This window comes from Nicotiana sylvestris, chromosome 6 (assembly GCF_000393655.2).
Source record: "Nicotiana sylvestris chromosome 6, ASM39365v2, whole genome shotgun sequence".
NCBI classification, from domain to species: domain Eukaryota; kingdom Viridiplantae; phylum Streptophyta; class Magnoliopsida; order Solanales; family Solanaceae; genus Nicotiana; species Nicotiana sylvestris.
This window is the reverse complement of record NC_091062.1, coordinates 66775993-66848081: the sequence shown is the minus strand read 5'-3', so window position 1 is coordinate 66848081 and position 72089 is coordinate 66775993. Positions and strand designations below refer to the sequence as shown.

Here is a 72089-nt window from a genome sequence, read left to right as displayed (position 1 = left end):
GTTGGGGTGTTGGTGGGATGGGCATGGAAGCTCAAGTGGGCTAATCTTGGCCCTGATTCTTTTGATTCAGCAAATGTTTTTGCCTCTTCTTCTTTCGGTGTGCTCCTCCGGAACTTGTCATCTGGGTTTGATTCCCTCAATCCTCTTAAATTGCAACTTCCCACCTGCATTTCTTAAATCAAGGGAACTCAGTCCCTGCTAATGGCTGATTTTCAGAGAGAGAAAGGCATGAAAGTGTTTGTGAGAGAAAACTTTAGGGTTCAACTTTTTCTTTTCCAAAAATAGTTTTTGTGAATAAAAATATTGACGTGGAATATTTTTATCTGACGTGGATAATAAAGTGAGACGATTGAGGAACATCACAGTCAGAAGAGTTTAGAATATTACGTTTGAACGAGTAGAGGTGTCTAGATAAAACTTCATTAAGTTTGGGGACCGGGATGACAAAGCGGCATAAGTATAAGTGTCATTTAGGCTATTCTGTCTAATTAAAATTTAGCCACTTTTCATTTAAAGATAAATCTGAACGAAAACATTGTTCAAAATCCGAAAAAATACTCCAGTATAATAAACTAGAATTCCAGTCTAATATATTTGATATACTGGAGTTCCAGCATAAGTATACTGGAACTCCAGTATATTATATTGGAACTTTCAGCGTGTTGGAGTTCCAGCATAATATGCTGGAAGTTCATACACGGGTGCACCGATCTCCAGTAAATTATGCTGGAACTTTCCGTGTTGCAGCAAAATAGTGACTATTTTTCAATGACTTTGCAAACGCTGGCTATTTTTGAATGACCAGTCCGAAAACTGGCTAGCCCGTACTATTTTTACATGATCAGAGCAGGATTTGCAAGATGATGCATGTTTGGCCAAGCTGTCAAAATATGCTTATTTTGAATAGTACTTTTTTTCCGAAGTGCTTTTTCCAAATGTACTTTTGAAAAAAAATAGTTTGTGTTTGGCCATTCATTTAAAAATACTTTTTACAACATTTGGTAAACAAATTGTGTTTGGCCAATCTTTCTAAAAAGTGTTTTTGAGTGTCAAATTACCAAAAAAAATAGTACCAATGTCTTATTTTACTTGTGCAAATTCATTTCTCGACAAGGTCTTATTTTACTTGTGCAAATTCATTTTTAGCATACAAAAAATATGTAGTTCCCCAGTAAAAACATTGATTTTACTTATATTATTAAGAGAAGTTTTATTTTGTGTCTCATACAACTGACACTGGTTGCATGAGGCTCATTTTTGTCTCACAAATTTGTGGACCCCAATCTTACACTTCTGGGTCTACAAAAATCTAGGCCCATAAAATTGTGAGACAAAAAAGTTGTCTCATACAACTAGTTTAATTGTATGAGACACAAAATAAAATTTTCCTTTATATAACAACATACTCGGTGAATCCCACAAGTAGGGCCTAGGAAAGAGATGTAATTTTCATATTTGCAAATAAAAAACGCCGATTAAATTGCCCGAATAAAATAAAAAAAAATGATTCGAACAAACGTTCTGAACAAACTCTATATTAGTTATTACAAGGTGTACATTAAAAACATCGTGACACCCACTACCTTCAAATCCTAGATCCGCATCTACGGCTACTAAGGGTATTTTCTTCCTGGTACCCATCCATTACCCTCACCCCTACCCCCAATCCGGACTGGTATGGTGCGGTACCGGTATGGACCGGTATCGGTACGGGTAATACCCTCCCCTTAGAGGGCCCTACTAAGGGCTATGCGAAATGCACCTGGTCTGCGAATCATCAACCAACAAAAGCATCAATAAAAATTACTCCAAATAGCATTAAAAGTTCCATAAGGCCAACGTTGAAGAATGCCAGTGATCAATGGGTTGTTAGTTGGATAAAAGTTCCTTTTCTTTTTTTTTTTCTTTGAAAAGGAAAAAGAGACAAAAAGGGTAGAGTTAACGTACAATAGCTGTAGCTTGATTGAACTTTGGATAGTTGGTTTTGTTACATCACTCATGATCCCTATAAACGGTCCTTGGGAAACCTAAAAAAGCTAAGCATTAAGCATTATGCCATCACGGCTGGGGCATCTATGTTTAACTCTTACATTAGCCATCTTTAAGCCGAACTTTCCATTGTCTTAAAGAATTAAAATTACAATTAAAACAACAAACATAAAACAAAGAAAAGAACATACTAAAGGAGTTTAAAATAGTTTGTAATCACATTGATCATTGTTTCTTCAGGTGTAACACAATTAGGAGGTTGTAATACACACAACAGCAAGAACTTGGCAAGCATAAGCACAATTTATATCCAAGCAACTGATCCACTATGTTATCATCATTTGGAATCTATTACAGCCAAAATGAGCAAACTCTGTTCTCAATTGTAGGGGGGTATCTTCATTCTTTTCTTTTTAACTTCCTAGTTTTTTTCCGTAGCTCCAGTACAAGGGTATGGGAATGAGGGGGTGAGGGAGTTTAGTTTCTCGAGAAGATATAGACCAACGACCCTTCTCATATTGAGTTAACAAACGTCTGGTACAAGAGGTCACACATCCAAAATAAGGAAAGCGAACCAGGCAGATATACACCACTCTCCCTCTGTCTATTGTTAGGACTGAGTAAAGCACTAGGATACCTTCTCATTGCTGAATCTTCAATCTAGAAGAGCAGATCCCTCGAGGCATTTCTGAATCAGAATGGATCAATGCCAAAGGCAAGCGTAAGCTCCTCATCAGCAAAGTAAAGGCACCTTTTGATATGCTGAATATTACATTTGCCGTACTATCAATTTCATCCTCGTACTGCTCGTAAATGAGGAATGAAGTGAATGCCAGAGCTAGTGCTGCGTTGGTTCGAATCATGTCAAATAAACTAATGGACTTTAATGCACCATTAAGCGTGAAAATGTTGAATAACACATACCTATACCAAGTGCAAAAGTCAAGCAATCTGCAATTATCAACTTCAAACAATACAGGGGTATGGCGGCCTGCAAAATAAGAAAAAATTTGGTGTAACAACAGCCTAAACCATAGAGTCAAGGACTGACTAAAAATTCTATTTGCTGTCTGACCCATTTGACAACCATTGTAACTAAATGTTAATTCTGATTAATCATCAAATAGATGAGGTCCATATCTATTTCAAAATCAGATTCATTTATCACCACATTATCTGTCCGTGCATCTCCTTTCTAAAGGCAACTGTTTCGCCCTTCTTGCTATTTCATCTGCTAAACCTATTGCCTACTATTCGTTTCTTTGGCACACATTCAATAGCTTAAATTCATTTGCTTTTTCCCCTCGTTTGACCAGTTTTTACCAAAAGAGGCTTTTTTCTGAAGATTTCCAAATCGTTCAAAAACTAGCTTTTGAAGTTTCAGAAAGATTTGAAAAATAGAGTTTGGAAATCATCCAAAAAAGGTTGACCTTTTTATTTTCAAAAACAGCTCAAACACTTTCTGGGAAACTCAAAAACCGAGTTGGAAAACTTCAGACAAACGCCACCTATCATCTCTAACTCAATTCAGAATGAGAAAAAAGAAGGGAAGGAAGAACACGAACTCAAAGCACACACCTTCAAAAATATAGACCAGTCTTCTCCTTGGGCTAGTAAACTTGCTAAATGACTCATTCTGTTCCACGTATATGCTAAGTTGTAAAAGCAATTTCTCATATCCACTTCAGAGATCTCAAAGAAAGACCACGATATCCTGGGAACTGCAATGCCATATCTGGAGCAAAGACATCATTATTGGGGAATACAAGCAATTCCATGCATAAAAAAATACTGAAATCCTAATAGAATAGCGGCAAGCAGAAAAGTTCATTAAGAAATAATGTTATCAATCATCAAAAGCTCCCAATCAGAAATAGATTATTTAAACAATGAGATCTTACAAATAGAGGAAAACATAGATCATCACGCAACAAAAGCTACAAAGAGAGAGGGCCAATACAGGCAAATAAATTCCCATTGAACTTTCACATATTATTCCTTGTAGCTGATTGAGTTGACGGAAATAACAAAGCTGGAGAAGCCTTAAAAGGAAAGAAGTTGGACCAGTAGATAAAAGAAATGCTAAAGGGTTTGTGTTCCGGTTCACTCTTACAACAGGATGAAACATAATCAATCAGTTCTTTTCACCTTTTCTTTTACTTCACGTCGGCGGCGTTCAGGGAAGCAGACTTTAGTTGCATATATATCTAAAACGTCACTTTATGATCCTATTATTTTTAAAACTTCCATGCATTAAGGTTCGCATTAGGGCTCACATGGCACGTTTTAAGAATATGCATTAATATCCAGTTGCCCCTGAAAACAAAACAGTATAACCAAATTTCATCTCCTTGAGAAAGATATCGCTGGACTTGTCTTGCCAAAAATTTCTTTTAGGGCAGTCGTCTCTTTAAACCATTTAAACATAGTACATTCAGTGGCATGCTTACATTGTTGGTGGCAGAATGCTGTATCCCCAGAGAGCAGAAGCGATCATCAGTAGAAGCTGGGCAAGAGATGAAAGAAAACTCCTCCCAGACAGGAAGAACCAGTAATGGATGAAAACCAGCAAAAGGAAACAAGTAAATGTTCTCTGCTCATCTCTCCACAATAAAATTTCGGCAGCTGCACTAACATGATAATATTAAAGGTAAGCAAGATGATGCAATGAAGAATTGTGATTTCATATCATCAATTTGGCAGATATAGAATAAAAGGTAGAAGTAGAATCAGACTGGCATCAAAGGAGCTTTACCAACTAGGCAACACCCCCCCACCCCCACCCCCACCAAAAAAGAAGCATCAGTAACAACAATGATAATTGACCTATTAGAATCTTGAGGATATTCAAAATTTTCTAATAGATACTGAATCGATCTTGAGATTCATTTGGGTCGCCAAGGAAGTTTCTGTAATGTGCTAAAAACTGTACCCAGAAACAAATTCTACATATGCAAGCTCAAATTCAGTCTCAGAAGACCACCAGAATTGGGTCAAAACACCACGTTCAGGCATGTCTCTTGTGGTCAAACACAATAATTTTTTGCTGAGAAAAAGCGCTGGAAACTGGGCCTTCAAGAAAACCACGACAAGTCAGTTCTCTCTACCAGTTCAAGACAAAATAATAGAGGTGTTAGGGTGAGGACAAATGCCTAAAGGGTCAGATTTGGTATTTCCTCTTAAAGCACAGAATCCACTATCACAAGTTTTATTTGCAATATCAATAGCTCATAAAAGCAAGTGCATAACTTGTGAAACTAGAAAACAGCAATTCTGCAAGGCAAGAAATGTCACAAGGAAACATACCAACCTTTTCCACCTCCTAGCAGTTTATGCACGTTTGATTCCTCATCAGTGTCACTATCGCTTGACAAAGATGATTCCCTGGCTGAATGAAAGGACTTAGTGGTTAAAGCAACTCCTTCCTGTATCAGAGTTTCACGTCCATAATAAGCGATTGAGTCATGTCTATAAAAAATAGTATAAGATCTATAGCAAACTTCGCTTAAAACGAAGCTTCCCAAAATCTTAACCATATATTCAGCACAGACCAACAACATTAGGCAACTTACGCACAACAAAATCAGCTTACCTATCAGCAAACTAGGGCAACTTAAAGAATAGTGAAACTTCTTAGAAGGGTACAGGAAACATCCAACATGGATCAAGTGTGATTAAAGCACAGGTATTTAATCAGAGAGATTCACAATGCATAAAGCGTGTCTTTATCAGAACATCAGGGATAACCTGATTTACCATAACACGGAACTTTTCTGCATATCACTAGGAAACTGGGGCAACTAGGATGCTTGTGTTCTGGAAAAAGATACTTCATCTTCTCCTTTAAGCTTAAATAAAATGCCAGCAAGTAAGCTAAAGTTCAATAGATCCATATACACGTGGCTATTTACTGCATTTACCATTCCGTCGATATAAAACATTTGCCAGTGAAATAATACTTCGTCATCCCACAAAAATGCAAAGTTCGGAGAACAACAGTCAACTAATCTAATTCTCGGTGTGGATTCAGATATACATTTCTTTCTATTTTTTTGAAAATAACATCTACAAATTTGGATAAGTACTACAAGATCAAAAATATTCAGAGTTAAGCATAAATTTATTTTATTTGAAAATCCCATAATCGAAGAAACACAATTTGAGTGCCTGCTAAACAATTAGACACAGAGAGAGTAGTTGTTTAGGCATAATTCACAGCTAATGAGAAAAATAATTGGAGGAGCAGACGTACTTCAAGGGAAACAACAGGAGAATATCCAATATATTTCTGAGCTGCAAAGCAATTAAATCTCCTATGGCACAATGCTAATTCAATAATATCAAAAGCTGGCACATTATCAGGATTCCAATTGCTCATCCTTGAAATTGTCCATTTCATGATCAAAGTACAATATTGGACAACCCTAGCAGGAATCTTGATCATGGACCTGGAATCAGAAAGCACCAATTCTCTTTCAGGAAGCCATATTGAAAAATCCATAATGGAAGGGAAGGAGCAAAGCTACAAAATCAACCAAAGCAAAAATGTAAGCCAAGAATGAAAACAATAGACTATGACTAGCAAGAAAGTCACCAAATAGACAGCTTAACAAAAACATTTATCCAAGTACTCGCAGTATATGCAATAGGTAGTGATGAAGAAGGCAATACATGGGAAAAGGGTAAGTGTTTCAAGAAAATGGGAGAAGAATAACGTGTAAAAAAAATGGACAAAAAAGAGAACTAAATGGAAATAGACTTCATTAGGACAAAACAGCTCGGTGATTTCTCCCCATTTGCTTAACTTTGCCCAGCGTTGGTGGGCAGACCCTGTATTGGTGGGAAAACGTAGGTACCCGATGTAATAGTCAAGGCGCGCTCAAATTGACCCTACATCGCCATGATCACAAAGAAAGAGAGAGAGAGAGAGAGAGAGAGAGAGAGAAGATTGACTAAAGTTACCCTTTTCATCAAAGGAAAATGAGGCAATAAAATAAGATACCATCATCAGAAAATTCTCTAGCCAAATAACTTGTACAAGGACTCTTCTTCATGCCAATCTTTACTCACGTAGCAACACAATTGCATTCTTCATATCGACCGAAGATGAAGATAATGACTGGATTAAAGTTTGATAGCCTCCACAAAACGTAAAAATATTAAAAGATAACAAGAAAGAAAATTCACTAGCACTTGATGAACTTGTTTAAGCTAGGATGTCAATCATGATGGGAGGTAGAGTTTTGCAATGAGTGGCAACCACAATACTCAGGACAGGAGAATTCACCTAATCTACACATATTTGGAAAAATCATTCAACAAATTTCATGTGTTTGCGATAGTCATCAACAAAGATAGACGTACAAGAATAATTTGTCAGCTATCTTACCTTTGATATCCCAATCTCTCCATCACAAGAGATACAAAATTCTTGAATTTCATTGGCTTGAGATTAGTGATGAAAAAGGCCTACAATACATGGCATCGCACTGTCTGTAAATAAATGAACCACCATCAAAAGGAATCGCTGAATAAAGAGAACTCCAAATCTGTACCTTGCCACATATGTTACTTCCCCTAGAACGTAGAGCTTTTTCAGCACATATATGTGCATGGGCAACATTCTCCACATAGGTGAAATCAGACATATTGTCACCAAGCCCTATAATAAACTGAAATGAGAATGTCTATTACTTATTCAAAAAGGATGTATACAAAGACTAAACACGGTTAAAAAAATTTAAATTAGAAAACTATGCCCACATGACAACTAATTTTGTGAAGATAGAAAAGTCTATGATCTTTTTCCTCTTTTATTTGACATACATCCCAAGGTGTCACCAGCAACAAAGAGTAGAGAAAGAAAAGTTTCTTATAGATTCGAAGCATGGAACAAGTTTAGCAAGAATTTTGGTGGATGCTGATGCAACAACAGAGAGCTTAGGTCTAGTACATCACATTTACACAGGCTTAGCAAAAAAGAACGAACATAATTGATTGATACTTTTAACACAACAGGAAGTGCAAAGTAACAAAAGGCTTCCAACCTTGGCCCAGCCAGATTTTGCAACATTGACCAGCAAAGAGGAGAGATAATTGTCTTCAGGTCCAAAAACATAGCTAGGACGAATTGCACAAGTAAGAAGGCCGTCAGCATCATTTGCAACTAAAACTAGAGCCTCTGCTTGAGCCTTGAGATCAGTTACCATGTTCACAAACTGCATCGAGCAAGCATCAAAATGAAGAGAAGAAATGAGGAACATTAGAGCGTGATGGCTCAAAAAACGTGGAAGAGGGTTGGCAAGAATGAGGCCTAATAAATTTCCAAATTCTAGTTAAACAAGCTGCTGATAAGAGACTTACTTTACTGGAATATGGTAAGGACTCATCCCCGCCATGTATATCCTGCCAGCTGTTCAAAACTACCTCAGCAGAACTGTTGTATACTAGCCTTTTGACTTTACACTCTTGACAAGCAGTAATGATATTCTTGGCACCTGAATGACATAACATTTCATTCACAATTAGGATGCAAAAGATTAATATAGCAAAAGTGTGTAATGCACTTAAATGGCCTCTTGATGAAAAATTACCTTGAACAACAATTGTGTAGCAAATATAGAAATCATGAGCATATGAATCCCTAGAATCCATGTAAAATACAACTGATGCGCCATCAATAGCTGCATAGGAGAATATGATGAGGTAAAATTAAGCCCAACTTTATTATAGTGGAAAAACACAATTTTCCAGGAAGATACAGATAAAGGAAGAGACTCTAGAACCTGTTTAAACTACAATAAGCAAAGTCAGAAATATAGATAAAGACATGTCAAAGACTCAATCAAACGCCATAAGCAGATTGACTAAAGCAGAGTACCGCTGCATGTCTTAAGGGTGAAAGCACTGAAAGGTCAAGGAATAGCATGAGGCCGACTAGAAGGGGCCGGTTGCTTTTTTCCCTTGTTTAGTTGTTTGGTTGAGAAAAGAAAGTTAACAGCTTGTTTGGATGGTTGTTACCAATTGTATCGCATCGTATTGTTACTTTAAATACAATGTTTGTTTTGATTGTTACTTAAATTTTATTGTATCGTATCGTTAAATCTGTCGTTACGTAACGATGAAATGTGCCACTTTATGTAACGACCGATTTGGTGTGGTCGCATCGTTTCCTTGTGTTTTTCTCTCAATCTCACCCTTTATTATTATTAAATAATTTTATTTTATCATTTACCCTACCTTTTTATATACCATCTCATAATTTTTCTTTATAATATTGCAAGTTTATTCATCATATTACTGGTGCATGATACCATGAAACGACGGCAAAACGACACAATCCATCCAAACATTGTATTCATCAAACGATACAGTACAATACAATACAATACATACATTATGAAACGATATGTAACAACCATCCAAACAAGCTGTAAGAGATATATGTCTTTTTAATTCCCTTCCTGTGGAACCAAATCTCCTTAAAGGAGAATAAACACTTCCTATAGGGAAGCAAGTCAAGGGAGAAATAAGTCAATGACGAATGAGAACGAGCCCAGTAACTGGAGGACACAATCACTATCTTCATGAAAGGGAAAAAATTCCATGGTACTGTTTTCAGATCAGTAAACAATATACGCTATAAAAGCACTGGGGCTGCTAGAAAAGAAGAAGACATTTCGTATTCGTAGGAAACATATAAGATAAATGCATCTTGAGAATTGACGTCAGGAATCGGATTTGAGATAAACCCCTTTCTCGATAATCTTAGAGAGAGCGCATACACAGACCATACGCATTCTCTAGATGTATGTATAACAAAAAAATAAAAAACATAGATAGGGAGTGGGAGTTGGTACCTGGAATAATATGAGATTTATGAAGAATATCGACATGGAAATAGGAAGCGCGGCCAGAAGAGAGGGCATGAGAAAGAAGGGACTCGGAGGGTTCAAGTTGAAGACTGGGCAAAGAATCGGCGATTCGGACGATCCAATTGCCGATTCGAAGAAGCCTATCCACAAGCCATTTCCCGACGAATCCTCGTCCCCCTAATACCACGCACGTCTCCAACTCCTTACCACCTTCCGCCACAATCGCCATTCCTTTCCCCCCTTTGCACCCAACCAAAAGGGATCCAGAAAGAATAAAAGGAGGAGGGGTTTATCGAAACGGTTTATATTAGAGAGAGAAAATTAGAAGTTTAAGGTGGGGCCTGGATTCACCTAGTGGATGGGGTAATGAGAACTAGTCCTATATCGTTGCATCATTCGGGATTGGACTCGACTAGTGAGTCATTTTGCACGAATAGGCTAATTTAAGGTTTGTGTATATATTTTGTTCCCATCTAAAACGAGAAAAAGATCTAAGGCCTCGTTTATTTTTATTAAGATTAAAATATCTAAAATCTGAATACACATCTAAATATTAATATATGTATTAAGAATTAAGATTAAATTTATTTAGCCGTAAAATGGTACAGTTAAATTTGTTGCATGGTTTATAGATAAGCAAATTGATTTGATCCAAAAATGATAAGGAAATAAGATTAATATTAAGATTAGCAATTGAATTTGAAGAAGATGATCAGCATGGCTCCGAACGCGGCATCTCCGAGAGCACAAATAGAGATAATGACAAAGTGAAAGAAAGCTACTAGTTTCAGAGCCAAATAGTAAAATATAGCCTTTTTGTATAGAATGTTTCATGTCCTTACAATGGATGTTGAGCCTGCTATTTATAGCTTTACCTAGGGAAACAAGATCTTAGGAACAAGCTCATCTTTAATGATAATAAAAGAGTCATTGATGAACGTGTAACGGCAGACCATGGATGCAAATATTCTCTGCAACGGTCGCTCATTTTATGTTAGTAAATATTCCCTTATTGAACGCAATCTGATGACAAACCCTTGATCTCCACCCATCGACTACGCTCCCTTCGAGATTTATCCGATATCGATTACATTCGTTGTCTTCGGTATTGGGTATTCCCTAACTTGCCATTTGCCTATCTTCGGTTCCACGTGTCATGTTATCATTCGATCATTTGTTATAAAGCAATTTTACCCCATACAGATAGTCCCTGGTGATAGGCTATGATTACGTATTTTAGTCGCTTATTACACTCTAATGTACTGCACTTTAATTGAGTTTGAGCTTTAATTGCTAGTGTTTTGCACTAATTATGTGTTTTATGCCTTGTATGAGTGATTTCGATCTATGTAGGCGTTTATGGAATGAATTCAAGTGATTTAGAGCTTTGAAGTCTGAGTAAAACCCAAGGAATTAAGCCGGGATTGTGTTCGGAAATCAACGGATGATAGTTAAAAACGAAACGAAGAATCGAGCGGGTGCATTGTCTAGTAAAATACACATAACTTTTTTCTCAGAACTCCGTTTGGGCTTCACAATATATCGTTGGAAAGCTATTCGAAAGGGCTTACAATTTTCATGTTTTGCATTTTTGCGAATTCCCACTATCGCGCCGCACAGTGCATCACAGCGCGCGTTGTATCTGTGCAATTTTCCAACAGTCTGCCAGAAAATAGCTCTCTGAATTTTCCCACTACCGTGCCGCACAGTGCATCGCAGCGTGCGGCGTGCCTATGCAAATTTTACAGATCCAGAGTCCTATTTCGCGCGGGAGAAGATATTTTCGTCTGGGTCCGACCCTACTTGGTATAAATACATGTAAAAAAGCTATTTTGAGGAGAGGGGACATACTTTTGACATAATTTAGACCTAAGGAGGCAAGAATACACTAGGAGCAAGACAGAGACTTCTACGAGTTTTCACTTCCTTCTTCCTATTTTCATTATTGGTTATGAATTCTAGTATTGTAGTTATGCATACTATTATGAATAGCTAATTTGTTATCTAGGGTTGTGATGGAACCTATTGGAGGATGATTTCCTGTTACGTTAATATAGATTTGCTATAGTATTTTATCTATTTGTTCAACTACGTTATTATTGTGGTTGGTTGAAGAGCTCTCAATCGATTGTGCCTATTTAGTGTATATTACTCGGGAGAGAGTGCATATTTAGGTAGTTGTTGAACAACATCACTCCTAACGTATATGAGGGATCAATACGAAGGGTTTAAAGTTAGGATTAGGGATAACGAAACCTTTGGTATGATCCGAGTGAGCCGTACTTAATGTCAGCTAGCGTAATTCGGGAGAATATGTCTAGTAAATTATAGTAATTACTCATGAGAGAGATACGACAGTCTGAGCGCTCATGATCGATAGAGAATACTTAGGCGAATTTATAGAAAATATAGCGGGAAGGATTCCGACAATAGGGGAAATCATAACTCTAGACCTCCTTAATTTTGTCTCTAACCCTTAGTATCTTTAGTTGTTAATTTACTATTTTAATTTGTTAGTTAATTAGTTAAATACAAGAATCTTAATATCTATAAGTTAGGAATTGTTCAAGCTTGTCTTCTTGGTGATAGTGAACAACTGTAGCTAAGCCTTAGTTCTTTGTGGAATTCGACTCCGGACTTGTAAACCGGATTATATTTGCAACGACCACTTAGTCCTTTTTATAAGGCATAGTTGGGTGTAAACAAATTTTGGCGCCGTTGCCAGAGAACTAACGGTGTAGTTATAGGTGTACATATTGCTAGGTTTCAAGTTTGAACTTTTATTTTATTTTTTAGTATTTGATTTTTTTTTAATTTTTTTTTAATTTTAGTTTTATTTGAGAAACATGGCATCATGGAATTATGAGAATTTTGATGTTAGTAATTCTACTTTTAATCCTACTTATGTATATTATGAAGGAAACCACCCAGGGCAAAATTATCAAAATATTTCCGAGCGCGAGTTTTGTGCACCAAACTCAATCTTATGTGTGGAATGTGTGTGATATGTGTGGTGGTAAAGATGATCACTTTCATGGTTGTGCTTATATGTCTTATCCTCCCCCAACCCCTTACTTTGATGGTTCTTCTTTTTCTGGTGAAGTTAATAGGAACAAAAAAAACTAGGGAAGCTGACCTAAAGAAGATCGAAAATATGTTAAAGTGCCTTTTGGAACAACATAGTAAAATACAGCTGCATATAGAAAGGCAAGAAGAAACTATTCACAACGTGAAAGTTCAAATGAGTCAACTAGTGTGAGCACGTGATTATTGCCCTATATGAATTAATCCCACAAATTCAAAACAAAATAATTTTTCCGTTGTTTGCAGTTTCGTAGATTTTTCGTAGCATTTCTGTTAATTGTTTGTATTTATCTGTGCATGTTAATTTTAAAAAATACAAAAATACATTGCATGTGCATTTAGGAGTTAATTTTTCATTTTAAGAATTATTTAGTAATTAAATTATTTTATAAAAAGGGAAAATCACAAAAATAGTTTAATTTGCACCTTTTGATTTTTACTTGGATTTTGAGTAGTTTTTATTTTAGTTTATTTTTAATTAAATGTGATAATTTTTATTAGTATTTTTCAGGTTAATTTAGTTTTAGGATTTAATTTAGGTTTTAATTTTAATTATGAAAAAAGAAGAAGAAAAAGAAAGGAATTTTGAAGAAAATGAATTAATAAGAAAAGGAAAGAATTGAGAGGAGCTGATTTTGGGCTACTTATGTTAATTCTTTCCAGGCCCAATGTGAAACCCGTCCAAACCACCCGAAACCCGGCCCAAACCCGCGCCCCAACCCGGTCCGGTTACCCCTTTCATCCGAAACGACATCGTTTTGTTATCCTTTGATCTCGACCGTCGAGGTTAGTTAATCGGACGGTCCAGAACTAACCTCATCTTAATATATAAGTGTCCAAACAGCTCCCCTACCCCCCTCTCATCTCCTTCACTAGACCCCCACCGCCTCCACCGGAACCGCCTGCCGGAAATCGTCTCCACCGGCGGCGGTACCCCAATCGACCCCAAATTAACGCCATAGACTCCCCTCCTTCTCCTCTTCCCAAATCTCCAAAACCCCTCCCTCGAATCTTAACAGAACTCTTCGAATCTTGAATCGAAGAGGAAGACCAAACTCCAAATCACCCAATCGTCCCCAAATTAACACCACATAGCCACCACGACCCCTTCATGCCAAATCCTCACTTCGTTTCCCTCGAATCTTGTCGGAGCTTCTCAAATCCTAAATCTGAGTTCGAGCCCTAAAAATTCAAAAATCATTTTTCTATCGGACCTGGTACATGCATGGTCATAGGGCACTGTTTCTTCGAGTTTTGAAGTTTGGATTCAACAAAACTGATGTCGTTCAGTTTGTCCTTGATAGAGAACAAACGATCGACATTAGTTTTGTTAGGTCCTTTGTCTCCGATAGATTTCGAGTTCTAAATTGGTAAGCTTCTTTCCTCTCTTGTCTTTTCTTTCTTTTACTGTCTTATTCTCTTTCTCCTTCCCCTTTCTTTAGCTTAGTTTTCTTATACTAATCTGGCTGAAACTCGATTAAACTTTCGAGTTTAAATTTGTCTTCTGTTCACTGTTTTTTTTCTTTCTCTTCTTCGTGAAAGCCTGCTTTCTGATCTCTTTAGTCCGTTGTGTTAATAGCATGGCTAATTCTCCGATCTTGCCTTTCTGTTTAGTCACCCAAGTTAGTTTAATTAGGTTATTTCAACTTAGTTAATTCCCTACCTAGTTATGTTAATTGATCAGTAATTTAAGTCGGTTTGCTTTGAAATCATTTCATGTTATCATGGCTTGCAGATTTTCTCTTCAAATAGATAAGTATTCGTTTGGGTTTTGGGTTGTCTCTGGTCCATTTGGCAAAGAGCAGCCCGTCCAAATTGGTTTGAGTTATTGGGCCAATTCTGACCCATTTTTGGGCCTGGCTTTCAGAGGTAATAACAAGGTCATTAAGGGGTAATTTGGGTAGTCTAGGCTTGGAAATCTTATATAACTGAACTAGGAAGCTTCCTAGAAGCTGGGGTGGGGGACTATTCTGAAATTCTGAGGTTTACACTAGGGATTTCTAAGCTAAAATGAAAATTTCAGAAGGTTTTAAGTGCAATTTTAAACTCTTTGAGGCTGCCCTAGTAGCTTGCCTATAAAAGCATTGTTACTTAGAGCTTAAGTCAGATTTTTGAGAGCTGGAAATCCAGAAAATACAGAAGCTGCATAAATTTATTACTTTCATAGACTTCAAGAGCAAAAAAAAAAGTTCTGAGAGAAAAAGACAAAGGGCTGAAAACACTAAAAGAAAAGAGATTACTGTTCCATTGCATTTTTTTCTATAATTTTGAAGACTTTTAACTTCTGAAGAATTTCTGATTAATCTGGTGCTGAAATGAACTGAGTTTTGGGAGATTGAAGTTTGGTTTGAGGTTGCTTTGCGTTATTGTTCGATTAAAACTGTCTTGTACTGCTTCGTATCCATTTTTCTGGTTTGAATTAGTGTTGCTGGTGCTGAATTCTGCTAAGTACTGCAGCTGATTCCTCACTTTGTTCTTTGCTTTCGATATCCAGGTACTTATTCTAAGACCTGCAGAATGTGAATCCAAATTTGATGAATGAAATAGACAGGTGTCGCACCTCCTCTTTGCCGCGCCCGCGGGGCGCGTGGGGAGTTTTCTCCAATTGAAGGACAGTCGAAACGGGATTTGTTTATTTATTTTAGAGTCGCCATTTGGGAATTTTAAGGCGTCCCAAGTCACCTAATTATAATCCCTGAATCGAGGAGAGTATGACTCTGTTTATTTATTCCGCGAACCAGAAATCCTGAGTAAGGAATTCTGTTAATTCGGAAGAAGGTGTTAGGCATTTCCGAATTCCGTGGTTCTAGCACGGTCGCTTAACTGTTTTTATTATTGGCTTAATTATCTTGATTTTTATTAAATACTTTTTATTACGTGATTTTTCTACCGCTTTTACTTATTGTGGTTAAGAACCCTTCTTTGGATCGAATTACGCGTACGTATATTCGTATTATAAATTTAAAAAATGCGGAATTGTGTCACGCGTACGTGTACACAATAACTTTTGATAATATATTTATTGAGTAATCATTTTCAAAATTGTGTCGAATCAAGAATATTTGTTTTTCTGAATAGTGAACCGTACATCTCGGTTTTTTATGAAATTGATTTAACGCCTTAAAAAAAATCATTTTATTAAATATTCGTTCGAAATTGCGCGTACGCATAATCCGAATCTTTTTGCTTTTAAAAATATAATCAGGGTACGCGAACGTATCCCTAATCGCGCGACATATTCGTAATGATATCATGGATTTTCCACAAAAATATTTGTTATATCACGAGAAATTTCGTTTTAAGATAATCTTTAATTTTTGGAAAAGAATCCATAATTTATTAAATGTTGACCATTGATTATAATTTACGAATATAAATTATATTCATTCTAATTATTCAAATTCAAAGGACAGAATAAAAATATGATTAATACTATCTTTAAAACAAATATGACATTATACATATATATGCCAAGGAATAAATTACATATGAAACTAAAAATGAATGATTCATAAAAGAAGGAAATATTTTCCAAGAATTTTCATGATTACTTAATGCAAATTCTATTTTTAATTACCATTGATTTAAAATGTTGCCATTTGTGTATATACAACTCAACTTATTCTCACATACTCGTTTTAATCTTAATAGATGAAATTAACTTACTTAGTTATGCCTATGATTGAGTTAGGATAGATATAGATATAATCAAACCAATTTGATTCTCAATCTATGTGAATTATTACTAACTATTAATTTTCACATTGTATAAGTTCCTAAGCCCTTTATTACTAAGAAAGAGAACAAGTCTTGTTGACTTAATAAAATGATATTGCATACAATATTACTTACTATATTTGACATTTTTGAACATACGGATCATACTAACGCATCTTTCAACTATAAATTATGAACACAACCAATGTTATGCTAAAAGATGGCAAATTGCAGCAAATCATCATCTAGCTTTAAACAACCACTAATTAACTAACAAGATAAACTAATAGCATATTTTCTTTGATAATGCTATATTATGCCATACCTTTCTAACAATACCATGAAGTGTAAATAAAAACCAACTTTCTGCCATATTTCCTATTTACACAACTCATAGATAACTAAACTAATGAAATTTGACATGGATATCATTATTACAAAGTTTTATATGAATTTCGAAATAAGACAATTAACTTGTAGCCATCGAGTCGAACTTACTACTGGTTAACCAATATGAAACTAAAGCTGAAATTTTCAACTAAAGAACTCAAATGAGTAGATGACAGTATTACAATTCAAACTCTATTTATCCATCATGTTGAATCTCTTTCCAACATAAAATTTAAAAGACATGTACCTGAAAATGAAGGTAGGAGGAGTAAATTTCAGCAGTAGCAGCAGTAACAAATTCAATAGAATATATTGATAACACAGTAAAATCTGAACAAGAATAGGATTCAAAGAGCCCAGATGCACAGTAAAGTACTTTTAAGAAACACTTCGGATTTTAACTGAACAGTGGAATCACATAAAGTTGAACAGATTCAACAAAAAAACAACATTTCAGATTTCAGTTTTTCTTAAGTTTCAAATTCAGTTTATTTCTGATTTTCTGCTTCTGCTGCTGTATCTGTGTGTGAGTGTGTATGTGAGTGTTCTATTTTCTGTTTCCTTCCTTTAAAATCTCAGCCCTCAAAATCTCTTAAAAAATTCTTTCTTAAAAATTCTCTCTGAAAACCCTTTCAAACTCTCCTCCAGTCTGCCTCTAAATCAGTCCAGCTCCCTGTATTTATACAGGTCTGGTCCTAGGCAATTTAAGTGCTTCTTGGACCCCTTATATCTTTTAAAAACAGAAAAATTCTATTAAAAACTGCTTTTACTACTTTAAATCCCATTAAGCTAACTTTTCCCTGATTTTCAGCAGCCCATTATCCCTTGTTCCCCATTAGTATTATTAACTAATAGCAACTAACATTACATTATAATACACTAGCATTAATACCCTATTTTTTTACTATTTCATTCCCAGAAGTGCCCCTGAAATTCTAATGTTATTACTGAAAAAAAATCAGAACCTACTGCAAAACAGATTCTAAAATCTGTACAAACTTAGTTATCTTTCTGATTTACAGCTAAAACCAATCCTATTAACCTCCTAACACAATTGTATTTGACCAACTTTTGTAAGCTTGAATTCAAACTGGACATTACAGCAATATTACACTGAATTCAGAACTAACATCATAACAGCATATTTCTGAAATTATCATAACAATTCAGACTGGACTTAACATTAAACCAAAATCAAACACACACAGGATCATTGTCAATACTGACAATGCCCTGAAACTTTAATGTTCAGACAATAACATATACAACATACATTTGAATTCACTGATTCACAGACAATCATGATTTAATTGACGAGCATTAATCAATTGACTATTTACAACATTTGTCAATAATTAGTCTAAAATAATAGAAGCAGACTGTTTTAGTCAACATTTTCAGAAATGAAAAATTCGTAATATAACTAATCGACGAACTTAATCGAGTCGATTACACACATTGTAAACAATCACAACCAACAGAAACAATTCACATTCGGATTAAGTAGACAGAAATGACAGAATTGATCAAAACAAATATGAAAAATTAACAAGCTATTAATACAGACAACAATACACGTAGACTACACAAAATAAATAGAAAAATACCTCTGAACTTTAATTTTATTCTGACTCGAACTCAACTTGGATTTCGGATTTTTTGTTTGAAATCAAACTGACCTTAGTCGAAGTATTTTCCACTGAAAATACTTCGACTAAGGTCGATTAAACCTCAATCTTCATCATAATCTGAACAGAATCCGGAAGTTTGGTATTTTTAGGGTTCTTAAAAACTCGATTTGGGATTTAACCATTTCTGGTCAGATTCGAGAAGAACCAAACATGACACAATGGTGAGGGTAGCCTAGGGGTCATTTGGTGTTAGTTTGAAACGGATCTGAGTTCGTCCTTGTTTGGTCCGAATCTTCAAAAGAAGATTCGAGAAGTTCCAAACTGATTCGAGCCAAACAACCAACAGATCCATACTTGGGATGACTAGGGGAAGCTATGGTGTTAACTAGATGTTGTTTGGTTTAGATCTGAACTTGGCTCGAATCTTCAAATGAAGATTCGAGAACCTTCAGGGAGATTCGAACCAAGCAGATAACATATTTGAATAGAGGAGGCTCAGGGGGTTCTGGGGTGTTACTTTGGTGACCGGCGGTGTTGATGCCGCCGGGTTTCAGGCGAAGGGGAATAGGGGCGGCTAGGGTTAGGGGTCTGTTTGAGAAGATGATGAACAGGAGAGGATGTGGGGGTGTTTAGTTAGGGGTCGGGGTAAGGGTTTGGGATTTATATAGGGGTGGGGTGGATCGATATCGTCCGTCCGATCAAGCAAGATGAAAGGCCAGGATTAATTCATTAAACCAAACGACGTCGTTTGATTTAAAGTTGGGGTCGGACTGAATCGGGTTAATGGATCGGGTTATGGGTTGCGGGTAAGGGTGATGAGATCTTGGCCGTTGGTTGTATTTAATCCTACGACCCTTGATAAGGGTGACCAAACGACGTCGTTTGATTCTGCTTGAATTGGACCGGACATGGGGCTGTTGGGATTGGGCTGTGAAGGGAATTAATTTGGTTGGTCCTGGATTTAAATCCAGGTCCGATTTTTATGTATATGTATTATTATTATTATTATTATTTTCATTTTTTCTAATTTAAAATTCTAATTGTAATTATAAAACAATTTTACCTTCACAAAAATATATTAATTATTCTATAACAATTATTTAACACATAGACAAAAACATCAATCACACAGTGAAACATTTAAAATAAAACCAATGCATATTTTTGTGATTTTATTTTAAATTATCTCTTAAATGCATAATTAAATCCTATATTCATGCAAATATGTATTTTATTTTATTTTTGTTTAATTATGACAAAGCAAACATTTTACGGACATAAACAAATTTTTAACATCACGCAAATTCAGAAATTACACAGTAAAAGAAATTTATTTTGATTTATTTTGGAGTAGTTTTTCGTAAGGCAAAAATCACGTGCTCACAGCTGCCCCTCTTTGTGCGGAAACTCGAAGAGTTTTCGTACAAAGATAAAGTGAGCGGACACGAGCGATTTCTGCCCGTTCGAATACTCCGTAGGAAGCATTTTTGGAAATATTTGACCGAACCTCTGCTTCAAAGGTTTCCTACATATCCTTGGCTATAAAGGAATCAGGCCAATGTAGTTCGGGAATTTTGGGTAGCTGGGACTACCGCGGGACTGTGATGTTACTGCTGCTTCGTGCTGCTTTTACTGCTTGCTGACCTCCTTATTACACCTTACTTTAAAGGAAATACAAAAATTTAAACTAGATTATGGTACAGGAATTGTAAAAAATCTTATCTAGATCATGCCCTTGCGTTTCTTGTTGTCTTGATATCTTGGTGACTCTTGGACATTTGGCTTATTCCGTATTCTTTTTCATTATGTCCCGTATTTTCTTTTGGGACTCTTATTGTTTCTTGCTGGGGATTCTGTTGGACTCCTCTGCTTTATTGATTCTAAGTGTGCTCCTTTTTCATATGAGCGGGCTTTTGATTTCAACATTTCGATTTCATTCCCTCGTTCTTCAGGTGGGTGCCTTGACTGCTTCTTTCTTTCTTCATCCTTATTCTCCAGGTGGACGCCTGACTTCTTCAATTTCTTTGTCCTCATTCTCCAGGTGGACGCCTGACTTCTTCTTTTCTTCATCCTCATTCTCCAGGTGGACGCCTGACTTCTTTAATTCTCATCCTCATTCTCCAGGTGAACGCCTGATTTCTTCTTTTCTCATCCTCATTTTCCAGGTGGACGCCTGATTTCTTCGATTCTTTCATCCTCATTCTCCAGGTGGACGCCTGACTCCTTCTAATTTCTTCATCCTCATTCTCCAGGTGGACGCCTGACTTCTTCTTTTTCTCATCCTCATTCTCCAGGTGGACGCCTGATTTCTTCGATTCTTTCATCCTCATTCTCCAGGTGGACGCCTGACTCCTTCTAATTTCTTCATCCTCATTCTCCAGGTGGACGCCTGACTTCTTCTTTTTCTCATCCTCATTCTCCAGGTGGACGCCTGACTTCTTTAATTCTTCATCCTCATTCTCCAGGTGGACGCCTGACTTCTTCTTTTTCTCATCCTCATTCTCCAGGTGGACGCCTGACTTCTTCTTTTCTTTGTCCTCATTCTCCAGGTGGACGCCTGATTTCTTCTCTTCTCATCCTCATTTTCCAGGTGGACGCCTGACTTCTTTAATTCTCTGTCCTCATCTCCAGGTGGACGCCTGACTTCTTCAATTTCTTTTGCCAGGTATTTCCTAACACAAATATTGTTTTTGCCCCTGTTTTAAATCAAAGAAAACTTCGTTAGTTTAAAGCAGGGTGGTTGGCTGTGGTATTCTTGCAGATGGTGATGTTTCTCTTCGTCTCTCTTTATTGCCTTGGAATGATTGAAAAGACTGTTTTGTCTTTGTAATTGATCCTTGACTATAGGATTCCCCTCTGTGTGTTTTCCTTCAAAACCTTTCAACTGTAATCATGTGCCTCTTCTGACTTTGCTGATCCACTTTTGATTTCATTTTTCTTACACCCGTATTTTATCTCCCACCTTTCGTGGCTGTATTTTGTAACCTTGAATCTTGGTAGTATACCTTGACATTCCTTCTTATTTGTTTGGAATAAAACTTATCTCAAAGCTTGGAGAAAGTAAGATTATTAGTAACGAAATACGCTGATTTCGACAATTATAGAATGAAAAGAAAAATCCAATTTTTGGATGACTGTTGGAAAAGGAATAAAGGACTTATCTGATTGGAATTACTGGCACCAATGATCAGGGTATGCATTTCGGATTAATCAACCCAGTCTTTTAATCAATCTCCTCTCAATTGTCTCAAGGAGTTTTCATCGATAAATTTTCTTGTTTTTCACTTCTTCACTTCCTTTTCGCCTTATGGTGCCCGTGTGAGTTTTCACCTATAAGACTCTCTCATTTTACTTTTCTCTCAACTTTCGTCGCCTTATGGTGCCCGTGTGGGTTTTCACCTATAAGACTCTCTTATTTTTACTTCCTTTCCTTGTTTGTACCAGAGTGTTATGAACCACTTTATTTGCTTGCCTCAGCATTTTTCTAAGATTGATCGAAAGGTCTTTTTGGTATAGGGTTAGAAATGAAAGAGGTATTAAAAGCTAAATAGCTTTGGTATGGGTTTAAGATTACAACTCTTGGAATCTTTTCTTATTTCTGACACAATTCCTGCCCCAGTTTCTTGATTGGGGTCTCTTAAATTCTTTTCCGCGCACATTGTGCATGTGGTGCACCTTATGACCGAGCCGTGAGGCGCCTACGTATCCTTCTTTGAGGAATCAGGTCAAACGTAGTTCACTACATAATAGTGAAGATTTTGATTTTTTTTATTTTTAATTTTTTATTTTATTTTATTTTATTTTATTGATTCCAAGAGAGGGTAGGAAAGAAACAAGTATGGCTCAAAGGGAAGCAAATGGTATAGTGTTTGGATAGCAGAATAAATTGCCTTTGTCATTTCAATCTTCGAAATAGTGCTAAATACAAACATTCAAAAAGTTTTGCATAATATCTCTTTACCGCGTCAGAATTGATCGCCATATCTATGCATTTGCCTTCAATATCTGTTAAATATAGTGCACCATTCGATAATACTCTGGTCACAATGAATGGTCCTTGCCAATTCGGAGCAAATTTGCCTTTTGCTTCGACCTGATGTGGAAGAATGCGTTTCAGCACATGCTGACCTACTTCAAACTTCCGGGGACGCACCTTTTTGTTGTATGCTCTTTCTATTCTTCTTTGATATAATTGACCATGGCATACTGCGGTCAATCGTTTTTCGTCAATCAAGTTTAACTGTTCTAGACGGGTTTTGACCCATTCATCATCATCAATCTTTGCTTCGGCGATGATCCGAAGGGAAGGAATCTCAATTTCTGCAGGAATTACTGCTTCAGTGCCGTATACCAACAAATAAGGAGTTGCTCCTACTGAAGTGCGAACAGTAGTGCGGTATCCCAATAATGCAAATGGTAATTTTTCATGCCATTGTTTTGAACCTTCTACCATTTTCCGAAGTATCTTCTTTATGTTTTTGTTGGCTGCTTCTACTGCTCCATTCGCCTTGGGCCGATATGGGGTAGAGTTACGATGTGTAATCTTAAACTGTTGACATACTTCTTTCATTAAGTTGCTGTTAAGATTAGCACCGTTATCTGTGATGATCACCTTCGGGATTCCGAATCGACATATGATATTTGAGTGGACAAAATCGACCACAGCTTTCTTGGTCACTGATTTGAATGTCTTGGCCTCAACCCATTTGGTAAAATAATCAATAGCTACCAGAATGAATCTGTGTCCATTGGATGCTGCCGGCTCAATTGGTCCAATCACATCCATGCCCCAAGCAACGAAAGGCCATGGTGCCGACATTGTGTGCAACTCGGATGGTGGAGAATGAATCAAATCTCCGTGGATTTGGCATTGATGACACTTGCGTACAAAACTGATACAATCTCGCTCCATGGTAAGCCAATAGTAACCGGCTCGGATGATTTTCTTTGCCAACACATATCCACTCATGTGGGGTCCGCAAACTCCTGAATGTACTTCAGACATGACAGTTGTAGCCTGCCTGGCATCTATGCATCTTAATAATCCAAGATCTGGTGTTCTTTTATACAAAACTCCTCCGCTTAAAAAGAATCCATTTGCCAATCGCCTAATGGTCCTCTTTTGGTCTCATGTGGCTTGTGCGGGATATATCCCCATTCTGATATACTCCTTGATGTCGTGGAACCATGGTTCACCATCAAATTCTTCTTCAACCATATTGCAATAAGCGTGCTGATCGTGGACTTGAATATGTATTGGATCTACATAAGCTTTGTCCGGATGGTGCAACATTGATGCTAGGGTAGCCAATGCATCGGCAACCTCATTATGGATTCTTGGAATATGTTGGAATTCCACTGATTGAAACCGCTGACAAAGATCATGTAGACATTGCCGGTACGGGATGAGCTTTAAGTCTCGGGTCTCCCATTCTCCTTGAATTTGATGTACCAAAAGATCCGAATCTCCCATGACTAAGATTTCTCGGATACCCATGTCTGCAGCTAGCCTTAACCCCAAAATGCAAGCTTCGTATTCAGCCATATTATTGGTGCAATAAAATCGCAATTGAGCCGTAACAGGATAGTGATGCCCTGTTTCAGAAATGATTACAGCTCCTATTCCGACTCCTTTCATGTTGGCGGCCCCATCAAAGAAAAGTTTCCAGCCAGGTTTTTCAATTTGTTCCACCTCGTCGATATGCATTGTTTCTTCATCGGGAAAATAAGTCTTCAACGGCTCATATTCCTCATCGACCGGGTTTTCGGCTAAATGATCGGCCAGTGCTTGAGCCTTCATTGCAGTTCGAGTCACATAGATGATGTCGAATTCCGTGAGCAATATCTGCCACTTTGCAAGTCTTCCCGTTGGCATAGGCTTTTGAAAAATGTATTTCAATGGATCCAACCGAGAAATGAGGTAAGTAGTGTAGGATGATAAATAGTGTTTCAATTTTTGAGCTACCCATGTTAGGGCGCAACATGTCTTTTCCAGATGAGTATACTTAACCTCATAAGCTGTGAACTTCTTGCTAAGGTAGTAGATGGCCTGTTCTTTTCTGCCAGTGAGGTCATGCTGCCCCAATACACAACCAAATGAATTTTCCAAAACCGTTAAGTAAAGAATCAAAGGTCTTCCTGGCTCTGGCGGGACCAATACGGGTGGGTTTGACAAGTACCCTTTTATTTTGTCGAACGCTTCTTGACACTCATTGGTCCATTTGACTGCAGCATCCTTTTTTAACAATTTGAAAATTGGCTCGCAGGTTGTTGTGAGCTGAGCAATAAACCTACTGATATAATTTAACCTTCCCAACAAACTCATTACTTCAGTTTTGTTTCTTGGGGGTGGCAGTTCTTGGATGGCTTTGATCTTTGATGGGTCTAGCTCGATGCCTCGTCGACTGACTATGAATCCCAGCAATTTTCCAGATGGAACTCCGAATGCGCACTTGGCAGGGTTAAGCTTGAGGTTGTACCTGCGAAGTCTTAAGAAGAACTTCCTCAAATCCCCAACGTGGTTGGCCTGATGCTTTGATTTTATGATCACATCATCCACGTATACCTCAATTTCCTTGTGTATCATATCATGAAACACTGTGGTCATTGCTCTCATATAGGTTGCTCCGGCGTTCTTTAAACCGAATGGCATTACCCGGTAGCAATAAGTTCCCCATGGTGTGATGAATGCCGTCTTTTCTGCATCTTCTTCATCCATTAGAATTTGATGATACCCGGCATAACAATCCACGAAAGACCCTATATCATGCTTGGCACAATTGTCGATCAAAATATGGATATTGGGTAATGGGAAATTATCCTTTGGACTTGCTTTGTTGAGATTGCGATAGTCGACGCATACTCTAATTTTGCCGTCTTTCTTTGGCACAGGAACGACATTAGCCAACCAAACAGGATATCGAGTGACTCGAATGACCTTTGCTTCCAATTGTTTGGTGATTTCTTCCTTAATTCTCATACTCATATCAGGTTTGAATTTTCTCAGCCTCTGCTTGACAGGAGGCACCGTTGGATCGGTGGGCAATTTGTGGACCACTAAATCAGTGCTCAAGCCTGGCATGTCATCATACGACCATGCAAATACATCTTTGAATTCTATGAGTGCTTTAACTAACTCTTCTCGGATCTTTGGTTCCAGATGGACACTTATTTTAGTTTCCCGGACATTACTCGTGTCCCCTATATTGACGTCCTCGGTATCACTCAAGTTAGGTTTGATTTTTTCCTCAAAGTGAATTAACTCTTTACTAATCTCTTCAAAAACCTCATCTTCATCATATTCTGATTCATAATCACAATATATTTCTTGAATTAATATTTCGGAACCAGATTGATTTTTAAGACTGGGCTGAGAATTCCTCATGCATGCCATATCACTAGAGCCAGCGTAAAAGAAACTGTACAAGAAAAGAAGAAAAAGAAAAGAAAGCTATTAGGAATGATAATAAAAAGGAAACTGCTTTTTATTGGATGATGAAAGATAACAAGGTTTTGCACACTTCAAACCAACTGTAAGGTAAACTTCGGGATTACAACCTTGAAATAACCCAAAACAAACTGAAAGAAAATCAAAATAAACTACCAAGACTCCTTTCGAATTGGGAGAGGAGTGGCTTTCCAATTATTGAGCTTTGTTTCTGGCCCAACGAATTGAACTTCTGCGTTGCTACACCCTTCTCCGCTTTCCAACATATTCACATCACTAAACAATTTCTCGAACCTTTCAATTAATTCCTCCTCAGGATTGACCCGGGATTTAGGAATTGTTGTTACCGGGCGATTTTTAGCGCCGGTCTTGACAAAAGACTTTGACAGATGTGGGACTGGTTTTGGAAGAACCCATGTTTGGTGTTTCAGCTTCCTGGCCCTTATCACGTCATTGGCAGTGGGTATGAACCCTAAACCGAATGTTCCCCAGTTCTCGGGGAGAGATACTGGTTGTACAATTCCTTGCAGAGATAAGCCCAGACCTTTGCCGGGTATAAAGCCATTCTTTAACATTTCGTAAGCTATCATGACTGATGCAGAAGATATCTTTGGATTCGGAAGGTATTTCCCTTCTGGAATTTTCTCTACTGACACCGTGTTGGTTACTTGGTATACCCATGGTCCTTGGTCAATTTCTGTTCCCTCGACCGGTACAATGGTACTGCTGTGAGCATTTAAACTTTCTTCTCCATACACGACTACTTCTTGATGATCCCATTCAAACTTGACAGCCTGATGTAGTGTTGACGGGACTGCTTTAGCAGCATGGATCCATGGTCGACCCAATAACAAGTTGTAAGAAACAGATATGTCCAACACTTGGAATTCCATTGTGAATTCAACTGGCCCTATAGTTAGTTCCAACACTATGTCGCCAAATGAATCTCTGCTTCCACCGTCAAATCCTCGTACGCAGATACTATTCTTCTGGATCCTCTCCTCTTTAATTTTTAATTTGTTTAAAGTGGAGAGAGGGCATATGTTTGCACTGGACCCATTGTCAACCAATACCCGGGTTACTACGGAGTTTTCACATTTCACGGTGAGGTAAAGAGCTCTGTTGTGCTCGGTACCTTCCACAGGTAATTCATCATCAGCAAATGTAATTCTGTTTGTCTCAAAGATTCTGTTGGCTATTTTGCCCAAATGATTTACAGAGATCTTTTCAGGAACATGAGCTTCATTCAGGATTTTCATCAACGCCAGACGGTGTTCCTCTGAATGGATCAGTAATGACAACAATGAAATTTGAGCGGGGGTCTTCTTTAATTGATCCACAACAGAATAATCATGGAGCTTCATTTTTCTTAAAAACTCCTCCGCCTCTTCTTCCGTCACAGCTTTCTTTGTTGGCATTGGATTGTTTTTAGTTTTTCTCAGCTCTTCGGGAGTAAAACATCTTCCCGAACGAGTCAAGCCTTGCACCTCACACACTTCTTCCTTGATTTCTTTGCCCTTGTACATTACGGTCATCCGTTCATAGTTCCATGGGATGGTTTTGTTGTTGATGATCGGCAGCTGGATTACAGGTGCAATAATAACCCGATCTGTACGTGCTCCTTCCACGAATACAACGGGTTTGTTAGCAACCCCTGGTACTATCACTTTTGGCCTTTCTTGTTTTGCGGAAACTTTGCTCGATGATCCCTCATCGACTATCATAGACGGTTCATCACCATTTTTGTTCTGCTTAGACACCGGCTTCTCCTCCATTAACTGCTTATCTGGCTTGGTTTCATGAGACTTGATCATCATGACAGTTTGTGACGGCTTCTTTGTCTCCCCATCAGCTTGTATGATTTCTATCATATTAGCCTCTTGATGGGCTGGCATTGGATTTCTATTGATATTTGGAGCTTCAGGGGTTTGAACCTCGATTTTATTAGTATCAATCAGCTCTTGTATTGCATTTTTCAAATGCCAACATTTCTCCGTATCATGGCCTGGTGCACCGGAGCAATATTCACAGCTAATGGTGTAATCCAGATTCTTTGGTGGAGGATTGGGTAGCTTGGATTGTATTGGTCTCAGCATGTCTAACTGTCTCAGCCTGTGGAACAGACTAGTGTAAGACTCTCCCAATAGAGTGTAAGTTTTCTTTTTCTGTTCCATTTCTCCCCTGAATGCTAGCCTAGGCCTGAAACTTGGTCCGGGATAGGCTCGTGGATAAGTACTTGGTGTGGCAGGAGTACGCCAATTGGTGTGAACAGGTGGCTGATTGTATGCTTGAGCATGGTTAATGGCAAAATGAGGCTCTGAAGGGTGATAGTAGTGTTGGGATGAATTATGGTGGTAAGATGATTGGCGAGGTCGTTGTTGATTATAGTAAAGTGGTGAACCTCTAGGTCCCGGCCAAATTCCTGAATCAACTACTGCTGTTTCCTCCCTTTTCTTTCTTCCGATTCCTCCTACCCCGCCTTGAATGGCTTGAGTAGTTGCCTTAATTGCTGAATAGCTCATGATTTTATTTGTCTTGAGGCCTTCTTCCACCATACCTCCCATCTTCACTACTTCGTTGAATGATTTCCCAACCGCTGAAACCAAATGGGCATAGTAAGTCGGTTCCAAGGCTTGGAGGAAGTAGTCTACCATTTCGCTCTCCTTCATAGGAGGATCTACTCTTGCTGCCTGTTCTCTCCACCGAAAACCATACTCTCTGAAACTTTCATTGTGTTTCTTCTCAAATTTGGTCAAAGATAATCTATCTGGGATGATTTCCAGATTGTATTGGAAATGGTATGCGAATGCCTGTGCGAGGTCATCCCAGGTGTACCATCTTCCATGGTCCTGGCGTGTATACCACTCCAAAGCTGATCCGCTTAGACTTTGACTGAAGTAAGCCATCAATAATTCATCCTTTCCCCCAGCTCCTCGCATCTTGCTACAGAAACCCCTTAAGTGGGCTACTGGGTCGTCGTGCCCGCTGTATAGGTCAAATTTGGGCATCTTGAAGCCAACTGGCAATTGTACATTAGGGAATAAGCATAAATCTTTGTATGCTACACTGACTTGCCCACCTAATCCTTGCATGTCTCGGAACGATTGTTCTAGACTTTTGACCTTCCTGAACATCTCTTCTTGTTCAGCACTTTTGGCTGGCTTGTCAATTTCGGTTGGGAGATCAAACCGAGGAGCAGGTGAATTGATTTCGGAGGCTTTGAAGGTGGGCTCCGGGGGTAATATTGGTTGTCTTGGGCCTGAAATGTAGGCTCACTAGGAGATTTGTGAAATGTAGCAGGGGGAGGTGCTACGAAAACAGGAGTCATAGGTGGAGGAAGGTACGGAACTGGTTTTGGAGGTGGAGACTGTGGTGTCTGAGAGGTGGTGCCTCGGTAGTGCTGATAAATGGGGAAACTTGGGGATAATTCAGTGGTGATATTATCCTGAGTTTGGATCATTGATGGAGCAGGGTTATTTGGGTAAGATGGGGGTAACTGTCCTGTAGACCAAGCTTGGTACATTTCAGCCATTTGCTGCTTGAGCTTAAACATCTCTTCTTTCATTTTCCCGACATCCATCTCTTCTATCTCCATACCTGTGTCAACATCTGGGATAGACATACTTTCGGGTATTGGTCCTTTGGATCTTGTGTGATAGTGATAATATGCCAGTATACTCTTTAGAGAAACTAACTGGTTGAATTCTGAATTCTGAAAATGAACAAACTTGTTAGTTTTGAGAGTTTAACACATATATAATCACACGTTGAGATGCAATGCTCCTAAATAATCCCTTTCTATTATGCATTCGCTCGGTTGCTTGTGTCGTCCCAGCTTTCTTGAAATTGAGAAATTGTCATTCGCTTTTATTTACTATATATATCTTTATCGTGGTGGTCGAATCTTAGAGATTGCCTATGTATCATGCCAAACATGAATCAGACCTTGCGTAGTTCGGACCAAAGTCAATCATGTTTATTTATTACACAAAGATGGAATTACATTTGAAAACTTTTAAGAAAATAGCTTGAAAAACATACACTTAAATCAAAATAAAAGATACAATTCATAACATCTCACAACATGCCCCATTTTCCACTTTTGTTCTCTAATATTGGATTATCTGCTCAATGTGGGGCTTGACCTGGATGGCCTCCCAGCGTACGATACATCCTTTCCAACTCCGTTGCTAGATGACGAGCAAAAATGGGTGCATGCTCCGTAAATGCTTCATAATCCATTCCTTGGCAGTTTACATAACTTTGAGATGTGAAGACTGCCAGGTCGTGGATTTGTGCCCTGAAACCTTGGAGACGTTGGTCTTGGTCTTGTAATTGCTGCTGACGAGTGGTGGCTATATCTCTGACACGGTTTTCACGATCTAAAGCTGATTCTAATAGAGCTCGGAGTCTGGCCTGCTCTAATCTTGCTTGCGATCTTTCCCTGTCGAGGTCTGCTTGTTGATATTCTCTGTTGCATCTTCTTGCCTCTTCTAGTTGTGCACGAAGCTGGTCTTCTGATCGCATCCAATAGTCTTTTTCCTTCTTGAATTGAGCCTTGTCTTTTTCGGATTGCCTATCTTGGCGTTCCTTGTTAGATCTGGCTTCTTCGTTTAATTGTTGGATCCTTTCTTTTGCTTTGCTCAATGCCCTTTCGTTTTCCGCAAGAATGGAATCATAATCTTGCATCTTTTCAAAGAGATTGGCGATGGTTTTTTGATCCTTCCAGCTCCTCTTTGGCGTTTCAGAAACTCTTTTCATTTTTTGGAATCGAGCATGAAGATTTTCATTCTCACAAGCTAGACTCTTTTTCTCGCCTTCGGCTTCTTGTTCTTGCAAATCTTTCTCCAAACTGAGGCTTCTTAGATTTTCTTTTAGGGCATGGATAGTTGCTTTGTACCCTTTTTCTTTTTCTCCCCAGATCAACCGCTCTTGGATTTTATCATTGAAGTTTTGAACATGGGGTCTTTTTGTTGGCCTTTTTAGCTCAGGTTCTGGTACATCATCCACGCGAGACCGTTTTTCGAACCACCTTGCATATCCAGGATTTATCTCACCCTTTGTAGTGTCTAGGACTTGAGTATCACTTTTCAAGTATCGACACCCATTCCACATTTGCTGAAGTAAAGCTTCGGGAATAGTGGCTTCTGGGTGTAATTCGATTACTTGCATACTCAAATCTTCCTCATCAGGAACTATTTGATATCTCCCTAGTTGCCTTAGGACTCTTAGTGGTGCATACGGCTGAATGCTTCTCAATCCCAATAGTAGTAGATAACTATTTGAGGTTGACATATGTATTACTTCTCTCATCGGGAGCCATCCCAGAGTCCATTCAATTTGATTTGCAGTTAAAGCCTTTAGATGAGATACCCATGCTTCTATCCCTTCTGGAGCTTGATAATCTTTTGTTCTTTCCTCATAGCTCTCGATGCAATTAGCTTTGTTCGACCCATACTGTATGATCTTGGGCTGTTGTTGGAGATGTTCAATCACCCACATTTGCAACAAAATTTTGCATCCTTCGAAAACTTTCGCTCCTGATTTGCATAAAGTCAAAGCCCGATAAATATCTGATAGAATGATGGGGACAAGGGTGTGATTTTCTTTAGTGGTGAGGATTTGCACAACTTTTGCGGTGCGAATATCAATTGTTCGCTCTTTATTTGGGAAGACCATGACTCCTAGAAAAGCCACCATGAAAGCAAATCGACGGTGCATCTGCCAAGTGTCTTTGTTTTGCTTATTAGTAAGGCCTTTCTCATGAATTTCGAACCCATCTGATTTTCCAAACCTGGAATACAAAAAATTGAAGGAACAACATCCATTGATGACATTGCTTTTCCTGATTTGACTGCTGATGTTCAGAAGACCGAAGAATCGATGTATTGAAGGAGCCTTTGTGAATATCAAGCTTTGATTTCTTAAACTTCCGTCAAAACCAACATAGCCAGCTATCTCCTCTAATGTAGGAGTAAGCTCGAAGTCAGAGAAACGAAAAACATTGTGAACAGGATCCCAGAAAGTTACTAATGCCGTAATCAGATCATCCCGAGGCTCAACTTTCATAATGTCCGTGAGATTTCCCAAATGCTTGACGACCCATTTTTGACCGTCTTCGCCTAAATCATACCACCACATTTGAAGCTGACATAGAAATTCCTCCGTACTTGTGGATGAGGGGCTTTGTGTAGTGCTCATTTTGTATCTGAAATTTAATTTTAATAAAGTCAAAATTTATACTAAAAATCATTTTCAAAAATTTTTTTTTTAAAAAAAATTTTAAAACTATATTTTTTTTCGAAAATTTTAAAGCAACCCATTTTATTCCTTGCTTCTCACCATGATTTTATTTAAGCTGGTCAACAAGCATGTTCGAGGCGAATGAATGCACAAATAACAAGTAGGATGCATCATGATGGTCTTTTAATTTTTGGTTCACCTGTCCTAGACAGACCCAACCCCTGTGTTGAGTCTCCAAGGCCAAATGCATATGATGCAAATATTCGTTCCTACTAGGGATCCGGTACATGGCTGAGTTATTCTAAGTGTAAAACCTTAGGTTGATTGTTCTAAACCTGGCTTACCCAAACGGACAGTTTGAGCCGAAGCGGGGGTAATGTACCGGGAGCACGAAAGTCTGCCCGGCCTAGTTACTTGTCCCAACTCCGTCTTATTTGGTATGACTTTAACAGAAAGGTGGGTCACGCGCACGTGTACACCATAAATTCAGAAGACTCAGAAAGAAGGGGGTTTCGTAGCAGTTGTATATATTCACAATTCAAATAATATTAAAGCGGTAAAAAAAACATTTAGCATATTAGCATATAAACAGTTGATAATTATATAGTAAATAAAGCCAATAAAATAGATATTTTAAGCTCGAATTCTTTAAACCCTGAACCAATGGTTCTGGGTTATAGTAACCACTTTTAAAGTCCCCAGCAGAGTCGCCACAGCTGTCGCACCTCCTCTTTGCCGCGCCCGCGGGGCGCGTGGGGAGTTTTCTCCAATTGAAGGACAGTCGAAACGGGATTTGTTTATTTGTTTTAGAGTCGCCATTTGGGAATTTTAAGGCGTCCCAAGTCACCTAATTATAATCCCTGAATCGAGGAGAGTATGACTCTGTTTATTTATTCCGCGAACCAGAAATCCTGAGTAAGGAATTCTGTTAATTCGGAAGAAGGTGTTAGGCATTTCCGAATTCTGTGGTTCTAGCACGGTCGCTTAACTGTTTTTATTATTGGCTTAATTATCTTGATTTTTATTAAATACTTTTTATTACGTGATTTTTCTACCGCTTTTACTTATTGTGGTTAAGAACCCTTCTTTGGATCGAATTACGCGTACGTATATTCGTATTATAAATTTAAAAAATGCGGAATTGTGTCACGCGTACGTGTACACAATAACTTTTGATAATATATTTATTGAGTAATCATTTTCGAAACTGTGTCGAATCAAGAATATTTGTTTTTCTGAATAGTGAACCGTACATCTCGGTTTTTTATGAAATTGATTTAACGCCTTAAAAAAATCCTTTTATTAAATATTCGTTCGAAATTGCGCGTACGCATAATCCGAATCTTTTTGCTTTTAAAAATATAATCAGGGTACGCGAACGTATCCCTAATCGCGCGACATATTCGTAATGATATCATGGATTTTCCACAAAAATATTTGTTATATCACGAGAAATTTCGTTTTAAGATAATCTTTAATTTTTGGAAAAGAATCCATAATTTATTAAATGTTGACCATTGATTATAATTTACGAATATAAATTATATTCATTCTAATTATTCAAATTCAAAGGACAGAATAAAAATATGATTAATACTATCTTTAAAACAAATATGACATTATACATATATATGCCAAGGAATAAATTACATATGAAACTAAAAATGAATGATTCATAAAAGAAGGAAATATTTTCCAAGAATTTTCATGATTACTTAATGCAAATTCTATTTTTAATTACCATTGATTTAAAATGTTGCCATTTGTGTATATACAACTCAACTTATTCTCACATACTCGTTTTAATCTTAATAGATGAAATTAACTTACTTAGTTATGCCTATGATTGAGTTAGGATAGATATAGATATAATCAAACCAATTTGATTCTCAATCTATGTGAATTATTACTAACTATTAATTTTCACATTGTATAAGTTCCTAAGCCCTTTATTACTAAGAAAGAGAACAAGTCTTGTTGACTTAATAAAATGATATTGCATACAATATTACTTACTATATTTGACATTTTTGAACATACGGATCATACTAACGCATCTTTCAACTATAAATTATGAACACAACCAATGTTATGCTAAAAGATGGCAAATTGCAGCAAATCATCATCTAGCTTTAAACAACCACTAATTAACTAACAAGATAAACTAATAGCATATTTTCTTTGATAATGCTATATTATGCCATACCTTTCTAACAATACCATGAAGTGTAAATAAAAACCAACTTTCTGCCATATTTCCTATTTACACAACTCATAGATAACTAAACTAATGAAATTTGACATGGATATCATTATTACAAAGTTTATATGAATTTCGAAATAAGACAATTAACTTGTAGCCATCGAGTCGAACTTACTACTGGTTAACCAATATGAAACTAAAGCTGAAATTTTCAACTAAAGAACTCAAATGAGTAGATGACAGTATTACAATTCAAACTCTATTTATCCATCATGTTGAATCTCTTTCCAACATAAAATTTAAAAGACATGTACCTGAAAATGAAGGTAGGAGGAGTAAATTTCAGCAGTAGCAGCAGTAACAAATTCAGTAGAATATACTGATAACACAGTAAAATCTGAACAAGAATAGGATTCAAAGAGCCCAGATGCACAGTAAAGTACTTTTAAGAAACACTTCGGATTTTAACTGAACAGTGGAATCACATAAAGTTGAACAGATTCAACAAAAAAAACAACATTTCAGATTTCAGTTTTTCTTAAGTTTCAAATTCAGTTTATTTCTGATTTTCTGCTTCTGCTGCTGTATCTGTGTGTGAGTGTGTATGTGAGTGTTCTATTTTCTGTTTCCTTCCTTTAAAATCTCAGCCCTCAAAATCTCTTAAAAAATTCTTTCTTAAAAATTCTCTCTGAAAACCCTTTCAAACTCTTCTCCAGTCTGCCTCTAAATCAGTCCAGCTCCCTGTATTTATACAGGTCTGGTCCTAGGCAATTTAAGTGCTTCTTGGACCCCTTATATCTTTTAAAAACAGAAAAATTCTATTAAAAACTGCTTTTACTACTTTAAATCCCATTAAGCTAACTTTTCCCTGATTTTCAGCAGCCCATTATCCCTTGTTCCCCATTAGTATTATTAACTAATAGCAACTAACATTACATTATAATACACTAGCATTAATACCCTGTTTTTTTACTGTTTCATTCCCAGAAGTGCCCCTGAAATCCTAATGTTATTACTGAAAAAATCAGAACCTACAGCAAAACAGATTCTAAAATCTGTACAAACTTAGTTATCTTTCTGATTTACAGCTAAAACCAATCCTATTAACCTCCTAACACAATTGTATTTGACCAACTTTTGTAAGCTTGAATTCAAACTGGACATTACAGCAATATTACACTGAATTCAGAACTAACATCATAACAGCATATTTCTGAAATTATCAAAACAATTCAGACTGGACTTAACATTAAACCAAAATCAAACACACACAGGATCATTGTCAATACTGACAATGCCCTGAAACTTTAATGTTCAGACAATAACATATACAACATACATTTGAATTCACTGATTCACAGACAATCATGATTTAATTGACGAGCATTAATCAATTGACTATTTACAACATTTGTCAATAATTAGTCTAAAATAATAGAAGCAGACTGTTTTAGTCAACATTTTCAGAAATGAAAAATTCGTAATATAACTAATCGACGAACTTAATCGAGTCGATTACACACATTGTAAACAATCACAACCAACAGAAACAATTCACATTCGGATTAAGTAGACAGAAATGACAGAATTGATCAAAACAAATATGAAAAATTAACAAGCTATTAATACGGACAACAATACACGTAGACTACACAAAATAAATAGAAAAATACCTCTGAACTTTAATTTTATTCCGACTCGAACTCAACTTGGATTTCGGATTTTTTGTTTGAAATCAAACTGCCACTGAAAATACTTCGACTAAGGTCGATTAAACCTCAATCTTCATCATAATCTGAACAGAATCCGGAAGTTTGGTATTTTTAGGGTTCTTAAAAACTCGATTTGGGATTTAACCATTTCTGGTCAGATTCGAGAAGAACCAAACATGACACAATGGTGAGGGTAGCCTAGGGGTCATTTGGTGTTAGTTTGAAATGGATCTGAGTTCGTCCTTGTTTGGTCCGAAACTTCAAAAGAAGATTCGAGAAGTTCCAAACTGATTCGAGCCAAACAACCAACAGATCCATACTTGGGATGACTAGGGGAAGCTATGGTGTTAACTAGATGTTGTTTGGTTTAGATCTGAACTTGGCTCGAATCTTCAAATGAAGATTCGAGAACCTTCAGGGAGATTCGAACCAAGCAGATAACATATTTGGATAGAGGAGGCTCAGGGGGTTCTGGGGTGTTACTTTGGTGACCGGCGGCGTTGATGCCGCCGGGTTTCAGGCGAAGGGGAATAGGGGCGGCTAGGGTTAGGGGTCTGTTTGAGAAGATGATGAACAGGAGAGGATGGGGGGTGTTTAGTTAGGGGCCGGGGTAAGGGTTTGGGATTTATATAGGGGTGGGGTGGATCGATATCGTCCGTCCGATCAAGCAAGATGAAAGGCCAGGATTAATTCATTAAACCAAACGACGTCGTTTGATTTAAAGTTGGGGTCGGACTGAATCGGGTTAATGGATCGGGTTATGGGTTGCGGGTAAGGGTGATGAGATCTTGGCCGTTGGTTGTATTTAATCCTACGGCCCTTGATAAGGGGTGACCAAACGACGTCGTTTGATTCTGCTTGAATTGGACCGGACATGGGGCTGTTGGGATTTGGCTGTGAAGGGAATTAATTTGGTTGGGCCTGGATTTAAATCAAGGTCCGATTTTTATGTATATGTATTATTATTATTTTTTTTTCATTTTTTCTAATTTAAAATTCTAATTGTAATTATAAAACAATTTTACCTTCACAAAAATATATTAATTATTCTATAACAATTATTTAACACATAGACAAAAATATCAATCACACAGTGAAACATTTAAAATAAAACCAATGCATATTTTTGTGATTTTATTTTAAATTATCTCTTAAATGCATAATTAAATCCTATATTCATGCAAATATGTATTTTATTTTATTTTTGTTTAATTATGACAAAGCAAACATTTTACGGACATAAACAAATTTTTAACATCACGCAAATTCAGAAATTACACAGTAAAAGAAATTTATTTTGATTTATTTTGGAGTAGTTTTTCATAAGGCAAAAATCACGTGCTCACAACAGGGAACCTTGAAGCTGTAATATTGGGTGGATCAGGGACTTTGGCCCTTGAATAAGTTCGAATTCGTGTTGGTAAGACTTTAAGTTTGTAATTGCTAATTTCACGTTGGTTTGTTATGGACTTTGGTTAGTTTTTTGGTTGAGAGTTACTGGGATTCTCTGATATAGATGTACGTTTGAGTCCACTGGGAAATGACCAATTATTAGTTTGGTTTTACTTATCGAGATTGGTTTGATTTGTTTTACATCTTCAGGTCTTTATTTTAAGTTAATTTGGAGGTCTGGAAATAAGTTGTCTACTGCTAGTTATTTAAACCAGACTTTCGACTGCTTGCAAACCAAATCATTGTTGAACTGCATATAATCGTCCATTGAGTAGTCGAAGGTCGATTTTAAAAGTTGATTGCATATACATAGGTGTTCCGTTGTTAGCCATTTGGGTTCACATTGTTACCCAGTGATTTTTTCAGACGCTGCTGGCGTGCCACAGGGATTCGAGGTCGAGTTCTGCACTCGTTAACCTCAGATTCCTGAAAGATTTAGACTCATCTTGGGCCCAAATCTGAAAATACTTGCAAAAAACAGAATTATCTACTTTGTATTGTTTGGGCCTGCCTTTTACTTTCCCATCTCAGTGCTATCGATGGCCCAAGCCATTTTCTTTCGAATATTCGACCATGTTCTCTTCCGGGCAGATTTCCTTCTAATTCGTTGGAACATTAGTATTAAAAGTAGAATTCAAGCTCCTTTAATGTTTTAATTAATTAGATTGTGTTAATTAGTTGAGGTGTGCCATATTAAATGATACCAATAGTTATGGCCCTCAAAACCGAGTCTAGAAATACCTTCAATAGAATAATTTGGGGCATCCCCTGCCAAATAAAATTTCAAAATGCATGGCCTTCATTTAATTAATTTTAATCCTTAGAAATTGAGGCGTGCCATTTAGCGAATTTTCCATGGCCCTCGTAAAGTTAAAACGCGTAGTTGTTTTAGGCACGTTATTTTAATAATTTACCTTCCTAAACTCGGGTGTGCATTTCATGTGACCCAAATCAAATTTTAAAACGTTGACTAAAATGTGTTTAGGATTGCGGGTGCATTTCATGTGGCACGATCCAAAGGCACGTTTTAAACGACGTTCAATCTTCTTTAAAAATTAAATAAAAGCGGTTAAAAATTAAAATTTGCACATAGGTTCATAATCGTTAAAAATCAAATAATTAAGCTGAATATAACAGTTGAGTGACCGTGCTAGAACCACGGAACTCGGGAATGCCTAACACCTTCTCCCGGGTTAACAGAATTCCTTACTCGGATTTCTGGTTAGCGGACTGTTAAACAGAGTCAATCTTTTCCTCGATTCGGGATTTGAACCAGTGACTTGGGACACCATAAAATTATCCCAAGTGGCGACTCTGAATCTTTTAGTAATATGATCCCGTTTCGATTGTCCTTTAATTGGAAAAACTCCTTTATGTACATTCCTTACGGAGTGTAGGTAAAAAGGAGGTGTGACAACTAGTTGAATATTTTAATGTTCAACAAGACAATATTGTGAATAGTATCCAAGAAGAGCGTGAATTAGATACAGAAATTGAGGAGCTAGAGGAGAAGGCCAGAGTAAAATACCAACAATCAATCGAACTAGATTTTGAGGATGTCGATGTCGTAGAAGAGATACTAGAGTCAACCAAGGATATTGAGGATACATATTTAGTTGACTCTATTGTCATTAGTGTTAAAGATATTGACAATTCCAATATTTATATAGTTGAGCCCATTGGTCCACAATTAAAGTATTTTTCCACATTGTCTTGGGATGATGATATGGAAATAGAGTCGTCAGAGCCACTTGAGGAGTCAAGGAGTAAGGAACAATATGCATACATTCTGGAATTCTTCGTGCCAGAAAGTCGGGATTACACACCTCATCTAAAGGCCAAGAAGTGCATAATACTACATTATTTTGTTGGGCCAGTCAGATTCGTTCCACCACCCCAGGAGCATGATCATACAGCATAATCGAAACTTGGGGTCCAATTCATAAGCTCGGGGTGGAGGCAAAAAGTGATTCGCTTTGTGCCGCGACGTTAAATCAAGCGCTTGTTGGGAGGCAACCTAGCTTTACTGCTTTCTTTCATTTTTAATTGTATTATTTCTATAGTGTCGATTTTTGATTTTCTAAGAGCATGGAAAGTAAAGCTATTGGAATGATGCAACAGTGAAGTAGATGGTTGGAACTAAGTGTGAGGTACCCGCACGAAGGACCAAGTCTGGGAGAAGTCTGAGCACCTAGTGCTTCGACCTTTAGCCTACCAGGGAGTTTCTTTTACTCTCTTATTAGTTATGGTGTGCATTGGGGATAATACACAATTGTAAGTGTGGGGTGAGGAGATTGTCTGAGTGACTTTCTATGCTATTTTAGTTGTGTTAGTTTAATTAAATAATTTTCTAGAAAAACGAAAAAAAAATAATTTTTCCTGGCGATGGATATCCTAGACAATTTTCTTGAGGGATTTAAGTCTAAAGAAAAAAGGACAAAAAGATTTTCTTTGTAGGTAGTGTAGTAATTCCCTCTTGATTTTTCTTTGTGCCGCAGTTTTTTTCCAAGGGTTTTTTTAACCGGGTGTAGTTAGTTTTTTTTAGAAGTAGGAGTCATTGTGTTGTGTTTTGAATTGAAGCAATATCTCTTGACATTGTTATGCCTTGAGAATAGTGAGTCCTTTGGTTGTGATGCTTAGGCTCAGTTTTTGACTCTTGTATAAGTATTTAAAATTGTATGTTCTTAACTTTGCTCAACTGCTTTTACTAGGGTGTCTTGATGATCCATTCTTGAGTGAGTCATATGCCATGTGCGTGTGGGGTTTTGTGTTAGTCTATGCATTGTATTAGATGTCTAGAACTTGCCCCGCGTGTTTGCAAAGCGAAATAGTAGTTTTGTTCAGTCTTGGAAGTGATATATGCGTTTCTTTGTTGAGCCAGATATATATATTTTAACCGCCTAATTGTTGTGTATCGTAGTTAACCCCTTTGAGCATGTAATCTTGTTTCTTTGGCAACCACATTACAAACCTTACCCAATTGTTTGAATTAACCATCTATTTGAACCTGTTCACTTCTCATGAGCACTTAAATTGTTATAAACTTTGTAAAAGTTAAAGTATGGGGTGGTTGGTTTGGCATTTAAGTGGAACTAATGAAATAAAGAGAAAGGTGCACTGATTTGAAAGAGAAAGACCCACTTGAATTGAAAAAGAAAAAAACAGAAAAAAATAGTTGTATTGTGTGCAGATATTCATTGATAAGTGGTAACTCTTGATGTAATTGTGCTTAAATAATTTGGGAGTTGATGTATATTGATGTTAAGGTAGAGTCATGGTTTGACATAAGTGTGGGATTTTAAATGTTGAAGTGTATGTATTAAAGTGCTTAGGGAGGTGTAATCACTCTTATATCTAAATGTATCATACCCGTCCCGCAGCCTACATTACAACCAAATAAAGTCCTACTTGATCCTAGACTGAACGAGCTCGATTAGTAGAGTAGTATACTACGGGCAAGCCTATGGTGCATCTTTTGTGGCATATGAATGTTATTTCTGAGAGTGAGTGAATTCTTTCTATATTGAGTTCCTAATTGTTCTTAAATTTTATTGTATGAAACTACTCTTTTTTGTTGTATGAGGGCACTTGATTCATGAAGGAAAGGTAATTTTAGTGACCTCTATGTTAGAGCAAGTGGGTGAGTTGTGAATAATGCGTGGTACTTGTAAGTCAAATCTTGAGGTGAAGATGTTATGCTTTTGTGCTTAGTCTATTTTAAATATTCTTGGTGTGATGAGTTAGGAGAATTGTTTAAAAAGGTCGTGCTATATATAGTGTAGTTTGATTTATCGAGAACGAGCAATGATTTAAGTGTGGGGTATTGATGATAGGCTATAATTACGTATTTTAGTCGCTTATTACACTCTAATGTACTGCACTTTATTGAGTTTGGGCTTTAATCGCTAGTGTTTTGTATTAATTATATATTTATGCCTTGTAGGAGTGATTCCGATCTATGTAGGCATTATGGAATGAATTCAAGTGATTTGGAGCTTTGAAGTATAAGTAAAAGCCTAAGGAATTAAGCTGGGATTGTGTTCGGGGATCAATGGATGATAGTTAAGAACGAAACGAAGAATCGAGCGGGCATACGGTGCATTGTCTAGTAAAATACACATAACATTTCGCTCAAAACTCCGTTTGGGCTCCACAATATATCATTGGAAAGTTATTCGAAAGGGCTACAATTTTTATATTTTGCATTTTGCGAATTTCTACTACCGCGCCACACAGTGCACCGCAACGCGCGCCACATCTATGCAATTTTCCAATAGTCTGTCAGAAAACAGCTCTCTGAACTTCCCCACTGCTGCGCCGCACAGTGCACCGTAGCGTGCGGTGCGCCTATGCAAATTTTACAGAGCCAGAATCCTATTTCTCACGGGAAAAGGTATTTTCGTCTGGGCCCGACCCTACTTGGTATAAATACATGTATAAACGCTATTTTGAGGAAAGTGGGACATAATTTAGACCTAAGGAGGCAAGAACACACTAGGAGCAAGGCGGGGAATTCTTCTACGAGTTTTCACTTCTTCCTATTTCCATTATTGGTTATGAATTCTAGTATTGTAGTTATGCATACTATTATGAATAGCTAATTTGTTATCTAGGGTTGTGTTTGAACCTATTGGAGGATGATTTCCTGTTACGTTAATATAGATTTGTCGTAGTATTTTCTCTATTTGTTCAACTACGTTATTATTGTGGCTGGTTGAAGAGCTCTCAATTGACTGTGCCTATTTAGTGCGTATTACTCAGGAAATAGTGCATATTTAGGTAGTTGTTGAACAATATCACTCCTAACGTATATGAGGTATCAATACAAAGGGTTTAAAGGTGGGATTAGGGATAACAAAATCTTGGGTGCGATCCGAGTGAGCCGTACTTAATGCCAGCTAGCGTAATCGGGAGAATATCTCTAGTAAAGTATGGTAATTACTCAGGAGAGAGTTACGACAGTCTGAGCGCTCATGATCGGTAGAGAATACTTAGGCGAATTTATAGAAAACGTAGCGGGAAGGATTCCGACAATTGGGGAAATCATAACTCTAAACCTCCTTAATTTTATCTCTAACCCTTAGTATCTTTAGTTGTTAATTTACTATTTAATTAGTTAAATACAAGAATCTTAATATCTATAAGTTAGGAATTGTTCAAGTTTGTGTTCTTGGTGATAGTGAACAGCTGTAGCTAAGCCTTAGTTCTCTGTGGAATTCGACTCCGGGCTTGTAAACCGGATTATATTTGCAACGATCGCTTAGTCCTTTTTATAAGGCATAGTTGGGCGTAATCAGTCCCCATACTTTTCGGTGACATACCTTAGTATTATCGAAAAGTTGGTGAAGATTTCTTTCTTGGGGAAAAAGTTCCTAAAAAGTCTCTGACGCTTGAAAGGACGCACATTTTCTCGCATTTAATACCCCGAACACGTGTTGCCCCATGATTCAACAAATATTTTCGCCGGCTTTCGAGTTAATTATGACCATAATTTTTGTTGTCTATAACTTCTCTGATGTTCATCATTTTTACTTCTTCACTTTCACAACTTTCATAAGTCATTCTTTTTCTCTATATTTGCTTAGAAATCTCTCATAGCCTTCAGTTTTCTCAGCAAGAATCTTACTAACCTTTTATTACCATAGCTTCTTACGCTGCTTTCTCCGGCAACACTAGTCTTCTCTTCGGGGAGGACCGAAGAAAAACAAGGACAAGAAGGTCGAAGTCGATTCTGAACCTCCCATTGTTAGTACCATCATACCACATCATCTCAGCATCGCGAATGACTTTCAGGAGAAGGTTCATTCTGCATCTTCACAGACTTGGTCAGTTAAAAGGTACCCCTACTTCATTCGCCCTTCCAGTATCCCAATAATTTTGGAGTTTTGCCACTGATATCATGTCTGCTTAGCACAAGTAGGCCCGACCCATCTACATGGCAGACGGTGGCTGTAGACATGTGATTTTTGACCCTCCCTGAGATTTTATATATTTTAGCATGTAAATATTTAGTTTAGGCCTAATATAGTTATTTCAACTAATTTTGACTCTTTTTGCTTTATTTTATCACAAAAATAAAAATTACAAAAATTATTTTTCTCTTATTTAGCTAATTAATATTTTTATCCAGTTACTTTTAATTTGTCTACTAAATTCAAAAATATAAAAATAATTCCAGGAATGTTATCGTAATTTTATAATGATTTTTCATTTTTTATCTCTTAGTATTATATTTCGAAAATACAAAAAATAGGTTTGTTTCATCGGGTAGTCTTATTTTAATAGTTATTTTACTTAAGTAGGATTAGTTAATAAATGACATCGTATTTTAGTCTCGTTTGCGGGGAAAGAATAAAACTTGGGCTCGAACAATCCATTTTAGGCCTAATTTTTGGACCTAGCCCATAATCCCTAGGCCTATACCCCCTAACCTAAAAACCCTATAAAACAAACAAAATCCCTAAAAATTCTATCCGTCGTTTTCTCCAAAATAAGGACTCCCCGTGATTCTTTCATCTTCTTGGCTACTCTATATCCAAAATATCAGTCAAAAATAACTAAAAAAAAGGGAGCACCCCAATTTCAAGAAAGATAACGGCAGACCCTTTTTGATTTTTTCAAACAATTTTCAATTGTCTCCTTCCATCCAATTAAATCGGCAGCCATCTCCATATTTTGAAAAAAAAGGATCGATAATCCTCATATTCAAAAAGCATAAAGAAAGGACTTCACTTTCTTGATTCTTACAATTGGAAAGAAACACACGCACAGTAACATACACCAAAGAAAAGAGAACAAAGCCAATCTTTAAACAAATCGGAGAAAGGCGTCTCGAAATTAAAGGTTTGGTCTGTGTGGAAATTCAATTGCGGAAAAGGAAGTTCAAATATGTTAAAGACACTCTGTTACATTGGATTTAGCCAAGGACGATACGACTAGCAAATTTATTTTAGTAAATTTTGTTTGTTTTATTTGGGAACATAAATGTCTAATTTGGTGGCTCGGACTGGTCGGCATCAATAGTGATATGACGTTGGTTATCGCCGGTTGTCGGATATTTGGGAGGTTTTAGTTTATCGTTTGATTGAGGTCGATTTGAGTTTCGAGCTTTTCGGTGTCGATTCGAGGTTCCGGTTTGTAATTTTGGTATTTCGGTCCAAGGATTATTGCTTTGTTTAGCCCGGTTGATTTGCAATTTTCAGCTTTGTTCATCAATAAAAGGTCTATTTCTCAATTTGTGTTATGATGGCTTGATATGCGTGTTGGTTGATTTGTGATTCTACGTTGTTTGAGTAACATGTTTTAGTTTTTTCTATATAATTAAATTGTTTCAATTAGTTTTTCTTTCGATTGTGATGTACGTAGCCTTGATTCTTGAATAAATGCTTTTAATCGGGTAGATGGAAAAATTGGAGTTGTTTTCTTTCTTGGCAAGGAATAAGAATAGGTCATAAGGTGGGTTTTGGACCATAAGGAATCTAGCCAAGTAATAGATCATGTTAGCTAGCCTATTTGCCTCAACAATATCTTGTTCATAAATTTGGCATCACAACAGTCTCAAAGATTAGGAAAATAATTAAATGCGTTAGTTGCTTTAGGCGCACTTATTTAAATTGCTTTCCTTATTTATTAAATTCGGGGGTGCATTTCATGTGACCCGATTTCAATTTTCAACAACGTTAAATAAAATGTGTCGTGGACCGCGGGTGCATTTCATGTGGCATGGTTCAAGGCGTGTTTTAAATAACGTTGAATCTTTCTAAAAATGATTAAAAGCGGTTAATAAGTTAAAAATTCACCATAGGCTAAAACATGTAATAAATCAGATAATGGGCCAATTATAATAGTTTAAGCAACCGAGCTAGAACCATAAAACTCAGGAATGCCTAACACTTTCTCCCGGGTTAACAGAATTCCTTACTTAGAATTTCTTTTTTCGCAGACTTCAAAAGGAAAGTCAAATTTTCCTTGATTTGGGATTTAAAATAAACCGGTGACTTGGGACACCAATAAATATTCCAAGTGGCGACTCTGAGAAATTAAATAAAATAATCTCATTTCGAATAATGTCATTTAAAGTGGAAAAACTACTTTATATACCCCTCGGGTGGTAAAAAGGAGGTGTAACAGCTCTGGCGACTCTGGTGGTAAAAAGGAGCTTAGAATAACTGTTATACTTGGCTTTTATTTATTATCTGATTTTTACATGTTTGAGCCTAATGTGCTAAATGTTGCTTCTTACCGCTTTGATATTGTTTGGACTGTATATAAACTGTTACGAAACCTTCTTCTCTCTCAATCTTCTAAATCATCTGGGAAGTGTGCACTTTGTGTGACTTCTTTTCTGTTCGAGTCATATCCCAATTTTAGAACGAGGTTCGTACAAGTTGCAAAGCTGATGAAACTTCTGTATTCCCGGTACACTGCCCCTCCCCCCCGGCTCGAGCTGTCCACTTGGGTAAGCCAAGTCTAGAACAATACACCCAGGTTTTAAACCTAGAATAACATATCCTCATGCCAGATCCCTAGTAGGAATTTTTTTTTGTGTGCATTTGACTTTGGGGACTCAACATTGGGGTTGGGTCCGTCTAGGACAAGTGTACCCGAATTAAAAGACCATCCTGATGCATCTTACGTGCTACTTGCGTATCTTTTTGTTTTGGCCTGCATGTTGACTGGCTTCTAGAATTGGGAAAGAAAATGAAAAAAGAAAGAAAAAACAAAGCAAATAAAAAAAAAGGAGAAAAAAGAAAAGAAAGTGAGAGGTAGGCATTTGAAATATCCTGAAACTCTGCCGAAATTTTGAAAAAAAAGAAGAGGAAAAGTCATTTCAAAATAAGTCAATTTCTGTTCCGTCAAAACTGGGCGAACTACGCGGGTCTGATTCTCACCGGATGTGAGATACGTAGGCAAACCTCATCGGTTCCGGCCCATAATTTTCAAAAATTCCAAAAATATTTTCTTTTACTTCCTCTCTAGAAAAGTCTTTTTTTTGAGACCCCAATTTTCAAAAATCCAAAAATATTTTTCATTACTTGCTTCTTTAGAAAGCCTTTCTTTTAGACCCTAATTGTTTTTTAAAAAAATATACAAACATATTTTCTTTTAATTTCTTCCAAAAATATTTTCATTCTTCTTTCAAAATTGAAAAGAAAATTCAAAATTCAAAAATATTTTTTTTAGATGCATTTCTTTCATAAATTCAAAATAAAATTCCAAAAAATAGTTTCTTTCTTCTTTAGAAGTTTTTCTTTCGAAATTCCAGGAAAAATTCAAAAAAAAATCTTTCTTCTTTAGAAGTCTTTCTTTGCAAAAATGCTGAAGAAAAATCAAAATCCAAAAATATTCCCTTTCTTCTTTATAAGTCTTTCTTTCGAAAAATAAAACAAAAAATTCAAAAAAAGTTAGTTTATTTACTTTATTCATGATCTTCCCGAACTACACAAGATCTGATTCATGTTCCCACATGATACGTAGGTAACCCACATCAGGTTCGATCACCATTAAAAAGAAATAAAAAAAATGAAGACATGAAAATATTGATAAATAATAAGGACCGACTGAGTCCATTCTAACATGTTTTATTTTGAATTGTGAAGAAAGTTGAGGTGGTCGGTTTGTGGTAACCTGGAAACACAAGATCCAAGGAAAAATGATAACTGACATCGAAGCTGTTACAAGTGCTCAAGAGACTTAGGGTCAGAGGGTTCAACAAGAGTCTACTGTGTTTTAGAAAAATAGAATACTGAAACAACAAATGACCGAAATGTGTCAAACATGGGCCAGTGGTCAAGGACAACCTCGTCATGAGTCACAATTTGCTACATAGCAAGAGCAGTACCACTCTCTTGAGTACCACTCGTACTCGTTTGATCTTCCTGCAAACATTGAGAAGCCTGCCCGAAAGATGATACAGGAATAAATGACCCAAAGAGTGAAAAGTTTAGAACAATGGTTGAAAAACATGCAAGGGTTGGCATGTCAAAAGAGTGTTGCCTTCAAAGATCTATGTATGTTCCCCGATGTCCACTTGCCGCCTGGTTTCAAGACTCCCAAATTTGAAAAGTATGATGGACATGGAGATTCTATAGCCCACCTGAAAAGGTCTTGCAATCAACTGAGAGGTGCGGGAAGAAATGAAGAATTGTTGATGGCTTATTTTGGGGAAAGCCTTACGAGAGTAGCCTCCGAATGGTTTATGGATCAAGACACGTCTCGCTGGTATGTCTGGGATGACATGGCACAAGCCTTTGTCAAACAGTTCCAATACAACATTGACATTGCCCCAGACCGCAATTCCATTTCAAACTTGAAGAAGAAACCAACTGAAAGTTTCAGGGAATATGCCATTAAATGGAGAGAGCAAGCAGCCAGAGTTAAACCACTCATGGATGAGCACGAGTTAATCATTGTCTTCCTTCAGGCTCAAGAGCCAGATTATTTTCAAAACATGATGTCCGCAGTGGGTAAATCCTTCTCGGAAGCAATCAAAATGGGGGAAATGATTGAGAATGGTCTTAAGACAGGCAAAATTATAAGTCAAGCAATTCTCAAAGCCGCAACTCAGGTTGTCCCAATTGAATCCGATAATTTTAGTGACACGAATGAGAAGCACGAAGAAATCATGATGACATCAGGGTCGAGAAGAGGTCCTGGGAGAGCATCTCGAAGGTATGAGCAACCTCATCAGGTTTCCCATGATTCCCCTAAATACTATTATCCACTTCAGAACCCTCAATACTCTGTTGCTGCACCTCAGTATGTTGCCCGACCACCAAGACACCCCAGAAGGCGAGCACCAGCACCGCAAAATCTCTACCAGCCTCCACAAAATTTTCAAATGTCCTATAACCCACATCCAAGCCAGGGGTATAGAAGGGAACAAAGGCTGAAAGATAATTTTACACCAATAGGAGAGTCCTATGCAAGCTTGTTTAAGAAATTAAAGCAGTATGACATGATTGCACCTATTCCTCCAAATCATGTGGACCCCCGTGCAAGAAGCTTTGACCCTTCTAAAAGGTGTGAATACCATTCCAATGCCCAGGGGAACAATGTTGAAAGCTATCGGGATTTGAAAAGAGAAATAGAAAGGATGATCCAGGAAAACCTGATTGTGATCCAAGACAGTGACACCTAGAATATCGCGCAGAATCCTTTACCTGCACATCATGATGCACACTTTGTGGAGATGATGCCTGGTGACATGGAGTATGAGAATCCTCTTGGGAACTTGTTAACTGAAGTTAATAATGTTGAAATTGGAGAAGGCTATGCTGATTCTGATGAGCAAATTTGTGGCTAAATGTCAAGCCTAGCGATTGAAAAGTCATTCCCTCTTCACTAGGAAGGAATCTTGGTAGCTTGTTTTGATGTTGTTTCTATTATCTGGGTTATTTCAGGGTTGTGATCCAGATTTTATTTGTTTTATTGAGTCAAACCCTTCTATCCCTCCATTGTGTTTGTGTGAGTCTTGTCTGTCTGTTCTGTTGCTATTTTCATTATTCGAGTTATTTTAGGGTTGTAACTCGTATTTTGGGTTGCTTGTTTAGTTGTAAAACCCTTTCACCCTTTACTCAATAAAATACAGTTTGTCCTTTTGTGTCATTCTGTTCCTAGTTCTTTTGTCGCTAGTTCTAATGACATGACATGCATGCGAAAATTTTGGCCAGATCTTAGGAACCGATTTAATCTGGAATTGGATAACTGAAAAAAAAAACACTTTTGAGGATGAGTAAAGAGTTGAAATACTTTGGAATTAAGGTCGAGTAAAATTCACATTCAAATCATTGTGAAGATTGGGCTTGAGGATGTTTAATCAATTGAAGTTTGTTGGAAAGTTTGACATTAAGAGACGGAAAGTGTCTTGTGACCACGAAACACCAAGAAGAAGGGCATGTTCATCAATGATGTGATCACGACAGGATACTATAATTGGCTTTCCCGAGGTTGGGAGTCCCTTTTTCTGCTACCCAAAATACTTTATATCCTTTGTCACCCCTTTGAGCCTGTGTTATTTTCTTTGACCACCCTCTTTTGGAAAGTTTAGAGTCAAGAGTCAAAAAACAAAAAAAAAAAGAGGAAAAAGAAAAAGAGGAAAAAGAAAAAGAAAAAAAAGTCCATGTCCCAAGAGTACAAACTGGGGCAATTCTTAGAAAGTTCAAGTGAAAAAAAATGAAGAAGAAATGAATTGTCAAAGGTCCATGCCCTCAAAAAATAGAAGCCGGGGCAACTTATTTTTGAAAACAAAAAGAAAAAAAAAGATAGAAAAAAGGAAAAAGACAGAGGAAAGAAAGTTGAAAAATAGTTAGGTCAAATATTTGAACTACGTTAGACCTGATTCCTTTAAAATAAGGATACATAGGCAGCCTCACAGTTCGATCCAACCAAATAAGAATTTAGAAGAAAAAGAAAAAAAATAAAAAAAATCCAAAAATCCCCAGCATCTAAAACTGGGGTAAAGATTTTATTTCATTTTTGAAAGAGTCGATTCCAAGAGTTGTAAGTCTACAACCCCTCATTTTGAGTTTATTTTGAGCCTTCATGCCGACCTTTTTTTCCAACCCTATCCAAAAACCTTCTAAATAAAGACCTCCCAATATGCCTTCAAGAATGCCAAGAGACGCATAAAATGAGCAACAGTTGTCACACGACATAGAACATCGTCGAGTTGCTCACAAAAAGAGGGAAAGAAAAAGAAAAAGAAAAATGAGAGAGTCTTATTAGTGAAAACCCTCACGGGAACAGTAAGACGGCGGTAAGTAGAGATGAATAAATGAGAGAGGCTTGTTGGTAAAAATTTCTCGGGGCACCATTAGTCGAAAGTGAGTCATGAAGATGATGGAAAGGATTGGCATGGATAGACCCAACTTCAAAGATCATAAGAATGGTAAAAGGGAAGATTTGGTCAGTTTGATAGATCGACTGTTAAGTCTAAAATGCCTGTCATGATCATTAAGGCTAGTTATTGAAAAAAAAGAGAAAAAAAATTCTTCCTTCTATCCTTCCGACAGGGGCATTTCTTGTTAATACTTGTTTCTTTGCACCATTGTGTCCTCCACTCTGAGTCAGTCCTTGTCAAAACAAGCAAGATAAGATTTCAAAACTGCTACCAGCTTTTCAGTTGCACAAAATGAATTTGGCCAGCACACTCAGTTATTACTGTCAACATGCCTTGAGGATTCATGCAAAGGCTCCCCTTAAAGACTCTTGTCAGTATACTTGGCGCAAGCAAAGATAACTGGTGATTCTCTCCGACAGACAAATTGCTCAAAAGCAGGAAGTCATTCAAGATATCGGAAAAGGTCACCTAAGCAAAAATCTCCAATTGGGATAAGGCTGTTTGAGCTGCAAATACAAATGGTACTGGTGTGAAACAATCAGAGTTAGTGCAGAATAAAGGTCTTTTGAGACCGACTCAAGCTGATTGAGCAGAAGCCAAGCTGCCCAAGACTCAAGGCCACAAACCGACCACCATTTTCAAAACTGAATTTTTTTTCTTTGTATGAAACAGGAACAAAGTGGTGCAAGGAAAGTGATTCAAAAAGAAAAAAAATGAAAAATAAACAACAAAAAAAAGAGAAGAAAAAGAAAAGACGAGAAGAGCCGACAAAGGGAAGTTTCTCAAATCTTTGCCTTTATTTGTCTTGCTATTGTGCATAAAATCTTGCAATTGATCTTCACATTTTTCCTCCTAGGATAAAAAGTCCTAGTCTGATGGATTTTCCTCCCAATATAAATCTTGGTCTGATGAATCTTTCTCCTAAGATAGAAAACCTAGTCTGATGAATTTTCTCCTAGGATATAAATCTTAGTCTGACGAATCTTTCTCCTAAGATAACAAATTAGAAGACCTAGTCTGATGACTTTTCTCATATGATCAAAATCATAGTCTGATGAATTTTTCTCCTAAGATAGAAGATCTAGTCTGATGAACTTTCTCCTATGATCAAAATCTTAGTCTGATGAATCTTTCTCCTAAGATAAGAAAAGAGACATAGTCTGATGAATTTTCTCCTAGGATCAAAATCTTAGTCTGATGAATCTTTCTCCTAAGATAGAAGACCTAGTCTGATGAACTTTCTCCCAGGATCAAAATCTTAGTCTGATGAATCTTTCTCCTAAGATAGAAGACCTAGTCTGATGAACTTTCTCCCAGGATCAAAATCTTAGTCTGATGAATCTTTCTCCTAAGATAAGAAAAGAGACCTAGTCTGATGAATTTTCTTCTAGGATAGAAATCTTAGTCTGATAAATCTTTCTCCTAAGATAGAAAACTTAGTCCGATGAATTTTCTCCTAGGATAATAATTTTTTAAAAAAAAGGGAAGTCTGAATTTGAAAAAAAAGGGAATCATTTTTTTAGTTTTCTTAAGATTATCAATGTTTAGTTTTCCTGAAATTAGGGGGGCCCGCCTGGAGAATAGGGTCAGTTTTTACTTTAGTCAAGTTTAGTTTATAGTTTTCCGCAAGCTCAATCACGTTTAGAAGACGCACATCCTAGTCGAGTCATTAATTTTACTCTCATCATTGCATCCTTCATCAGCAGCGCATGTAATTTATAGTTTTGTTAACACTCACAGATGTTCCCAATATCAAACTGGGGCAGGAAAACTTCTTTTGTTTTGTTTGTTTTGTTGTAATCAGGCGCCCACCTGGAGAACAAGGGAAGACAACTCAAGTTTCAAGGGAAAGCAGTTTCGAAGGAAGACAACTCAAGTTTCAAGGGAAAGCAGTTTCGAAGGAAGATAACTCAAGTTTCAAGGGAAAACAGTTTCGAAGGAAGACAACTCAAGTTTCAAGAGAAAGCAGTTTCGAAGGAAGACAGTTCAAGTTTCAAGGGAAAATGGTTCAAGGTGCAAGGGAAAACAATGTCAAGTAACAAGAGAAGACGATTCAAGTTCAGCAATCAGGCGCTCACCTGGAAAAAAAAAGGGAATTCAATTCAGAATGCAATTCAGGTCAGCAACAAAAGAAGCTTGCATCAAGAATGCAAGTCATCAGTCTAAGATGATCAACAAAAGTTAGTCACAATCCAGAATAAAAAGAAAAAAGAAAGAAAGACAAGAAGTGAATCCAAATACAGAAGTTAATGAAAGATGTGAGCTGCTCAAGACAGGGCTGAGGTCACAAGCTCTGCATGTCCCGTCTTGGTTTGAAAAGCTCAAGAAGATTGAACCAACACCTGTGGCTAACAAGCATCAAGATTCAGATCAGAATCCGCATGAAGAACCAACCAAGACTCAAGATCAAACTTCAAAAGACTCATAGATAGGAATTTTGTATCTCGTAGCTGATAGGCTTAGTTAGTTTTTTTCAATTTTGATTTTTGATGTAATAACGGGATCGCGGACCGGAACCTCGACGGAATGACACCTCGATCGACTCTCAACCTCGGTACTCCATCACCTCATTCACTTCTGAACTACACGTGGCCTGATTCCTTTATAGCCAAGGATATGTAGGCAGCGCAGATACCAGGGCTCGGTCACATTCTCCTTTCTTTTAGTTTTTGGTCTCTCCAAATAAGGGTCGGGTCAAAAAACCTGTCTCGTCGTTCTTTGTGTGAAAATTCTTTGCGTTTCCAGTCAAAGAGGAGCAGCTGTAGACATGTGATTTTTGACCCTCCCCGAGATTTTATATATTTTAGCGTGTAAATATTTAGTTTAGGCCTAATATAGTTATTTCAACTAATTTTGATTCTTTTTGCTTTATTTTATCACAAAAAATAAAAATTACAAAAATTATTTTTCTCTTATTTAGCTAATTAATATTTTTATCTAGTTACTTTTAATTTGTTTACTAAATTCAAAAATACAAAAATAATTTCAGGAATGTTATCGTAATTTTATAATGATTTTTCCATTTTTTACCTTTTAGTATTATATTTTAAAAATACAAAAAATAAGTTTGTTTTAACGGGTAGTCTTATTTTAATAGTTATTTTACTTAAGTAGGATTAATTAATAAATGAGATCGTATTTTTAGTCTCGTTTGCGGGGAAATAATAAAACTTGAGCTCGAGCAACCCATTTTAGGCCTAATTTTTGGACCTAACCCATAATCCCTAAGCCCATACCCCCTAACCTCAAAACCCTATAAAACAAACAAGATCCCTAAAAATCCTATCCGCCGTTTTCTCCAAAATAAGGACTCCCCGTGACTCTTTCATCTTCTTGGCTACTCTATATCCAAAAAATCAACCGAAAATAACTAAAAAAAAGGGAGCACCCCAATTCCAAGAAAGATAACAGCAGACCCCTTTTGATTTTTCCAAACAATTTTCAATTGTCTCCTTCCATCCAATTAAATCGGCAGCCATCTCCATATTTTGAAAAAAAAAAGGATCAATGATCCTCATATTCAAAAAGCATAAAGAAAGGACTTCACTTTCTTGATTCTTACAATTGGAAAGAAACACACGCACAATAACATACACCAAAGAAAAGAGAACGAAGCCAATCTTTAAACAAATCGGAGAAAGGTGTCTCGAAATTAAAGGTTTGGTCTGTGTGGAAATTCAATTGCAGAAAAGGAAGTTCAAAAATGTTAAAGACATCCTGTTACATTGGATTTAGCCAAGGACGATTAGACTAGCAGATTTATTTTAGTAAATTTTGTTTGTTTTCTATGAGAACATAAATATCTGAATTGGTGGCTTAGATTGGTCGGCATCAATAGTGATATGAGGTTGGTTATCGCCTTATCGCCGGTTGTCGGATATTTGGGAGGTTTTAGTTTATCGTTTGACTGAGGTCGATTTAGGTTTCAAGCTTTTCAGTGTCGATTCGAGGTTCCGGTTTGTAAATTTGGTATTTCGGTCCAAGGATTATTGCTTTGTTTAGCCCGGTTAATTTGCAATTTTCAGCTTTGTTCATTAATAAAAGGTCCATTTCTCAATTTGTGTTATGATGGCTTGATACGCGTGTTGGTTGATTTGTGATTCTACGTTGTTTGAGTAGCATGTTTTAGTTTTTCCTATATAATTAAATTGTTTCAATTAGTTTTTATTTCGATTGTGATGTCCGTAGCCTTGATTCTTGAATAGATGCTTTTAATCGGGTAAATGGAAAACTTGGAGTTGTTTTCTTTCTTGGCAAGGAATAAGAATGGGCCATAAGATGAGTTTTGGACCATAAGGAATCTAGCCAAGTAATAGATCATGTTAGCTAGCCTATTTGCCTCAATAATATCTTGTTCATAAATTTGGCATCACAACAGTCTCAAAGATTAGGAAAATAATTAAATGCGCTAGTTGCTTTAGGTGCACTTATTTAAATTGCCTTCCTTATTTATTAAATTCGGGGGTGCATTTCATGTGACCCGATTTCAATTCTCAACAACGTTAAATAAAATGTGTCATGGACCGCGGGTGCATTTTATGTGGCGTGGTTCAAGGCGTATTTTAAATAACGTTGAATCTTCCTAAAAATGATTAAAAGCGGTTAATAAGTTAAAAATTCACCATAGGCTAAAACATGTAATAAATCAGATAATGGGACAATTATAATAGTTTAAGCGACCGTGCTAGAACCATATCAGGAATGCCTAACACCTTCTCCCGAATTAATAGAATTCCTTACTTAGAATTTCTGGTTCGCAGACTTCAAAAGAAAAGTCAAATTTTCCTCGATTTGGGATTTAAAATAAACCGGTGACTTAGGACACCAATAAATATTCCAAGTGGTGACTCTGAGAAATTAAATTAAATAATCTCATTTCGAATAATGTCACTTAAAGTGGAAAAACTCCTTTATATACCTCTCGGGGTGTAAAAAGGAGGTGTGACAGTGGCTTGCCTTCACCAGCTGTGCACGGAGACCAGGGAAACCCTAACCCTTGCAGATATAATGAACCTTTACTCACCCAAAATTTTCCGTGGGGGGGGGGGTAATAAACTCTAGCAAGCATGGCCACCATGCTCTCCTCACCAGCGTAGACGATAACAACGATCGCAAATGGATAGAATGATTCATCGTCATTGCTACCAGGGACATCATCCCGGCCACAACTCCAACTTTTCCCGAGTCATGGAATCGTTTTTGTAAGTTTTCGGTCATTTACTTCTTTCGTGAAAAAATTATTTTCCGTTGTTGTTTATTTTCCTGTTTCTTTTGTTTTAACTACCCGATGGAAACCACTACAGGTTCAAGTCCTGGACCAGTGAGTTTAGAAAATTCTGGAAATATCCCCCAAATACAGGTGGAAGGCCAAGCACCATGGTCAAAACACCCTTTTTTTTACCCTTGTTTGAACATAAAAACCCTTTAATAACAAATTGCTAACTCTATTTTTTGGCCAAATACAGGACTTCCGAGGGGCTTGTCATTTTCCCTGAGGTCGATGTCTTAGTTGATCCCGAGGAGGCCAGGAGGGTGTTAGAAAATGCCCTCTCCTGGAGTAGAGCTCGTGGATCTACAAGAGCCTATGGTGAGGGTGCCTCATCTCTAAGTTCCCAGCCCGAGATTAAGAAATCGAAGAGAAGACGCTCCTCCTCAGCTGGGGCTCAAAAGAAAAAAGCAAGGAAAATGCCATCTGAGTCGACCATAGTGGTCTTCGTCGATGAAGGGGAAGCCAATGACGAAGAGTCTTCCCTTCTAAGGAGAAAAGGAACTTCTCGGCTCAGCCGAATGCTCAACTGGGGGGAGCTTCAAAACCCGACCATAGAAGAAACTCAAGCACTTTGGGGTAAAATGGACCTGGTAGAGAATGTTGATTCTCTCTTCCCGGCCCCATTGCAGTTTTCGGTCCAAGGAGTTTGGACCCTGGGCTTCTTCTGCCTCCGACCACTGAGCAAATCACCATAAACACTTCTTTCGCCACTGCTGCCTCTTCACCTTCCACACTGATGGGTTTATGCCCATCGATACCAGTTGCTCCTTCGCCGCCAGAAATAACTATATCTCCTCCACCAGTACCATCTGAACAAGAAAGAGACACCTCTCTTCCTCGATCTCCTGACCACGGGAACTTGGGTCATGTTTATTCACCCTCTTCCCCAGATCCCCGGGGGAGAAGAAGTGCCACTCTTTCGGTTTTGAAAGAGTGCCATCTTTTATCCAAGCCTGTAGAGCTTGTGAACTATCTAAAGCCGTTGGCTTCGGAGAAAGATTGGAAGAAAATGCGCTCCCTTTCCGGGGAGTGTCTAGCGAGCAATTCCATGCATAGTGCGACGCAAGTACCATACTAATTTCTTCTTTTCTACTTACATGCTGCAATAAAAATCCTAACTTTAATATTTTTTTATAGGCCAAATTTCTTACTTTTGAAGGCCTGCAAAGGTTGATCCTTGATAAGCAAGGACTTGCTTTCGAGCTGAATCAACTTTTGCCCGAACAAAACTAGCTCGTCGCGCGCCTTCCAGTGCTGGAGGCAAAAACTACAAAAATGAGCGAGCACGAGGCTCGGTTGCAACAGAGCAAGCAAGATAAAATGGCCACGGCTAGGAAGCTTCTCAATTATACGAAAAACTTCAAAAGGCTAAGGCCCAGTCATGTGCCGAGCCTCATGACGATGTACTTGCCACTGCCGAGCGTGAGTTTGCCTTTGAGGAGCAAACCAATAATTTGAAGGCAGACTTACACTCAAAACCGAAGAGGCCAATGCTACCGAGGAGAAGAGGGCCCAAATTAAAGAGAGGCTCAAGAGGGTCATGGATCAAAACCGGATACACTCAACTACAAATGTTGAGCTCGACTCTCGCCTTAGTGCCATGAGACCTGAAAAGGCCAAAATTGATAAACTCCTAGCGAAACTCCAGGACCAAGAGGATTCCCTTATCTTTGAGAAGACATATGCTATATATTATATGACGAGGAAAACATTGAAAGAGGCCCAAGTGGGCATCATCAATATTGATGATTGTATCGTCAAGGTCCGAGAACTGGAGATAATTGCTCGTGAAAATCTTTCCGCTCGGCCTGCTACAACTGACTCCTCGAGTATTGGTTCCGAGTACTCGGGAATTGAAGGAGAGATTGAAGAAGATGAAGGCCCCGAACAGGTAGTGGATTCACCTTCATCTCCCTAGGGAAACATAGATCCCTCGCTCCCTTCAGATTCTGGCGGCAATGATGCATATCTTCTTTTTCTTTTCTTTCCTCTTTTTTGTACTTTGTAATTGTGCCAAATCTTTTACCGAGTTTGGCAAAGGTGAGGAAGATAAGGGTATATGGGCTGCTTTGGTTCACTTGACATACGTACTGTTACGCAACGCCTTCCTGATGATCTTTGGAAGGGCAACGTAAGGCTAAGCAACCGATGTCAGTGCGGTTGCTGTCCGCCAATGAGGTCCTCGCCGCACGCTAGACTAGATTGTCAGTGCCGTGCGGGAAAACCAATGTCGTGGGCAATTGCGGAAGCTTGAGAGAGAATTGGGTTTTGAATGATGATGATGATTTTATTGATGAATGAAAATGCTGATTACAATGATGCGGTGTCGAGGGGGAGAGACACCAGAAAATGCTTGCTTGAAAATGTTTGATTGTTTGGTCCCCCTTAATAATGCTTAAAAAAAATAAACCAACATTACAAGACTAGTCCTAATAAAGCTGTAGAAGCACACTGAAATGAAAATGATGTAAACTAGCCTATGATTACAATGAAAAGGACTTAGATTATTACAAGGAAAAACTAAGTCCGATGGCAGCATCTTTGTCTTGCGGGTCAGGGTCTGCGCGCGCGTTGCTGTGGGCGCGCGCGACACTTGATGTGCTGGCCTGAGGCTGGGCACTGGTGCTTGGCATCAGGGTCTGTGCGCGAGGCGCTGTTGGAATGGGCCTGCAGCTGGGCGCTGGCGAGGCATCAGGATCTGCGCGCGCGGCATTGTCAGGGCGCGCGGCGCTGTTGTCAATGACCAGCCCTTGGGCGCTGGCGAGAGGCATCGGTGGGGCGACAGAGGCACATGCGCGCTTGTCACTTGGCGCAGCCAAGACCACGGGGCCGACCATGGCGCTAGGCATTGTGAGGCTTGCTAGGCCGCCATGGGGCGCGACCAAGGGGTCATGGGGCATGTCTGGAAAGCAGCCCATGACATTCTCCCCCACCTGAGTTGGCGCCGTCCTCGGAGCCTTATGATGATGATGATGATGATGATGATTCTGATGGTTGTTGGATGGGAGGTCTGCGCCCCTCTGTTCTTTGAGCTTGCTGTTGTAGCGAAGCAATGATTGCATGCGGCTGACATGGAAGACTGGATGGATCTTCCACCAGGATGGAGTTTTGACCTGGTATGTGGACTTCCCAATGCGTTTTGCAATGGGCAGGGGCCCAATGTATTTTTGTTGCAGGCGAGGGTCATGGGTCCTTTCTGCAAACAAGTACCGCTTTGGGATGCATAGCATTACTTTGTCCCCTGGTTGATGTTGGGCAAAGCAAAGATTTTGTTCGGTGAACCTTTTTGCCCGCTCTTGGGCCCTGGTGAGATAGCTCCGCACTATCTCCATGTTGCGCTCCCATTCGCTCGAGAAGTTGGCAGCTCGAGGAGATTTCGGCATGGTTGATGTATTTACCGTCTGCGGGAGAAGCGGTTGCTGTCCGGTAACAATTTCAAAAGGGCTCTTGTTTGTATGATGGCTCTTTTGAGAATTGAAACACAGTTGAGCAGCATCCAGGAGCTTCACCCAATGCTTTTGGGATCCGGTTGCAAAGTTGCGGAGATATTCCTCCAGCATGTCATCGAACCGGTCTGTCTGGCCATCCGATGGTGGATGGATGTCTGTGTTGTGACTCAATGTTGACCCAAAGCACCTGAAGAGATGGGTCCAGAAGTTGCTAGTAAAGCGTGAGTCGCGCCTACTAACAATGTTTTTGGGCAGGCCCCAATGTTTGACAATGTGCGAGAAGAAGAGTCGAGCTGTATCTTCTGCTGAGATGTTTTGCGGGGCTGCTATGAAAGTTGCATAGTCTGAGAACTGATCTATGACAACCATGATGGATGCAAGATTGCCGACTTGGGGCAATCCCGTGATGAATCTGAGGGAAACACTTTCCCATGGTCTCTGAGGGACATGTAATGGCTGCGAGGGTCCCGGCTGTGATGGGTGATCCGACTTGTCCTTGTGGCATGGCTGACAAGTCTTCACACGATGATGAGCGTCACCAGCCTTTTGGGGCCGCTGACATGATGACTGATTGTTGCTGCGAAGGGTAGCCTGAACCTGAGGTTCATGTCTGTTGACTACCTTCTCCAACTGCATGGCCGAGATGTTTTCAGCGGCCATCTTTATGGGAAAGCATGGTATGGTGCAGGGCTTGGCCCCTTTTTCTCCCATCATTAGGAGCATATTGGCATATGGCACTGGAATGGTGTTGGTTTGCCTCATGAACTCCAAACCCACTATGATGTCGAAGTCATCTATGATTGCAATGCGCAGGTCGATGCTTCCTTTGTATGGGCCAAGTTTCACTGGGACATTTGTAGCTGTTCCACCCAATGTCTGAGGTGGTGAGTTGATAGCCTTGACGCGGCCTTTGCTCTTTTGTACCACAAGACCTAGGCGCTCTACTTGCGTTGATGACAAGTAGTTATGGGTGGCACCCGTGTCTATCAATGCGTGAAGGGGCTTGCCGTTCACTTTCAATTCGACGAACATTAGGGTCCTCGCTTGCTTAGGAGGTCCTTCGTCCATCTTTTCTTTCCCTTTCCTGGTGATCGGGACTGATGTTTTCTTAGGAGGACATGCACTGGTCCCCGCTAAGGCATGAGGGATAGAGCCAACAATTGCATTGAAGGCGCCTACCTGGTTGTCTTCAGATGTGTCTGATGCATCTGTCTCATCCTCGACAGTCTGATGAGCATTGACCTTGATGTTTGGGCATTCATTGTTCCAATGTGCCCCACCGCAATGACGGCATTCTGAGGGAGGCTTTCTCCCCTGATTGTTGTTGATGGATGCAGCACTGTTGCTGTTGGAGGGAGGAGTCTTAGTTTTGGATGCACTCCGATCTCCCCCACTTTTGCTTGGGCCACCATTGCTGGGATGGTGCCCGTTGAATCCCCCTCGGACAGACGGCTGGGGCCTGTCGTTCTGAGTTCCCAAATGATAATCGCCAAGGCATTCTGCAGCTTGAATGGCCTTGGGCAGGGTGTCTACCCGTTGTCGCTGTAGTTCCATACGGGCATGAGGTTTCAAACCTTCTATGAATGCGAAGAGTTTGTCTTTGTCCCCCATGTCGCGTATGTTTAGCATGAGTGCGGAGAATTCGCGCACGTACTCCCTCACTGATCTGGTGTGGCGGAGGTCCCGTAGCTTTCTCCTGGAATTGTATTCCACATTTTCGGGAAAGAACTGCAGGCGTATGGCTACCTTCAATTCGTCCCATGTCTGAAGAGTATCTTCACCGGCCTTGATGGCTTCGTGTTTGACCCGCCACCAAAGTTTGGCATCGCCCTGAAGATACATGGCAGCAGTCGCTACCTTTTTGGATTCCTCCAAATGGCCGACGGCATCGAAGTATTGTTCGATGTCGAAGATGAAGTTTTCCACTTCTTTAGCATCCCGGGATCCGTCGTATGGCTTTGGCTCCGGTATCTTAAGCTTTTGTGGAATGGGGGTGAGGTTTGCTGCACCCCTGATGTGATGGTCGCCTTCTCGAAGTAGGCTCTGTAAGGCAGCATTGACAACGTTGAGCTTGTCAGTCAAGTCGTTTATGGTTTGCTGCATGGCAGTTAGTCTGTCTGCCTCATGTTGCTGATGGGCTAAATCGTCGGCACGCTCCTGTTGGAGGTCCTCAAATTTGCCATGAATATTGGCAGTTTCGATGGCTGCTGTTTGTCGGTCCTCGTCGGAGTCACGACTGATGTTTGCAATGTCATTTTCGGCCTGCCGCATTCGGCGGTCCAGGTCGTCCAACCTTTGCACTAGGTTGTTGCTTTGATCAGGCACCGTTTCTACGATGGGTCGTAATCGGTCAACCGTCTCTTCTAGGGATGCTAGACGCTCCCCATGATTCACCATGGTCAGAAATGGTGATGATGGCAAATGTTCCCTCGTCCGATGTCGAGCCTAGGCTCTGATACCAACTGTTACGCAACGCCTTCCTGATGATCTTTGGAAGGGCAACGTAAGGCTAAGCAACCGATGTCAGTGCGGTTGCTGTCCGCCAATGAGGTCCTCGCCGCACGCTAGACTAGATTGTCAGTGCCGTGCGGGAAAACCAATGTCGTGGGCAATTGCGGAAGCTTGAGAGAGAATTGGGTTTTGAATGATGATGATGATTTTATTGATGAATGAAAATGCTGATTACAATGATGCGGTGTCGAGGGGGAGAGACACCAGAAAATGCTTGCTTGAAAATGTTTGATTGTTTGGTCCCCCTTAATAATGCTTAAAAAAAATAAACCAACATTACAAGACTAGTCCTAATAAAGCTGTAGAAGCACACTGAAATGAAAATGATGTAAACTAGCCTATGATTACAATGAAAAGGACTTAGATTATTACAAGGAAAAACTAAGTCCGATGGCAGCATCTTTGTCTTGCGGGTCAGGGTCTGCGCGCGCGTTGCTGTGGGCGCGCGCGACACTTGATGTGCTGGCCTGAGGCTGGGCACTGGTGCTTGGCATCAGGGTCTGTGCGCGAGGCGCTGTTGGAATGGGCCTGCAGCTGGGCGCTGGCGAGGCATCAGGATCTGCGCGCGCGGCATTGTCAGGGCGCGCGGCGCTGTTGTCAATGACCAGCCCTTGGGCGCTGGCGAGAGGCATCGGTGGGGCGACAGAGGCACATGCGCGCTTGTCACTTGGCGCAGCCAAGACCACGGGGCCGACCATGGCGCTAGGCATTGTGAGGCTTGCTAGGCCGCCATGGGGCGCGACCAAGGGGTCATGGGGCATGTCTGGAAAGCAGCCCATGACAGTACATATGTAGCCTGCGTGCCTCTATCTATTTGAGTATTTGAAACTATAATAGTCTTAGTCTTTTGGTGCTTCTCTACTGCCGTAACATAAGAAGTTGGGGTCGCTATGTTATAAATGTTTATTGAATCCTTTTTAATGTGAGGTATTAACATTATTCAATGTTTATTTTATTGAAGGGGGTTCAATAGATGGAATGCGACTTAGTTCACACATGGTTTATAATGGCAAGGTGCTACATGGTTGATGAGCTTCAAATTGATCGTTGAAAAAAGAATCATTGTATTATCCTATGTTACTTTGAAGGCTACTTCTTACTGTCTTGATTCCATAGCACCCAGTGAGAGCTTTGCAGGTGTTTAGAGATGGCATCAAACTATGGCCTTGGATATCTCTTCATGGATACTTTTGCACTATAGTTGATTGACTTGAAGGCATTTTCTTTTTGTATGTACTTCATTAACACTATTAGGGTCAACTTATGACACATTATCACAAAGTTGGCATTAGCGGTTAATTTCTGCAGGGTCTACTTTCATACACATTGTAAGACATTAACTTGGGTAGTTTCATGTATTTAGCCACTAAGCAATCTGCTTAGTGGCACCTTTTTCTTAAAGATTGTTGATTTTAGGCCACTGGGACCCTTCGCGCGCCGTCACAAGTCATCTTCTCCCCTCCTCTCCGCCTCGCTGATTATCTTCTTCGCGCCTCGCATGTGTTGCCGGTCATCTTCTTTCCCCTCCCTCTTACTTTTTCTGCTTTTGTTTTTTTGTTCAGAAAAGATTTCTGTCTCAACATCTTCTCCCTTTTCCATCGTTATGGATTATCTTTTTGTTGTAGGAGTAAAAAATACTCAAACATTTAAGGCAAGAAATAGGCCAGCAGTAACAATCAATAATATTTTTAGCGCATGCATTAATACCAACACAAACAATTCCAAAATGCCCAATGTAAAGCTTCTTCCTCAATCTCAAAAATTCACTCCTACAAGTCCACGAGAACCGAATGATTAGGAAATATGCAATTTAGTATTACATAGTATGTATGCCAAATAAGAATAAAAAACTATGAGTGTCTATATTTTCAAGAATAATTCTTGTGATCAAATCCTTATAGTCTGCATCTTTCTCTTCCTCATTGCCGGTTTCTTGTTTTGTTTTTAGAACGTCCTCCCCCCTAGCAGGCATCTTTCTTCCTCCCTACTCTTCTCCCTTTATTATTATGTTTTCAGACATCTTTGCTACATAGAAATAGTGCTAGCGGTGGTGACGCAGTGGATATAGTGTGGTGATACGATAGTTTTTTGAAAACTAAATTTTTTTTAACAAATAATTTTTTTTTAGAATATTGCGCCAACATATAAGTGACAATCACTCTTGTGCTATGTCAACGATTACTCTTGTGCTATGTCAACGTTTTATGTTTAATAGATATATTTTTAGGTTGGAACGACTAATAGGTACAATGGTTAGTTAAAATATCAAAATAAAATTTGGAGGTAACTTTAAGGAGCCGTATATAGTTTTAGCCAAAAAAGAACTAAGGTAATTAATTACCCCTAGTTTCTGATATGTGAAGGATGCATTTGGAAAAATTCAGGTATTAGCTCGATATATCAAGCCCCATAAGCGGGAACCTATACATGAAAAAATAGTTGTACTCACATCTTAGGTTTATAAACATAACGTCCACTTCTTTTCTTTTTTTTATGAAACATAAAACACATTTCTCTTAAGTTATCGCCGCCGAAGCAGCCTCTGTTTTCACTCACTTCATTCACTGGTAAACTACTGCTCCCCAACTAAAACCCCATATAGATTTATCCTCTTTATAGCTTAATTTTCTCTAGTTTCTGTCAGCTTAGCTTTGTATGTTGGATACAAAAATGTTTTGTGACTTCCCTGCTTCTTTTTCTTCAATTTGCATGGCTTTTCGTACAAATTAAGAGTCTTTTTTTTGGTTGTTTTACCGGGGCTGCTAAATTTGAGGTTTCAAGAACTTCCCATTAGAAAAATGAAATGGGTTGTGTTTGCAAATTCGAAAACAAGAGTTTTTGATCCTACTGAAAAGGATTGGTAGAATTCTTTGTTGGATATTGATTCTGTTGTTTTTGGTGTTTTTTTATAGTTAGATGCTGGTCTTATGATTTGAGTGTTCAAGCTCCCTATTTGTGTAATTTACAGGACCAAATTTTTTATAATATTAGATATTAGAAATCACAGTTTCATACAAAATGTTGTGTGATTCCCAGCTTGTTTTCTTGAATTTTTCATTTTCATCATGACAGTTAGAGGAGTTTTCATACTCCGCTTCATGCAAGATTAAAAATTTGTAGATTGCAATCATTTAGTGGTTTTTGTTGGAAATGCCATGTGTTTGGTGAATTCATAGACTTCTTCCTATATTTCAGCTTTGACTTCATCCCGTTCCAATTATGAAGGGCTAGCAGTAGAAGAATTTGATCAGATTTTTCTTAATTTTATCAAGTATTGTTCAGATTGGATTTCTCAGGCAATTCAGTTTCATTTTGTGTTACAGACTGAGCTAAAATTCTCGTCAAAGCTTCCCCCTTTTTGGTGGTTTTGCAAGAATGAACTTATTTTGGCTGCATATGTAGTATGGCACCTGCTCAACATATAGGACAGACAGCTTTAGATAGGAAACCAAATTTTTCTGTTAAAATTGCTGCTACTGCTGCTACTGGTAAAACGAACACTATACCATATAATTCCGAGAAGAAAGGTTTCAACTATAGATACAACATTGTTCAAATGGAAAGTACCTTGAATGCACGAACTACTAAAGCTTCAAACAGTGCCACAGATGTGGCTGTCGATGTAACTGGGTTTGCAAGAAGCAGCGACATCAGATTAGCTACGAAGGAGGATCCTGATGAAACTGAATACTCGAGCTCATTTGCTGACACTACATCTGGAAATGATAATGGTTCTGGGCCAAGTGATGCCGAAGTGGAGTCACGATTCTATGATGATAGTGGCTTGGCATCTTCATTCGACGGATTTGGCAGCTTGTTTCCAATAAGGTGTGGATTTCTTGCTTGGTGCATGTTTTCTTAGAGCAAGGAAGATTTGTTTAGTTTTATTGTTTTTTTGTCTAAATCACTGGTTCCTCCTTGGACTGATCCTGTTAACAGTTTCAGTATTCTTTTCTTTTTCTAATTCCCACTTTTCAATTGTTAGATACCCATTTGAATAAGAGGTGCAACAATTAGCATGAATCTTTTCCTTTTCTGAGATATTAACTGAAGTTGTTAACTGTTGCTTGCCTAATCCTTTAAAACAACTCTAAAAATAGATATGTACAGTGATGACCAAAGAGTGCATTCTAGCCTAGTACGAGTCTACTCTCCCAAAATACCATCCCGGATGGTAATTTTTGAAACATTACCAAAGTGGGACCCATCACACTTGTTAAAACGTGTTTCTGGATGCTTCAGTCTTGTTCTCCTTCGTATGATGTAGGTCCAGCCATTAGCCTAGAGCCCTAAATACTTTTGGTCTTAAAGCTTAAGTTCTATGTTTGTATGCAGTAGCCAACATTGTCATTTTCTGAAGATTAGCTATCTTATGGAGTATTACATCTAATCATGAGATCATCCAAGGTAGAAATTAAAGTGCCGTTTGTCTTCTGTAAGTGCTAATGTAATTAGATGAGAACAGCTATATAACTGTGATCCCGATGGCTCTTTTCTCTTTCTGCTGAAGTTCCTCGTGAACATTTGTCAATGTAATGAGCTCAACAAGTGTCATGAGCATTACATTAATCTTTTTTCCTTTTATTTTGAGAATTAAGGTATTTTGAAGACTTTCAGACAGGTATAACAAGGTTGCCGAATTTTTCTTTTTGTCCCTAACTAGGTTCCAGCTTCTTCAGCTATTTCTCTTATCCTATACGTTATTCTATAATTCTTCACATAACTCTTTACTGTCTCTTTCCTGGGCCTGTGCAGAAAATTTTAAAGGTGGTGTTTTCGTATTACTAGACTAATTCCTCTTGCAGGTTGATCTTAAATCCAGTGAACTATGACAAACTAAATCTGAAGAAGTAACCTTCTTCTTTTTGATTAGATTGAAGTGCCATAATGTGCGGTAGAATCCCATAAAATATGGAAGTCCTGCATTAAATTTACTCGAGTAACTCTACTTATGATCTTTAAACCTCTTCCAATATGTCAATCACAGTGCTTTCTTAGAGGAACTTATCAAGTGCTAACTCAATCAGCATCCAATTTTAGCTTGACAGTTGTTTCAAAGCTTGTCGTGTACTTTTAGGCTTGTCAGGTCCTTGTATAGAGTCCCCTGAGATCTGAGCTTTTAAACATTTAGAATCTTGTATTATGTGGAGAAATTGCTTTAAGCTGTAAACAATACAAGGCATCCGCATGGGATGGAATTAGCTTTGGTTTACTTTTAAATTCCCTTTGGGGAACTTCCTTATTATACCTTTCAGAAGCTTATTTCTGCTTGATTTAGTTGATGGCGATATGGTAAGTAACTTCAGCATGCATGAGCTAAATGTAGTCGAACAGTGTAAATTATTTGATTGTGTTCAACTGACTGCTTACGTATTTCAGGAAGAAAAAGTTAACTGCTCACTGGAGAGACTTTGTACATCCCATAATGTGGCGGTGTAAATGGGCAGAACTCAAGATGAAAGAGCTTCAGTTGCAGGCAGCAAGGTACAACAGAGAGATATCAGCGCTTGATGGGAAAAAACATAGGGCATTAGATCAAGCTACTTTGGAAGAGTCAGGCTCGAAATCATTGCCATTTGTTTATCCAAGGCACAGGAAAAAGGCCATGAAGAGGAGAAAGAGGAAAAGAGTTGAGGATGGAACAGATATTGCAGCACAAATGTCCACTCATAACCTTTTCTCTTATTTTGGTATGATTTCTTCTTCATTCTATTTTTGCTTGGCAACCGATGTCTCTTGCCACCATGATAAGTTCTATTTTGGCATGTGATATCTTGCAGAAAATAAAAAGCTGGATTTGGATGGTACACCAGCTGGAGATGATACTAGTAATGCAGGTATGTATTAATGTTCACACTTTCCCATAATTATTTACCACTAAATGAGTTCATATCATTAATCTTCTGCTTCTCCCTTTGTAAAAGAGAGTATGGATTGCTGGGATTTCTTCTGCCTTTGGTTTGTTTTTTCAGCCACCTAGGTTGCCTACCTGCTTACAATGTCCGCTTGTCAATGAGAAAAAACCAAATAAAATATTTTTTTCTTTCCTTTTTTTTCAGTTTGTTGATTGGTAAGGAAATACTAATCTTTTTAGGGGCAGATAAAGTGAAATTCCGATACCTTTATAGAATTCTTTTCTCTTAACTAATGTTTGATGTTTCCGTCATTCTCCTGGAACATTCAATTCTTGAATAACCAGTTCTTTTATGGTCACACATTTTGAAGCAACATAAATTGCAAATTTGTTTTATAATTTGTCAAAATCCTCTGGCATGTTCCTTAAGTTTATATGTCACTCCAAATAGAGTAACATGCTTGGTTGAATAACCTACATGTGCATTTCCCATAGGCAATTGTAGAACAAATTTGTACCTATATTAATTTTGGTTGTCGTTGTTCCCTAGAAAAGAGTTGGACCTGTTATTTCGAAACTGCAATGACGCTCTGATGTGTCTTATTTTGATTGAAACTCAAATTGTAGTCATGCATGATGCATTGTGGACTCACAACTCTTTTGCGTTTTTCATTTTCTCACCAAGGAAGATTCGCCCTTTTGAAAACCATAGGCCCTAAATTTGGCATAGAACGGAAATGCGCCAGTAATGTATTCAACCTTGAAGGTGATTATCTTGAGCCATGTAACGCTTAACAGTTAACTTATGACTAGTTACCAAATCTCTGTGCAGTATGCACGGACCTTCTTATCTTCATACTTCGGAGAGCAATGACACATGATATTCCAGATCAGTTCTAGCTCAGATGTTATGAACTTTGTTTGACATGTTTAAAGCTCTAAAATTTTGGAAGTGCATATAACTTGTGCTCCAACTGTGTCTATCAGCATAAAACTAGTTAATGAATGATAAAGTTTCAAAATATAGAACAAGCATGTGGTCTGTCTGCTATATTTATTCTTTCATCAAATAAAGTATTATAGGTAATTATGAAATTCGAAAATGAGAAGTGAGGATGTTGGCCCCAGGGCCTAGCTCAAGTGGCAAAGGGTGGTGTCAAATATTCCGAATAAGGACTTGAACAACTTCACTACAGTTTATGCTCAAAAGTATGTCAATCTTAATGTTGAGTTTAAAGTGTTTGTCCTTCTGGCATCTTTACTAAAGGCATAGATATGTTAACAAATTGTTTTGGTAATATAGTTTCACTGGATGTCCCTTATGTTGATTTTTTTTTTCCTGACATAGCACTGGCAGAACAGAAATCCAATGGCCATGATGAGTTTGGTAATGATGATGATTTGTCGATTCTGGAAAGCAGCAATAGTTTTCTAGAGCAGATCCTTCGCAAAATTGAACTTGTACATTGTCGGGTTCATAAGTTGAAGGACCAACTTGATACAGTGATGACAAAAAATGCAATAAAGTTTTCTTCCTCTGAGAATCTGATGTCATTTGATGGACAGGCTAGCTCTATTCGTAGCCCTACATTCTCGGCATGCAATGGAGACACAATATCAGCTGGAGCTTTATATGCAACATCTCAGCACATGGTAGATTATGATCTTGGAGATTTTGTCATGCCTGACAGTACAATGTCAAGCTATGGAGAGGCTATGCCTATTCCTGACATCATTGAAAGTACAGTAGGACTTTTATCCTCTGTGGATGTCACGCAGCAGCAGGCACAAGTTGGAGATTCAAGAGAAAGAGTAAGACATCTATCCTTTCCAAGTGGAAAAAGAGAGTGAATAATATTGAGTTGTGGTTGTTATCTGGCTATGCTAGGTTGATGAGCTAATCACTGAGTGCTGTTTGGAGGGCCCTATAGCACTTAATCCTAGGACTAAAAATAGGGACTAGCTTTTGTATTTCATACTTGGTGCTTGGTTTAAAGTGGCGATTACATTTCAATACTATGAGTAAATAGATTATGTTTCCTGCAGTCACATCTGGTGCTTGGCTTAGGAGATGCAATTAGATGTTCTTCAAAAATAGTATTTGGCCCTTATGTGTCGAGTAATCTCCAAATATGCAGTCCGTATCAATGTGTCGAATGTTTTGGTAATTAATAAGCCCCTATTGTAAATGGAATTAGTCGAAGTAAGGGAACAACAAGTGGTAAAACCAGGCTGCGTTTGAGTGAGTCCTTTTCTGGTTTTGTGTGTGTGTGTGGGGGGGGGGGGGGGGGGGGCGAGGATGTGGGAGGCTCTCAGATAAACCAACCTGAGATTAGTCCTCTTTACCAATGTAATCACCACTTTCTATAAACCAAAGGACCATAGTTTTCTAAAATAAGTTAGTTCCCCCCCATTTATGCCCTTTGTGCTCTTCACTCATTAAAGATGTTGCGAGGCTGGTTGTTTTCCATTGCACTTCAATCCGTTGATTGTTTTTATGTATTGCTAATCTACAGATTGTTGATAACATTCTCATACATAATGAAGTATCTGAAGTAGGAGGACACATTTTGACGATGAATCCTGACAAATCCTTGGAGAAACATCAAGATGTGAGAAATAATGTGGAAGAAGAAAGCTCTAATCCACTGCTCCCTGCATCAGATTCTAATGCGGCAGTTAAAGCATCCACATCTCAGGAGAATCCACCTCCCCCTGCAGCAGTTAAAGCATCGACATCTCAAGAACAATCAACATTTAAGTCGTGCTTAGCCTCGGATATCCGTTTTCCCAAAAACAAAAGAAAGCGAGGAGAACGTAAAGCCGGTTCAGTTGGTTGGAATCGTAAAATGCCGGGTGAACCTGATAGCCAGTGAGTCTTATATATAGAACATATTTTGACTTGCCGAAACGTTGTCAAGAAATGCAAACCTCATGATAATGGTGGATGACCAGGAAAAGGTCCCATGCCGCTCAACTGCTCAAAATAGTCTGCTCTTCCATAAGTTTCGTAGGAGTTGTTATGGCAATACTTGCGACTTTTAATTTGAGGATTCCATACTCTAATAGTAGTCAGGTACAGCTGAAGTGGTTTGAGTATCACGATAGGTAGTGTAACCTTTGTAGATCAGATAATGTATCTTTTAGCATTCAATTGAACACCCTTTTGAATTTAAGGAGTAGAAATTAGTACAGCAACTTGTTCTTTTCAGTGTTGCTTAGTGACATGCTTCATATCCTCTCCGAAAATAAGCTCTCACTAGTTGGGATTTTGAATACATTAATTTTAGGCTGAATACATCTCCAGCCCCTTAAACTTGTCCCTTTTTTCCATTTAGGCACTTAAACTAAACCTTGTTTCTATTGAACACCTGAACTCAATTAAAAATGTATCAATTAGACACAAGTTGTTGACATGTCAAAGTGAGTGTAATTCACCTCCTTTGAGAGCGTGAAGTTTTGTTTCTCTTTCTCCTTACACCATCTCCAACTGCCATCCCTTCGCTTCCATAACACTAGCTCCAACACCATCTTGCCCACCTCCACTATTATAGTCATTATTCCCTTTTTTTGCTCCTACTATATTTTTTTTGGGTTATTTCCAATTTTCTGCTTTATTCATATACTTATGCTTCTCCATTTTTGTTTTGTTTTGTTTTGTGTGTATACTTATGTTTTTGTAAAAGATTTTAATTATACATGGGAGAATGAGAATGAGAAATGGGGGAGTAGTAAACATGGGATTCGAACCCTCACCTACATTGAAGGTTTTGGTAGCCCGGAAAAGGAAAAAAGAGGAAGGTTTTGATAGCCCAGGAAAGGGCAAAAAGAAGAAATGTTATTTTCTTTTCTTTTCTATGTTTGTTCTGATAAGTTAGTGGCAAGGTCTGTGTAAACTTTATCCTTTTCAAACCTACTTGTGGATTACACTGGTTATGCTATTGTTGTTTGTTGTTTGTTGTTGTTGATGTTGTTGTTGTTTGTTTGTTCTGACAGAGGAAGTTTTCGAAGCCAAAGTAACGGAAAATCAACTTAAATAACCATAGTAATGTGAACAAAACGAACTACATATATCACATGCTACCTATATGGTATCACTCTGAGCCAACAACCCAGCCTAGCGGCAATTAGCCAGCCCAAAGTTATATAATGCATGGTTATCATGTGTTATATGTCCCCAATTTTGTAACGACTCTACTGGTCGTTTTGAACAATTGCATCCGGTTCGGCAGTTTGAGGTCAAGAGCAGCTTCACATTATGTATATTGACTTGTGTGCATGGTTGGATTTAATTTCCGGATGAATCAGAGTCGAATTGGAAGAAGGAATATAGTTTTGGAAGCTTAAGCGGAGAGAATTTGACCGGAATTTGACTTTTGAGTAAACAACTCCGGAATGAGTTTTGGATGATATTAGTAGCTTC

The 72089-nt window shown here is 38.3% G+C and overlaps 2 protein-coding genes across 3 annotated transcripts; one reads left to right on the top strand and one right to left on the bottom strand.

Moving 5' to 3' along the window:
• Window positions 1-2185: 2185 nt before the first annotated feature.
• Window positions 2186-10231, bottom strand: LOC104245967 (3beta-hydroxysteroid-dehydrogenase/decarboxylase). 2 transcript variants are annotated; one of them, XM_009801679.2, is made up of 12 exons: window positions 9849-10231; window positions 8583-8672; window positions 8353-8486; window positions 8037-8207; window positions 7545-7661; window positions 7379-7458; window positions 6242-6437; window positions 5296-5414; window positions 4440-4619; window positions 3568-3724; window positions 2914-2980; window positions 2186-2833 (listed from the first exon to the last, which is right to left on the bottom strand). In XM_009801679.2, exons 1-12 carry the CDS (start codon window positions 10090-10092, stop codon window positions 2631-2633), a joined length of 1758 nt encoding a protein of 585 aa, XP_009799981.1. In that variant the 5' UTR covers window positions 10093-10231; the 3' UTR covers window positions 2186-2630. The 2 variants fall into 2 exon arrangements, with proteins under 2 accessions (XP_009799981.1, XP_009799982.1); XM_009801680.2 differs by having other exon boundaries at window positions 4440-4614; window positions 5300-5414; window positions 9849-10227.
• Window positions 10232-64293: 54062 nt separating this feature from the next.
• On the top strand, window positions 64294-70842 carry LOC104223148 (uncharacterized). The gene is made up of 6 exons (XM_009774519.2): window positions 64294-64379; window positions 65136-65640; window positions 67192-67502; window positions 67593-67649; window positions 69015-69478; window positions 70183-70842. Exons 2-6 carry the CDS (start codon window positions 65216-65218, stop codon window positions 70540-70542), a joined length of 1617 nt encoding a protein of 538 aa, XP_009772821.1. The 5' UTR covers window positions 64294-64379; window positions 65136-65215; the 3' UTR covers window positions 70543-70842.
• The last annotated feature ends 1247 nt before the right edge of the window (window positions 70843-72089 follow it).

What these genes read in the sequence shown, in the direction of transcription:
- LOC104223148 (XM_009774519.2), top strand. Translation starts at nt 65,216, where the DNA reads ATGGCACCTGCTCAACATATAGGACAGACAGCTTTAGATAGGAAACCA. An exon ending in TAACCTTTTCTCTTATTTTG is followed by an intron (nt 67,503 to 67,592) that starts GTATGATTTCTT and finishes GATATCTTGCAG; the next exon opens with AAAATAAAAAGCTGGATTTG. An exon ending in AGATGATACTAGTAATGCAG is followed by an intron (nt 67,650 to 69,014) that starts GTATGTATTAAT and finishes TTCCTGACATAG; the next exon opens with CACTGGCAGAACAGAAATCC.
- LOC104245967 (XM_009801679.2), bottom strand. Translation starts at nt 10,092, where the DNA reads ATGGCGATTGTGGCGGAAGGTGGTAAGGAGTTGGAGACGTGCGTGGTA. An exon ending in CCTTACCATATTCCAGTAAA is followed by an intron (nt 8,208 to 8,352) that starts GTAAGTCTCTTA and finishes TGCTCGATGCAG; the next exon opens with TTTGTGAACATGGTAACTGA. An exon ending in AGCATTCTGCCACCAACAAT is followed by an intron (nt 3,725 to 4,439) that starts GTAAGCATGCCA and finishes TCTTTGCTCCAG; the next exon opens with ATATGGCATTGCAGTTCCCA.